At 40.3% G+C, this 64,097-nt stretch overlaps 1 protein-coding gene across 1 annotated transcript; it reads right to left on the bottom strand.

The window, feature by feature from the left end:
- Positions 1–19,646: 19,646 nt before the first annotated feature.
- On the bottom strand, positions 19,647–52,194 carry LOC119731457 (mucin-5AC-like). The gene is made up of 2 exons (XM_038204626.1): positions 52,174–52,194; positions 19,647–24,256 (listed from the first exon to the last, which is right to left on the bottom strand). Exons 1-2 carry the CDS (start codon positions 52,192–52,194, stop codon positions 22,616–22,618), a joined length of 1,662 nt encoding a protein of 553 aa, XP_038060554.1. The 3' UTR covers positions 19,647–22,615.
- Positions 52,195–64,097: the final 11,903 nt, after the last annotated feature.

Raw genomic sequence — 64,097 nt, 5'->3', positions numbered from 1 at the left:
TCACTGAGCCGATTGCAGCTACGCGATGTCGCGCACTGATCCGACGAATTATAGCAACCGCGCGCGCGTGTGCGTTGTGCCAATGCTTGCGCACGCTTCGCCGAAGTAACAAAACGAACTACTAATTTAAATTTTCCTACGGTGCGTCTTAAGACACACCGTTGGAAAGGCCTTCTTTCGTTGATTACTTCTAAATGACAGCTTGCCAGAAAGAATAATATCACAGGGAGTTTAGTCCCCTTACTATCTTTCAACCAAGTATGTTTTTCAACAATAATTACGCCAGTTCCTTTTCGGATGGCTGCAAATGATGGACTATAGCTTTAAGGTCTATGGTTGTGGTCGGGCATAATGTATGCCTGCATCATGGCTAGGGTTTACCCACGTCAATAATGTTCATAACCAACGCCGAACTCCCTGTGCTTACGATAGCCTAGACTTCCCAACAATGATGCAGAATTGTGTGTCATCACCGAGGAGGGGGGGGGGGGATCGCCTTGAATCCATCACATTAAGTTCCCTGACGACATTTCCGTCTCCGTAACCGACGGATTCTTATTACAATTGAACAGCTGCTCCGCACCGTACCCCCGCTCCCAACCTCCGCTCTGACGGCCGAGCAAACCCTGGCAGATGTCCCGAGATGTGCCCTGCTCGCGTTCCTTCCTTCCTTCCTCCGTGACAAAATCTTTTTTCACCCAGACCAATCTTTCTGATTCGACACGGTGACGTAGTCGAGTCATTTCTGCACCAGCTCTATACGGTACATCGCGGAAACAGATTTCGCATTGAAGATGACAACTTTGTTTTTAACCAAAGTCTGACACGGCTCTGGATGTTGGAGTCAAAATGAAGGGGATATAGTTGCCGCAGTAATTTAAATAGCATTTTAAATTACTGGAAATTTCAACTGTCTTTTGAGTACTATACCGTTGTCTTTATACTGGGTTTTTGATAAAATTAATGACACGATAACGTGAATGTCGTACACTCTTAAAAGACTCGGGTAAGGTTTGGCCCACTTTAAGCCCCGCCTTACATAATATTTGGCCAATCACAGCCGCGATCTCATTATGTAAAGGAGATCTATCCGGTTCGTAAGTGACTGCGTCATACACGCGCACGCACCACCGATTAGTTGCGCACATTGGCTAAACACGCGCCACCTTACACTACTTCGGGTTCCAATGGTTCCCAATGATTTTCAATGTTTCTCCGTTTGTAGTGGGCGTGGTTTTATTAAGTTGAAAATGATGTCACAAAATACGAACCGGATAGGCATTTGGAAGGGCGCGCGCACGTGTTGCCCATGCACGTGCGCGGCCTAAATGGATCCGTCTGTTGTTGCAAGTGACAGTGATTACGTAATCTCGTCTCGTTATCGTCTCTTGTACCATCTCCGCATTATTTCTTCTACGGTACAAATTGTTACATTTGAAAATTCGTTTCAATGTTGTTTACTCCATTTTTTAATGTATAGTGTAATTCTTTTTGGTGCAATCCTTATTTTCAATTTTCACGTTGCCATTGTAAGGGGCATTTCGGTACCTTTTTGGATTTAATGCTAATAAAAAAATTGCATATTCACGAGCAACTTTTTCAGGACAAAACAATTCCGGAATGTTGATTTTTTTTGTTTTAAATATTCTTTTCTTTGGTGATTCGTTGTTGTGTCAGTACATGACAGCAAGCCAATGAGCAAACTTTTCTCACAACATGTCTGCAATGAACAAATTTTGGATTCACAATTTCTACCAAAAAAAACCACCATAATCTCAACTGAACATGAACAGTGTCTTCCTGAAATGACATTATTTGTCCGGAAAAGCATGGAAAATGTTGATTGTTTAAAGAAGTGAATTTTTCAATAAAATGGATGTCAAGTTGTTTTCATACATTTCAGAGAAGTAGAAAGTTGCACAAAATATGATCCCAAGTAAAATTCATATCACGGGCCCTTTAAAAAAAAATAATTCGATCTGGGTCTCACCGCCTTGCCGCTGGTATTTCGTCAGTGTGATAAAGGTTTACATCGGTGGATGGAGGTAACTTTTTGAGGTTCCCCAAGGAATAGTTTTACTTAATATCTTGATCTCCAGTGCTGTGTTTTCAACCCAGATGACATTTGACTACTTTCCTTCTCCAGTGTTCCCCAGTCAGTTATCGCACGAGACTAGAAAATATTCTGAAATATCCCGATGAATAAAATATTACCGCAAACGACACGAATTGTGTGTTCGCGTGAGAGTTCTATGGTTCACCGCCAACGCCATATTTCTACAGATATACGTTCATGATTTTGGTAATCTATAGAACTACTTAAGCTCGAGGACCAAAAAAAAGTGGTGTTCTTAAATGTCTGTAAAAGTAGTGGTGGTTTTTTTTTTTTAGCATGGATGTAAGGGTTTTGACATCCTCGATGCATTACCGACGGCCCAAGGATTTGCTGGCCTTTTAAGTGATCGAGATGCCACGGCATTTATGTCAGTGGCGAGTTTAAGAGAGTCAGCACGCACAACTACGTCGCTGTGACGTCATACTGAGCTATTAATGACGTCATGCTAAGGTTTTTACCATTGCCCGTTCGGGTCTGTATATATCTTTAGGCCGAGGTACATCAAGCATACACTGACAAGTGCCTCGAAAAGGCCGCCTCCATCAATTGATTGTATCTAAGAAAGTAAAAATAAAGAAGCTCGTCTCTGACCGCATCGTAGGAAAGGCACTTTTTCTAGTTGCGGCCGTTTTTAGAAAATTGGAAAGGTGGATGCGTTTGATAGCAACGCAACTGCCGGCAAGTGTTGGTATTTCCGAAAGGAAAACAAGTTAAATCCGTTTCATCTTCCACTGCTTCTTCTTTTCTGGTTTGTACTTGAACCAATGTCAGTTGAAAAATTAGTTGGGCAGTTAAGTGATGCGTCGGCAAAGGGCAAAACCCATTGTCAAATTTATTATTTCTTAACACCCTAATTCAACTTTGCGTGTTGACTTTATAGAAAACACAATGTACAGAGTACCTACTTGTTGAGCATATTTCAAAATTCAATTTAATGGTCTTAAAATATTGATCTTTAAACTTAAGTGACGAAAATAAATAATTGCAAATACATATTTTGTCTCTGAGATTATGGTACATGTAGTTTAAAAATTTCATGCGCCAAACCTGTTTGTCCATGGACGGCTTTATTCCATCCGCTTGACTGAGCTCCGGAGCTTGATTTGAAGACAAACATTACACTAGACTTACAAGTGGACAACAGTGATTTTCGGGACTTGTATATGTCTATTCAAATTAGCATAATAACACTATTCTTGCGATTTTGCAAAGATTTGTTTCACCATGTATATGGTTGAAGAACTATACCTCACTACATTGTAAAAACAAACCCTTGAAATCAGTTCAGTTAGTAGGTGAACATTCCTTTCAAAGGTGGTTTTCCTTCTTTCTGTACCGTACTGTATTGCACACGTATCTTATTTTACATTGGCGCAAATAGATATTGACTGCTGAAATGAACCTGATTTACCATTGTCATTTATGATTTGGAGGTCGAGGCTGTTGACAAGTGTAAGGCATTCACAAATTGGAAAACAAAGGCGGGTATTAACTTTCAAATTCCGTATCTGCTATTCAGTATCTGGTGGGCGAATTGTGGGCGAATAAAAAAAAATTAAAACATCCGTTCAACCACAAACAGGAACAAGCCCTAGGCCTCTGTTTTTCCATTTTATCGTGACATCAATGTCATGTTTTTGCAGGCTCCGCGTGCTTTTGGTCATGCAATAGATGTAGAGGCAAAGGGATGCATAAATTATGAGATATGGGCTAAAGATTCGATACCTAGTTTATTTGCAGGTGTTGGGGCAGGTGTGTGCCGCATCAGGAGTATTGTTACGAAAAGCAGAAAACAATGTGTAGGCGGTATAAGTTACAATATGTCATGAAGTTGGAAGTAAACAAGTTATTATCTACAGGGTGAGTCACAAACAAGAGAAACCCAAATGCCGGGACTATTGTTTTAGTGAAGTTCTGCATGTAGCACTTTCAAAATCTAGGATATGATTATGAAAGCCCAATGCATAAGCTTTCTTTAAGTATATAAATCATTCTAATCACTTATGTACTTTTCAAGTCACGGAATTTTAAACACAACCACCGTTTTAAAGTTCTGTCCACGGATCACACAAAATGTGTGCGTTCTTTCAGCAAAACGAAAACAATTCACACACATCCCTATGTGATTCGTTTTCGTTTTGCTGAAAGAACACCTACCTTCTTGTGATTCGTGGACAGAACTTGAAAACGGGGGTTGTGTTTATGACTTTAATATTAATATATTTAAGTCATTAGCTGCACTTTAAAATCGGAATGATATTTCATATACCAAAAGATACTCTGCCGTTAGTATAAACAGGGATAAACAACTTTATAACGTCATCTTCTTCATGCTTAAGATAAGCCGGATCTGTTACAAAAATGTCTTCCGGCGAATTCCAATTTATTGCAGAATTGTTTTGGCCTCCTCCCGACCGGTTTCGTTTTACGTTGAACCACTTGACGCGTGATACGCAATAACAGCATTAGTGCCGTAATGGGCCTTTAATCAAGTCTTCGGTGTCGGACCAACTCGCCCCCTCTGGGAAATCACCTGTTTATCTGAAGCATCCATTAAATCATTACTCCAATTGTAACCATAGCAACCAGAAAAAAAAATCTTCCACAAAATTTATTACACTCTCACGTGAAATAAATACTATGTTCGCAAATCAACATGTCATTGGCATTGCAGTGGTTTACATCCGATAAATTCTATCTTATTTCTTTCTGGTTATGAAACCAAGGATTCCTCAAAAGTGCCCTTGGCACTGTAGCTCGCAAGCCTGAAGAAACCTGTAGAGAGAAGACAATGAGAAGAAATTACAGTTTTAGAGGTGGGAGGAAAACCCCAGAGAATATTCTGGGAAGAACCCACGGAATCAGGTTTAGGGACCGAAAACCCAATCCACACGTGGACCAGGGCAGGAATCGAACCCGGGCCATTAGAGTTGGAAGGCCAGGAAAGCAACCACTGCGCCAACCTGACTCCTTACTTCTACTGCAGTACCAAAACATGGGTTCAGTGTGCATGGATGAAAACCAAAAACCCTTGAAATGGATGCTCATTGACTTATCGAGTTCACCCGAACGTCATTGGTTCATTCCATGCAGATGTTTTTGTGTTTAGGTTGAACGGGAGTTAATTTAAGCTGGCTTATGCTTAAAAATGTAAATTGGGCAAATGGGCTGGTATTTTGCCCCATGTTGATCAGCAAACAGATTGCCGACATTTCTGCCATATTCTTCCCAATGATTGGTCAATTTTTACCCGAATTGTCCAACAATGAGGTAAGTTCATACCAATGTTGGGCAAAATAATAACATCATACCCAAAAATGTTTTATCAATTTTTCTTTTTACAGTGTAGGGGTTACACACCTATGTTCCGACTGCTCATATTTCTAACTCTAACCCTAACCCTAACCCATACCCCAACCCTAACCCTATAAACCTAATTCTAAACGGGCTAACACAATCTTATGTGCGGGTTGTCGGAACATAGGGGTGTCGGAACATAGAGCAGTCACCAAGTATAGCATATTACTCGGTGGAATCTTGATTCACATTTCGTGAGTTTGTGTTACATACCCTATGTGGACTTGTGAACAAAAGAGGTCCACATAATGCAGGTTGTGTTAACCTTATGTGGACTAAGCCGTGTCCACATAAGGTTTTGCCCTTTCTGGAAAACAGGTTTAGAGGCATTTTTGGGTTAGGTTTATCCGTAGCAGAATGAAGAGAAACACTATAGGGAATCATAGAAAAAAAATTGGGTTAAAAGAGTTTTCACAGTTTAAGTAAAGTTATTTTTTGTACCGAGTTTTCTTAACTACACGAAAACAAAGCAATGTCCACACTAGGTATGTAATGTAAGTCTGCGTGTTTTTGTGTGTGTGTCCACAACATTGCTGCACGTCTTGGGCTTTCACTGTTTACTCCAAAAAGCCGAAACGGCCTTACGGCTAAGTTCGATTCCAGCCTGTTTTATCCCACAACACTGAGAGAACTTCTTGTTTATTCCCCTCCCTGCTAAGATGTTTTTGACGGGAAAAGGCCGTCTTCCCCCCTGGCCCGTTCGGCTTGTCTGTGGGGCTGATCTGTTTTTGATCCGGACGATTTCCTCGCCTGGCGACACGCGAGCGCGTTGTGTTCGCCGGAACAGTCGTCCAGCGATGCAGCCAGGCGAACGCGCGTATCAGATGGTAGTTTAATTATAGACACACCACGCACACTCCTTCTCCGAGCTGTTATGGCAAGACGTCGGCGGAAAAGAGACGTCTATTATTACAATCACCATGTCGGCAGCATTCATGTAAGGATATATAAGGAAATGAACAGACTACTAGACGTGGCAGACTTGATGTACGGGTCGATGAGGGAAATTAACGTTTATATTATATCCTTGCTTACAAATAAAATAAAACAAAAGAAATGATGATCCGAGTATTTTAAACAAACCAAAAATAAGATGATCTGAGTAAGCGAACACTTTTAATAACGGAAAGAAGACATTATTATACAAATTGATTTTCACGGAGGAAGATTTATTGACACGTCCCAGACGTAAATTTTGGTAGCAATACTCGCTGCTACATCAGACTCGAATCGGCCAGTCGACCTGGCAAGCTCGGTGGCCGAGTGGTACGACGTTGGCGCTAGTAAGCAGGAGGTCGTGGGTTCGAGTCCCACCCGAGTAAGCTTGTGAGTTATCTCTCACAAACCCTGGGGCAACACTGAGTATACGGTGTTTATAAAAATGCGTCGGCGAAGGGCAAAACCGCACATGAAATTTACATGTCTCCCGACGCAAAGTTTCGAGACGAAATCAATACTCGTGGCTAGCTAGGGGCGTTAAGATTCTCTTTATCCATCCACGCGATAGTTGATGACTGCTCTGACACAACGGCATCTGGCAGCGTTTAATAATTGGTGGACTGGGAACCGAAGCTCAAGCATTTCCGACGGGTTCAGCTCACGTCCGAACGCTAATGACTTCACGATGGGGCCGCGGCTCACGTCAATAACCCCACCCGGCCGCTAGATCTGATGCCTTGATCTAATTTTCCCCAACCCACTTGGGACTCTCGGTTGTTTTTCGAGGGAATGGGGGAAGAGTTTTTCGATTTTCTCCATGGTCGATTGGTGAAATAACTCGTCGCAATCAAACCAGCAGAGACTTCTCATGACGTGGGAAAGTTTGAGAGATCAGAGGTCAACCACAAAGAGAAAAAACCCGGAGAGAAGATTTAAGATTAAATCAGATTATGACACTTGCATCTCAGGGAAGGGATATCATCTTTGTTATGCATAGAAGCAATGCCTTGAGTCTTCAAGACAATTTGGAAGTGATGAGACAGATTTAAACAGTGAGAATATCATTCTTGCGCTGTTGAAAATGTTGTCAAAAAGAACATTGGTTTGATAAGCATTTTATCAGAAGCTTTTTGTTAGAATTTTCTTACGATGCATTGTGCTTGCAGTTATATAAAAGCTAGCTGAAGATAATTTGCCCAGCTAGTAATAGCAAGTAAAGTCTGTCACGAGCCAATATGGCCAACCAGGCCGGCGTTTATCTCCGGTTTCAGTAGCATGAAACGACTGAGATTATTTCTACTCCCCCTGAATGGGATGTTAGTCAATTGCAAGTCACTTCCCAGCTAATGCCGGTACCATTTGTACTCCTGGGTGGAGAGAGGCAAGTGGGGATGAAGAGGCTTGCCTACGGACACAACATAAGCTGGATTCGAACCCCCAACCCTCTGATCATGAGTCAAGAACCCGATCCACTAGCCCCCACTCCCACTAGCTAATTATAGCCCCCACTCCCACTAGCTAATTATAGCACCACACTGTCATCCATGTACAAAATGCCGAACATTCATTGGGAAGGGGAACTCACTTAATAGGGACCAAATTGTATTCGTTAAGTCCACAACTTTGGTTGTTACTGGTGTGGTGACAATCTGCTGAAAGGCAACCATTTTCAGGTACTAGTCTGTGAAAAATGTTTCATAAAAGTGGAATGTAAAACTGCGGTCTGTGATCGTGTGTATTAAACGTACGTGAAATGTGCCGTTCTGGTATGCACACGAACCCGCGTTGCCGGGCACGTGAGCCTGACCTGGGGAGGGGGTGACGTCACGCGTTCTCAGCGTACAAACCCCGTGCAGTCACGTGAGATTTTTGTTACTTTTTAAAGAATAGGTTCCAAGAATGACACCTCTCCGTGTCAAAATGACACATCATCATTTACCAGGGTGTTTTGACCCTTAAACCTTGGTAAAGTGTCCTTTTGACCCTAAATTAGAGATGAGGTAAAACAGAGCTTGATTCCGGAACAAATCTGATGGGGGACGTTTTAGTGTGTAAATTGCTTCCTTAGATCGGAACCCTGGACAACGCTGACATCAATTCATTAAACTCTCTGAGGGAAAGTTCTTCCTCAACACAATCCTGCTGACTACCGTCGACTTTATAACTCTAATTACAACCACAACTTAATTGAAGTTATAAAACATCGCTGATGGGCGTTCACACCTAAACAAAAAAATACGTCAAACACCCAAAGGCCAAACACACTAACAAACCGTACCGAGAAAGAGTGTTATTTTCGTCTCGTGTATAATTTGCGTTGCATAAAACCATTACCATTTTCTTTCGGCCACAACATATCACTTTCAGTCCTATAAGCGAGTTGAAGTTATTCCTAGTCTGGATAGAAAGATCATTGTGGGTTTTTTTTCCTGGAGTTCTGGCGAGTCAGCAGGTTTAAATTGCCGCTAGTTCCCTAGAGCCGGAGGTATTTTCGATACATCGTGAATAATGCATTACCCTTCCGAGCTCCCTCGTTTTGGTAATTATTTTTAGACCCACATTCCCGGAAATCACAGTGTGTAACAGACATGTTTATATTTTTAGTTTGTTTATAAACAGATGGAATTCTAGTTAGGCAGATGTCTACGGAATACTGTATTGTAATCATTTCCGAGCAAAGAATATGACATCAAGATAAACATTCCCATAACCCTAACTCCCCAGGGGGTGTGCAAAATCCTATTGAATTTGGAGGATTCAGGACTGTTAGGGATAGGCAGAATATCATTTGCATTTCATAAAATGTTGTTCGTTTCCCATAATAGCAGCACTCAAAACTCAAAGTCAAATGTTCAAAACCTAACCTGTTGAAGTTTCAGCTCAGTGGATTATTACACTTTTCGAGAAAACAGTGAAAAACCATGCACAACCTTTTGATCACGAAAAACGATTTCGTCTATAACACTCTTTATTCCAAAAAATCAGTTAATTGACAGATCGTAGGAAATCTCCTACATTTCTGGATTTCTTCTAAATGACAGCAAGTCAGATGGAATAATTTCACGGGGTGTTTAATACCAGTACGATCTTTAATCCAAGCATAGATTTCTGATAAAAACTCGGTAGCTCAGTTTTGGAATAATGCAGATGATCCTACAGGATGAGTCAAAAAAGCGGAACCCAAACCCCATAAAATATCTTTCCTATTTAAAAAAAATATGTAGCGCCAAAAATAATAATGACTGGAAAGCCAATTTCATAAGCTACTTTAAGATGAAAACAATTACTGAAATTGGTCAATCCGTTCAAAGAATATCACCATTTAAGCACAATGATTGACCCTAAAACCTGTCTCGTCCAAAGAAAGCAATTCATTGTGTGTTTTGACTGTTTGGAACAACAAAGAAAATGGCACAGAATACTTGTTTCAACAAATGTCACCAACTGTAGTACACAAAAGCTTGATTAACAACCCTGGTTAGGCAAAAAATATGATTTATAAAATCTACCTTTTTTTTAAAGGACGGGCCTTCAAAGAGACTATGTTGAATTTTTTAACTTTTAAACTGAGATTTTATCGCTGGTGATGTTTGAGGACAATTGCGACGACGATTCTTGAAATCGCATTTTTTTTGGACGAGACAGGTTTTAGGGTCATTGTGTTTAAATGGTGATATTTTCTGAAAGGATTAACCAATTTCAGTCATTTTTTCCTCTAAAAGTAGCTTATGAAATTGGCATTCCAGTCATTATTATTGTTGGTGCTACATATTTTTTCAATATGAAATATAATTTTGGGGGTTTGGGCTCCGCTTTATTTGACTCCGACAATTTGGCTTAAATTTTTGCAAAAAGTGACTTTACCTATAACATGTCCTAAAACCTGACAAATCAGGAACATTTTTCAAATAAGTAAACCTCTTTGAAATGGCTCAACAACCATTAATTGTTTAATTCATCTAGCCGCAGAAAATATGAACAAACCACAAAATCGTCCTTCATTTTAATTTGTCATCAAAGAATGATTAGTTATAGAATAACCGCAGTAGCCATCAATTATGTTGCTTTTCAGATGGTAGTATCTTTAGTAGAATTATGCTGACTAAAAAATATAAGGAAATTATCATAAATCGGAAGCATTTTCCCGTAAACGACCCTGTCAGACATCCGTGTAAGCGAGGCCGTTTTATCCCCGTTTAATCTGTTCCCGTTCAGGCGTGAAATGTCATGGTTCATTCCGAACAAACACATCTGTCATCGGCACAACGAAAAGTGCCAAAACAAAACGTCAATCTGCCCGTCCCACAATACTAAGAATTTTTTTTTTTTAAATACAAACAAAACCTCATTTCGTTTTCTTGGTAAAATCACCTTCTCTCAAAAGCTGATCTTTTGTTTGTGATCTCTTTTTTTGCCATGTTGTGGTATCGCCCGATTCAAGTGAAGTCGATGCCTGTTCAGGGGAGTGAATTTGAAATCGGTTCCGTTATGGCGTGCATTTTTAATTGAGTGCCGAATTATTTAGCTAGTTGTCAACAAAATTGTAAGGATTTCACAGAATTTATTGACTGATCCTTCTTTTTTTCACCACCATGTATAGTGACATACTCGGGTGCGCTCGGAGTCGTTGCGCTATGAATTTTTTGTACTATAAATAGCTGAACTTTTCGGCTTTAAACACAAAAATATACTTGAATAGAAAAGACAGAACTGTCCCATTTCCCGTTGTTAAAATTTGACAATAATATTTGCTCATTTAACGAACCGATTTAAAAAGTCACGATATTCTAAAGCTGCAGCCCGTATTTTCCCGTGGGAGTTTTTAGTGCGCTCAGAGTGTCCCGGACACTCGTCTGTTTTGATACTTGGATTTATTCTGAGTGTCTTTTTAGCCTTTAAGCCATATCTTCTTTTTGCAACACCAAAATGTCAAAAGGTGTTGTTTTCAAACGCGTTTAATCCCAGTGAGGGCATTTCCAAAAATCATCATGCATTTTAAATCATTTGCGGTTGGCGGCCTGTATTATTCGGATAATGCAGTGGAAATAACAGAGAGATACGATCCGGTTGAAAATTTTTTATAGATACAACTCGGATATTTTTTGTCTCTTTTTTAATTATTGTTTCAAAAACAGCAGCAGCAAATCTGACATGTAGTTCAAAACAAGCTTTGGGTTTGAAGACGTTGCAATTGGGTTTGGAGATTTATTTGACGAGTCGTTTTGCGATTGTGCATTTTGAAAAATTACGAAAATGGTTTTTGGTATTTATCCATGCACATTGAACCCACGTTTTGGTACTGCAGTAGAAGTAAGGAGTCAGGTTGGCGTAGCGGTACTTTCCTCGCCTTCCACCGCTGTGACCCGGGTTCGAATCCCGCCTGGGCCAATATGTGGATTGGGTTTTCAGTCCCTACCTGATTCCGTGGGTTTTCCCCAGAATATTCTTCTGGGCTTTTCCTCCCGCCTCTAAAACTGTAACTTCTTCTCATTGTCTTCTCTCCACAGGTTTCTTCAGGCTTGCGAGCTACAGTGCCTAGGGCGCTTTTGATGAATCCTTGGTTTCATTACCAGAAATGATTAATAATAATAAGAAGAAGAAGAAGAAGAAGAAGAAAATGACACAACATGGTGTCGAGGGGATGTGTACACATTGATGTGTTGTTTTCCCACTGTAAACCGCATCATTGTATCACCTTTTATTTTCCCCATAGTGTGGGCGTGGCCGCAAATGTAAAAGAGACGGTAAAGTGGAGCCGTCTGATTCAATTCAGACAGTTGTTCTAAATTTGTAATTTGTGCAAACCCCCCCCCCCCTTTTTGTTTTAATACTCCGCCCCCAAATCAAGTTCCGCCCCTAGATTGGGCAAGATGTACAGTGGGTCTAGCCTACCTAACTGGTATCTACAATCCTGGCCAAATCTCGCTGGGCCTCCAACTCCCCGGCCCCCGTTCAATGTTGTCTCTCATTGCGCGGTGTGTGCTCCATCAGCTGGAGAGAACAACATTGACCGGGGAGCGGGGGAGTGGGTGACCGTGGCAGGCTCAGGAAGTGTCCCAACCATTTTGGCCGGGATTGTAGCCTATCTTGACCAAATGTCATGGTTTTATCACAAAGTGCACAGTGTTTTGCTGAGCACCTCCACTTCAAGTTCACTGCCATTTTGGACCGTTCTATAAATTTGTGGTCCACTGTTCGTTCCTGTCCCTGCCACATCTGGCAAATGATTTTATAATTCTGATGCACTCCTTAATGCAGTCGTCCTCTAAGTGTGATTATGAATAGCCTACCTACCCAACAAATAACAATTGCTTGAAGTCACTCTTCATGATACTTGAATGGCAAATTACAAAGTACCAAGGTAACAGGGACACGAAAAAAAAACTTGGACCCTAACTTTATAGAAATGACCCATTTGTTCGCGCGCACGAATTCCACGTAGCCATACTTTTTACCTGTTTGGCGTCCACGTGTTGCGTCATGAATTGTTGACGCTCTCATCAAGTATTAACGCCGTTCACAATGACTCGCGGCCCCGTGGGATGTCCCGCCGCACTGACCTCAATCTCCGACATGCACGGTCATTCCCGAAGAAATGGTTCATAAAAGCAGCTTTCTTCCCAGAAATTTCATGTTTGCGTGGAGTCAGTCCTTCGCTATGATATGATATGGCTTGCTTTCGTCAGCGGTGGAATTTTGATGACGTGTTATTTAAGTATGGCATTCATTGGCCTATAAAAGTGGAATATATTAACTGGGTCGTTACTTTGAAATTATCTGTGCGACACCTTTTGTGGAGAGGTTTGGTTACCAAATTGTGGCAGACCTCGAATTGTTTAATTGTCGTGAAATTGAATCGAGTGACCTTTGAATGAAGTGACCTGTTTTGAAAATATTGATGGGATGGACCGTTTCGTTGTAAGGTTAATGGGTCGATTTTGTTGAGGTGAGATGTGAATCTGTGTTGAAGTGACGACAAACATTGAGTTATTTTTGTTTGTTGTCAACCTGTTGCCATGGCTGCCATGTTAGCTGTACTCTGAATCGGAGGACTGTCGATCGCAGCCAGGCAGTATGACGTCACAGCTTTTGTTAACACGTCCCAAGACGCGCGTAGAGGTTGAATATTACAACGTCGAAGTCCAGTGTATACTTATGCTGCCGATTGTAATGTCTGGCTTTTTTCACGAGCAGCAACTTCTCCACTTTTCATAGAATTCAAGATCATTATTTATCTGACGTCACCCGTACTGTGTTTAAATGTCAAATAATTGTCATCATTTATCAATGAATCATTTATCAATGACGTTATCATTTATTAATGACGTGTTTTGTAAACACATCAGGGGAGTAAATGTAGTCTCTAGAATCTTACAGATAAAACGAATTTTCACTAATGTATTTTCAATTTGTTTCTTTTACGTTTTAGGTTAAAGTTAGGCTTTTTTTTTTAACCATTAACGACAGCTGGGTAGATTCGATGCAATGTCAAGGTCAGTTTTAAAACCTCATTAGAATTCGTGCTTTTCGACAGCTTGGCCAGTTTTGATAAAAGCCAATTTCTAAATATGTTTTCCATTGATAATTTATACAGACGCCATGAAGCAATAATACTGTGACATCTCATTCATATGCATAACATGAGGCATGCGATATTATTACCGCGTTTATATCGATATCATTTGGTAGATTTAATTTCATGTCGTTTTGGTCGATTAAAATGTCTGTCCTTTTATTTTAAATGACAGTTTCGAGCCTTGCACGGGTATCCAAATATGTGTGTAGTCACGTGGAATATAATGTTATTGAGGGAATGTTATTGCCAGGCACGTCAAGCGTTGTGTCCCGCAGTGATACAGCCATTGCCCCATCAATGAAATTGCCTCTTCTCAGGATGTTATTAGAGGCGTCCCGCGTATTCATTACAGGGGCTCCAGGCCAGACAGTCAACTCAATTATTTAGAGTATTTTTTATAATTTACGAAATTTTGAGTTGAACAAGTTTAAAAGTACAAGATGGAACGAGTCTTGAACGAAACAGGCATTTGAGTTTTGAATCTTTATCGCCAAGAGACAACAATTCTATCAAAATTACCGTCGATCATTGTAGTCGGACAACCCTATAGTTATTAGCAAATCAATAACTACTCCCAGTAAGAAAATCCTCACAACATGCAGCCCAGTTTTATACATTATGACAGTGCGTCACCCGAGCAATTTCTGAGCTCCAACGCGGTGCCTTTTTCTCGCCATATGTTACCCAAATCGCCACCGATAAATGCAGTATACACTGTGCGCGCCATAAGTCCTGCATAATGTACAGTGTCGGGACAGGAACGCATCATGTTTTGAACGTTAAGGGGAAAAAAACCTGATCGAACCCGATCCATATGAGTTCCGTGCCGGGATGTGTGCTCTCTAGCGCTAGCGGGGCGATTGTGGGGACAACTGTGTCGCTAAACAAAAAATACCCACGCGGTGTTTTCTTTAGCGAGTACGGCAAAATATGCACATATTATAGAACATGTTGGTTATAGGTGTCTAGCGGTTCGAATTCAATTGATGGAATTCCAGAAAATAGGCCCAATTCTCCTCAGGTTTTTGTTGCACAAAATAAACAGACTCAAAACCATATCATTAGGATTTTGTTAAAATTATTTATGGCATGCATGCCGAAACAGCCTTTGTTTTCGTTGAGTTTTTTTTCTTCTTTTTTCTTTTTTTACAATTTTTACATTCTTGTTACCTGCACTTCGTCATTTGTAACGTATTTTGGAGAGACAATGACAACTTCAAAATACAAACTTTCAACGGCGACGCTAGTATATATGAATCAAAATATAATTTCTTTATAGAAAATAAAATCATTTAGAGTAAGTTAATAATTAATAGCAGTGATGATTGGGTTGAAATAATATTATGCATAATTTAATGTTTAGCGATTTTGACGACAGTTATTGTATGTAAGAAAACATCGTTGATAATGACAGTCTTTGTAAAAAAAAAAACCAAATCACATGCGGTGCATTCGAGATAGTACAATATCAAATCACATCAGTTAGTTTTTGGCCTTGTGCAAGGAATGAAGGATATCGATCGACTAAACCATTTGGCGATTGTTGTCGTTGCGACCATTTTTAGCCCGACTCTGCCAAGGCACCCGATCGATGATTCCTCGCCGAGATTTTTCTCGGGTAGGTAGGCTGAAGTGAGGAGGAGGTAAACATGTTGTTCTTTGATATTTACAGGTGTCTTTTTATTACTAAAATAGGTCATATAATATCATGGTGCTTTGAAATTAAACTGTGCACGGACCTCGACCTCTGGAACAACCCCCCCCCCCCATTTACATTATTCGTTTGCCACAACCAACTCCTTGTCGACCTTCAAATATAATTTATTTCTGTATTTTGTAATTAGGAATTAGTGGAACAGTTTGCAGTGTGTTTTGAAAATTGGACCTTATATTCAGTGCACTTGTCGCAACGGGTCCTGATAAACAGCAATTCAACTTCAACATGTTTGGTTTTCTTAAACAGTAACGTCTAATTATTTCTTTACTGTCATAGTAAATTAGTTATAGAACTAGTAATACATAGTTAATAGTTATAAATATAATGTGATTGAAAAATGTGATTTTTAATCTTGAAAAGTGCGCGGTTTTTTAGCTCACGCGATGAAGAGCAATCAAATCTAGATTTTACACGTAGGTAAAATTTCTTGAATCTACATGTTTATCTTTTTTTTTTAATATAAATAAGTTTAGGACACCTATGTATTACAAGTTCCGTTCTTAAATCAAAACTCGGCCCTCTTTCCACAAAAGCTTGCTGATATTCAACATGATATCTTAGCGAACTATTTTGATGATTCCAAATACATAAAGTGACTTTTCCTGCTTGTATCATCGCCAAATGTTTAGATATTAAGTGACAAAACATAAAAAAGTGTCTTTTGTTCTCTTATATGGAAAGGGTCCTAAACCACACTATTACCGTCAATCTATTCCTTCAGTATATAACAGAGTGCAGTGATAAATTATGTACTTTGAATGAAAGATAAACGTCAGCCCTACGCCATCCTGAAAGTGATTGCATGAAAAATAGATATAGATCTAACAAATGCGTACTCTAAAGCCGATGGCCTTGCGTTGCCAAAACGAAACGCATAATTCACTGATAGAATGATAATCATGCGCAACGGATCACTGAATATTTCTGCATATGATGTTAGTATACTGAAAAGGGCGTGCATCTTTGCGTGGCCGCCTCCCGATGGCGTAACACGATGAATCACTCAGACCCGTGTCTCTTTTTTATTCCTAGCCTCTACACCTGAAACATTCTCAGGCTTCGTCTAATTTGATAAATATTCTCCAATGGTGAGGTTAGATTTCGCGAGATAATGGATGTGCAGCTCGGGTCGCAGGGGCTGCAACGAAGCCTATCCATCACCATTTCCTAAGTTTTGTATTGTGAATTCAGAACGGCTGTCCTATCTCCGCTTACGAACAGATCTCTCGATAATAACACTCGATCGTACGAGAAAAAGCTTAGGCCTAAGCGTTTCACTTCAGGCATTATTGTGATAGTAATGCAATTCTCCGAAATCCCTGGTGTTTTTGCCTGTAACGGTTGTAAGCTTTATCCAATTTGGGTATTTGCTTTTGTTTCTCCTGTCGTTTCTGTATCTTATCTGGAAAAAAATTGCTCCTTAGTGCATAAAATAATCATTTCAGTTGTGTCATTTCAAAGAATTTTTTTTTCGGAGACAGTAATAGTCAGGCTGGCCTAATCAATGTTTGTACTTTTGAATTGTAAAGCACAATTATGTGGATTAAACTAAAATAGATAACTAATATAGTGTCTGATATAATGACAGGATTTTTGTTAAGAAAGATTGTTAAAATTAACAAAGGAATTTGGCTACTTGTCAACAAAATGAGAAAAACGTTGGACTAAAACTCCCGTTTCTGTCATGAAACAACAAAAACCCGGGAAAATAAGCACAAAAGTTTCCAATTGCGAAATCATGGAAAAGGACGCATCAATTTCATTTAACTTCATTTAACCTTAAAATATAATAAGACTATCTTTCATAGCAGTAGACAACACAACTTGAACTATTCATATGAACTATTCCTAATTTGAACTGATTCATGAGAAAATTCGACAGAAAAGGGTATTTTTTTATAATTTTTATTTTAATAAGACGTTAATAAGACGCTTATCCAGGGTATATTGGGAGGTCAAATTGCCTTTAGCGAAGCTCCGAACAATCTACAAATGAAATCAATTTAACATATCCTCAGGACGTCCGCGTAATTACTCAATTTGCAGGTTGCCTTCGCATCCAGATCTGTCCACACGCAGAAATTACCATCCTGAAAGCTTGGGGCAAAAACGCATTTGAATTTTTTCAATCAAAAAAAAAAAAGATTGCCCTTTGCGAGATTTTGTTGTGGACAGCCAATTCTGGGTTGCCATGGGAATAGGCCTTGATGCTTTCGTCCCGGTGATCCGAGCGTTGCGCTAGGGTTAAAATGTGGGGCGAGCGTTCAGTAACCTAAGACGGGTGTTTACGATCTGTGTCCCAGCTACCAGCTCAACTCCTTCAGAACAGACGTGTTTCTCGCGCTGTATCTTAACACCGCATCAATTAATTTCTTGAAACAAGCTTTGACAAAATCCAAGACAATATTGCCATTTGGGGACACCACAGTGACCAAAAAGCTCTTATGCACTTTTGAGTAGTTCCGAGATCAATTTTTGAAAAAAATAAATATAAATATCAGGTAATTTGCTCTTTGGATATAGAGAATTATCTCCGTAATGAATGCTGATAATATCAACTTTTTTTAATCCTCATTTCTGAATGGGCAGGGCTGTATAACAAACCAAGAAACGATTACTTCAAAGGTTTCTCGATTGGCACTCTTTCCGGACACAGAACAAACAGTCCGATTTGAAATGTCATCGCATAATTATAATCCTCTGGCTGCAAGCAGAAATTATTTTTATTCATTTATCTTGACATTTCAGTTGGTTTTTTTTATTTCAATTCGAACTGACTTCTAGAAAGGTCAGAGTATAATCTGTATCCTTTAAAATTTACTCCTTTTATCCTACCAGTCGCCTCTGTTCCTTAAGACTGAGATTAGCATTTTCAATTTGGAAATAGATTTTCTCCTCGATAAAAAAAACAATTGTATGAATGAATCACGATTATTTCCCTGGGAAAAAAAAACTTGACTATGCAGAAGTAGGTCGCGTCAGCTACGAGTCTCATCTATTTTTCTTGTCATAGTAAAAGCTTTTATTCATATACCTCAGACAGTTTACCCGTTCCTATTGGTGGAGAGCCCGTCACGTGCCCGGTCTTAAACGGTTGTTAAAACACCAACTGGCTGGTTTTAAAACTTTTCGAGTGTCACATGAAATTTGGACTCCCATGAAATCCGGTCCCTTTTACCCTTTTATTGGTTGAACGTTCACAATCCTCGGTTAGGCATGCACAAGTAATACTACCAGTGAGTCAGTATTTCATGTCCTAATTCACACTACAACCGCACAGCTGCGTTCTGCGCCACATCGCGCAGGACGCGCAACGCGCGCCAAACTGCCTATAAGGAGTTGTTTCCAACTACACGCGAGAGGCACATACTATAACATAGCCAGCGAAGTGTTAACAAACATGAAGTAAACTTGTTGTACAAAATCATTGGAAATTTATACCTTTCGACTTGTTTTGACTGTTTGACCGTAAAGGTATGTATGATACCTTTCATTATCTTCGTCCAGACTCCAAACCGGTCTTAAACATAGTGTTAAAACCGGCCAAGCACATATTTATTTCCTTATTATAAAATGATACTTTAGGTAGGTATTCCCATAGACTTGTGCACAAACAAAAACCAACCACAAACCCTTCCATAACCCCATTTGAAAGTACTACTACCCCCTCCCTAAACTTTTTTAATTATACTATTCATGGCCTAAGAAATCATTTTAAGCATTGGCGACATTTTATAAAATTCGTGCTCGGCTAGAAATGGTAATCAAAGCATTAAGGAGATATTGAAATGTTTCTCTAATGACCAGTATCTCCCCACTGCCGCTTATGTGATTGCCCCCCCCCCCCCCAAAAGAAATGGTTGATGAGCTCAGATAAAGATGGAATATATTACTTTCCCAGTAAATCAGAGTAACTCAGAAATTGAAACAATACAAAACAATTTCGATTATCTTCGTCCCAATACTTTCATTTTATTCATGGTACTTCTCAGTAATGGCAAGAGTATACATCGATGGTACAAAAAGGTATAGTTTAACACCGGTCTGTATACAGGTATGTATAGCTGTAATACCATGATTCTTCATGTTTTGTGTTTTCTTTGAAACAAAAATTCGTGCTTAGTTCGTCAATGAAACCAGTATTATATCAATGAATCTAACAGTGCAATAAATGAAATAGCATAGTTAGCATACATACTGATATCGAAATAATAGCTGACAATACATAAATGATCAAGTTATCAGTGGGCAACTTTTCATTTTTTTTATACCGATGTTTAGTATTTTTTTATTTTTAATTACGTAACAAAAACAAGAAACGCGTGTATTAACGTTCCTCATGAAATCCAGAACATTTTTGCTCGATATGATCTATTTACGGTGTAATACTATTGCGAATCGTTGTTTATTTTATTTAATTCTTAATTAAAAAGTTAGTTATTTTCCCACTTTGTTGACTCGAAAACATTTCGACAGTTGCTTTTCGTAGTCTATCGTACTCGGATAAAATCCGTATGTATTTAGCCTGATACTAAACATGCTGCATTTGTTGTTGCCGAAGCTAGCATTTCTCAAACGACAGTCCAAAAATTTCATTTGTAATTGCGTAGTTCCGGTACAGTAAACGTACAGTGATGTTCAACTTCATAGATACCATACAAAATCCTATTTTAACAATCGTAATCGTAAAATGCTTACAGAAAACTTAAAATAAATTTGTTGTTAAACAACGAATTTATTTTGGGAGAGCACATCTTTTGATGACAGTTTTTTTTTTAACTGTTGCTCTTCCCTGGGCAGCCCCTGCTAATGAGATATCGTTTACTTCTGTGTTGTCCAAAGATTTAAAATAAATAAATAAATAAATAAAACACATACAGTGAGGATTCTAGATAAATATTTGGGTAAATTATCTTCTCGATTTACCATCATGTCGACTAAAATTACCTTGGTTCTTTAAATGGTATATATTTTTTCGCTACTTAAATGTATATTTTGCTATAGACCTTATCCATTACGGGTTTTTCAGAGGGCATTCTGTGTCATTTAAATTTAGTAACAATGAATGCGCAAAAGGTTTACTAATGCTTATCCACGCAATACAAAAACCAATGCCCTCTGACTTCGCCCTAACGCATAAGGTCGATAGCAACTGCACACAGGCTAAACACATAAAATACCAATATATTTCAGTTGAACCTTTAAGCAAAATGATACAAAGCAAAATAAATATTTTTCAAATGAATACTGAATGCGGCATAATTAAATGAATTAATATGAGCCTTCCTAGCTGAATTATTAACGTGATTTTTTATAAATGTTGCCCTCGGTAGATTTAATTCCTTGTGAGGATAGTGCAACGAATGCTGGACTTAAACAGGTGCAAGTTGATTAATGTGTCACTGTATTAAAACATAATAATCTTGGAGGTTAATCTTGTTTAACAGCTGAGTTATTCCTATATAATAGTATAGGTAGATAACATGAGATTATTCATATCATCGTGGCTAGTGATAGATAAGTATTGAACTAAATAAAATATAAATACATTTTTTATAAATACGAATAATAATAAGTTAAAAGCGCGAATATGGCACCACGAACGCGAAAAAAAGGATAAAGCTATATCGGTAGCCTTTAATATTGAGATAAAAATGGGTTGTCATGCCAACACCCGTTTCCTAGCAACATAGTTCCGCTTGAAAACAGTAATTTTACCGAAAACGTTTGTACTCAAGTTGTCGTAGTTTTGCTGCGGTTTTGTGTGTGTGTACAAGTTAATTCGCATCTTCATTCATTCAATAGTGATGTGGCGTTCATAACAAGATCATAAATGACATGAACTACAGGCAAATCGATGCCTACATTGGAAATCATGGAATCTTTTTGGAATGCCATTCCCCGTATGACACAATAAAAAAATGTTTTACATACATCGACCCAGCGACGATAACATAAATATTCAACGGTGCCAGCATAAAAGCGTGCAAAAATATCGTATATTTTCATATAATTATAGTATTACTTTGCTGTATATACTAATGCCTCCATACTTCGTACAAAATAAATTAAAATATAAGTGCGACATGTCAACATGTTCTTCGCTATACACATTGTTAATCATTGCTTATTTTGTGTTGGTTACACCAACTCGCTAAATTTTGCCGGTGATATTTTATAATACTTGGTATCCATGATGTATTTGCTATAAACATGTCTTTAATATCTCCGTGTTTCATTCACTTACTGCGGTGTATATGATTACACATTGTACACGTAGGACTATACTCCTTGATTAGGATGAACGTGATACATGAAAAAGTATTTTTGTATGTTTAATATAGACGTACTATGGGTAAAATTGCAGTAATTTTTTTGCTAGTTGTTTCTATAACCAACTGGTTGGATTGTGAATTATTTAGGTGACATGTGGTTCTAGCACTAATGTTTCGATTGGTTATCATACTTTACTAATAATGAATGGTTTTTTTAGTGCAATGGTAAGAATAATTTCATGAGACGATATGTGGAATGTGAATTGAACATTCCGTCTGCCACCGAATGAAATGATTCTTACCATTGCACGAATGTGAAACATTCATTGTTTGTTTTACACAACACCTGAATAAATCCTCGTCGTCTGATTGGTCAGAGCCACCAGTGGTGTGACCGTGCAATATAATTTCTATTTACCAGACAATAGAACTTTTATTTTTTGCGGTGCGGCTGGGCCGTGGGTTGGAGGAATAATTCAATGACATGTGATGGGCGACCCACCAATCAGATGACGCGGATTTATTTAGGCGTTGCATAACATGTAATATAAAAAAAATGATGTAGTTTAACGTGAGAATAGTAATGATAAATACATCTTTATTTACAGAGTATATTTACATCGGTAAACCTTTTTTTACACTGCGGCTGTTGTTGAGTTCTCCCTCCGGAAGGGGAACCGCGTGACCAGATTGCTGATTCGGTTCTGTGTCCACATACTCTTGATGGAATTGGATCGGCTCCGTTCGGGTTTGCTCTCGTGGGTCGGGCTCACCTTGGCGATGGTCAGGTGTCGCTCGATCGCCTGGCCGAGCAGCTCCGGGTCGAAGCCGGTGCAGACGATGGTTTGCGGGGCTGGACTCGTACTCGTGCTTGGCTGGTTCTCGGCTTCAGGTGTAGTGACTGGGCTGGGTGATTTGACGGGTGACGGCGTCTGGATGACAGGTACCACAGCTGGCACCTCCTCCTCCTCTACCTCCACTATGTTACCGTTGTCGTCCTGGTCGCTTTCGACCTCCCCAAGCATGGGTTCCAGTTCTGTAGGACACTGGGCCGTGGTGGTCGGGTAGGAGCGATTCCGGCAGAATCCGTTAGAGGTCCGCTTCTCACCTCTGGAGAAGATCTTGGTCGGGAAGTTGGCGTTGGTGTTAGAGTTCTGGTTGGGGGTGATCAGGGCGTGCTTGGGGGACCAGTCGTGCAAGTCCATGGCGCAGGTGTTGAGATCTCCCGTGGTGTGGTTGTTGGTAATTCGCATGCTGTGGTGTCTACTTGACCAGGATCGTGGAGAAGTGTTGGTGGGGGCACCCAGGGATCTTTTAGGGAGAGGTGCTATCTCAGCTATGTCCTCGTTGAGGCAAGTCTCGGCTTCTTCGGTCGCGGTGTGCTCCTGGGGCAGCTCCGGGGTAGCATCCAGCCGGCAGACGATGGTGTTGTTGCGTCTCCGGGTCACCTTTTGTTTCCTGGCATCGGAGAGGATCTTCATGAGGTCTTCGTTGGAGCAGACGATGCCCGTCTTGGGAGTGATATTGCCCGCCGAGTCTTGCAGGTTGTTCTTGGCGGTACGGAGCATGGTGACATCAATGGCCGACTCGCTGTGCGAGCGAAGCATCTTCTTCTTTGGGTGAGGTCCCATCTTGGGTTTCGGCGCTGCGATTTGCTCCACGGAGCTCGTGGTCGACATGGCTGCCTCCGACGGACTCGACCGCAGTATCTTATTCTCTTGATGCATGCCTCCGATCACAACAACACTGTCTGACGATTGATGCCTGAGCGATCGTTTGTACAGTCGGGTCCGCGCTTTGGGTCCGAATCTCGTCTCTGAACGCGAGCGCGGCAGGGAAGATGGATTTCTGGCAAAGGCGATTGCTCTGAGTGATTTTACATCCACGCTGTCCAGGCTTATACATGAGCGATCGCTGCTGCTTCCACTAGTACTCGAGCTTGAGCATGTAGAGAGGCTGACACGCGGGGAATTATTATCAGCGCTGCTTGTGCTAGCAGAGCGGTTGAGTTTACTGGTGCGCTTCATCCGCGAGCGCCGGTAGCGGCCGACGTCAGACAGCACGGACTCCTGATTGGCTGACTGATCCGGCACGTCAGGCTCATTAGCATGAGTGTCAGGCGTGTCATTGTCCTGGGAGCTCATTACGGGCTCGGCGTTGCTAGGCAGTGATGTGATAGCGAGCTCCGTCCCGCTGTTGCCCGGTAGCCGTGTGGTGACGCTGTTTGCGGCGTCGCTGCTCTCGGGTCGCGGCGTACGCCTCATTCGGAACAACTCCTGCAACCATGAATAAACACAAAAACCAAATCATTCCATTAGAACTCAATTACTGCACGGAAGCTTATTAATTAGCCATTAAGACCCAAAAGTGAAACTCGCTCGCTCCAATATAGAATCCCAATCAGGGAACAGTGGCTATACCAAAGAAAAAGGAAATGAGAGATTATTGTCAATGTATGTATTCATTGAAGCTCGATTTTAAAACGCTACTTCCAAGCAGTTTCTTGGAATGAGTTAAAACTTTAATGTGTACCTTATAAGGGATATCTCTACCTGACAACCTCGTAATAACACAGCATATTAAACCAGCAGCATACGGTACGTGGGTTTGGAAGTCATGCATGGCGGGCCATTCAATATCGTCATGGCTCGTTTTACGGGTACCGTAGCTCTAATATACAATAATGCAAATACTGCAATAACGTAAAGTTACGTACGCTTCAGGGAAACGTGTTGAAGTTGTAATTTATGGGGTTTTTTTCAAGTACGTGTCAAGGCTGTCTATTCCATTAAAGGCATATAGGATCATTTGCCTTTGACGCATTGTGTTCATTTCCAATAATTACACCACTCAACATCCAAAGAAGAGTACTCAAAGATCTAATCGGTTGAAATTTCAGCTCATAATAGGTTGACATTTTAGCTCAGTGGATAGTACGCTTTTCGAGAAAACAGTGAAAAACCATGCAAAACCTTTTGATCATGAAACACGATTTCGTCCATAGCACTGTTTTAGGAAACCCAGACAACCGACTGGTCGTTGCAAATCGACAAAATTTTTGATTTCTTGTAAATGACAGCAAGCCAGACGGCATAATTTCATGGGGTGTTTAGTATCAGTATGAGTGTTATTCCAAGTAGGCCTAAAGCTTGATAATAAATCGTTGCTTGTAGGACATGCCAATGATCTTACAATGAATTTGAGTAACGCATTCAAAGACACACACAACATTCAAACAATTTCTGAAACTGTATTTGTGGACGTCCCTTTTCTTTGTAGTGTATGTTTTCCGGCGGAAATTTAAAATTCGGGAAGTCACCAATATTTGTGTCACTTGACAGAGATTTTGATAAAAACCCCAACATTTTGGATCACAAAGTGGACGTGGCCCTATTCATTATGTCAATTGTTACGGCTTTTCGAGACAAAATTTAATTCCACCACACGAATATCAGTGAACAGAGGCATATATACATGGGTCTGCCTTTTACTTTCAATAATCCCACAACCATTAAAAGTATTTAGTAATATTTTACGCAGCATAAGCTAGCGCGATGTACTATGTATAGGTCGGGGGTTTTTTCAACCGATATCTGCATGCAATCTTAATTTCTAGGTCATGTCATGACTATTCCACGTGACAAGGTAGCTTTTGCTTTTTGTTATATCGGTGTTCATCAATGAACTTGAAGTGAAATTGCGATCAGTAGAAATCAACCCAAAATCGTAAAGATTTGCCAGCTACTATTTTGTCTGTATGTGATGGCAGAAAAGCATTTATTTGTCGGTGTCTGTTGGGAAACAATAATGCAGGACTACAGACAGAACCGTGTGGAACTTACAATAACCATAGTTGGGACTCTTGTCATAATATTCTCATTAGGGAATGGTGTGTTTTCTGCACAAATTCCACATGGAAATGATACAGCGAGAATAAGTAAGTACCGCTCCCGTGACACGCTGTGATACTGCCAGATAATCAGACGTACTGTGCGTCAGCGATCTACCACCATTTTGCAAAACTCCATGAAATGTTGATTCAGTATATGCTGCGTAAAATGATATGCCTCGGCGGTAGATTTCCTTCACTCAGGCCACAAAAAAAGCTTGTTCGTTCTCCTCTCCGGTTCGTTCAGCACGATGCAACGTAAAGGTTAAATTTCCACACGGTCGTTTGGAGACGAGCGGCCACAAAATTAGAAATTCGACAACCGAAGGCTAAAATACATGGACCGGATGAGTATTAATATGTACTCAATCCAGCGTCCAAATTGACGTTTATTTTTGGACGCTCTTCGCTATAGGACCGTATTGACAGGTGTGTGTGTGTAGTGCTTTATTTGTGTTGTACCCCGATAATTTGTATTAAAACCTGAGCAAAATAAAACACTTGAGAGTAATTGCTTCTGACAGTACATTATCTCTGAATGATAGATTTATGAACAGATCCAGTAGATTAATTTTTGAGTTTACAAATGGAATCGGACCTCTGGGGGTGTATACAATTGATTGAATTGACTTTGAATCTAAATAAGTTCAATGCACAGTGTGATACGCTTTGAAACCGCACAGTTGAAGGTAAAGTCCTCTGGTAAACACGAGGCAATTTTGGTCGGCGGAAACGGGCTTTTAGAGCCGAAGACAGTGTCACGACAAAAGGAAGAAGAGCCACTCAGAATTGGAACGGGCTCAGTCCAATCAATTTAGCACCAACGGCGAGCGAGCCGGTGATGACGTCAATATCCCTGGATGGATGGAGTCTAGATGCCCGGAGTCTTCGGCAGTCTACACACCCTGGATGGATGGAGGAGAAGGATACGCGCCGCCTTCGCCCGCTATCAGCGGCACGTTAAGCGCGCGATTACCATAATGCGGGCCCGGAGCTACGTCAGGGTACAAGGACGAGGCTGCGCGTGCTGCATGTGATCTGGTGACATATCTGCAGGGTGTACGACTGTTCGGCCTAGCTTGCTTATGCCAGAATCGGACAGCACGTCAAGATTGCTTCTTTTCATCAAGCCGAGTCTGACCCTTAGCATTTTGGACCTTGTACCGGGCCTCCCGAGTAATTTCATGCAAGAACGCAGACATTATTTTAGCGTAAAATATCGCTACACGGACTGGAGTGCGCGGGATGAAAATAAGGAAATGTGAATGGATTCATAATGTCCCAGAGATTCTTACATTTTGTTTTACATGAATTAGTATTTTTTGACAAATTGTAATTATTTCCTTTCGAGTAATAATCTGATTAATGTATTATTTATCATATATTATGTATAATCTTGTTTGCTTAGTGATAACCGCTGATTTCCTTAGGATCCTCGGGGTGTTTTTCTCGATCTCTTAAAAGCCACTCGTATGTATACAAATGATTTTGCCATGTCAATATCTCTACAAAAGCAACAAAGCGAATGCAAAGAAGAGCATATTGTAAACAAGGTTAAAAAAAACCCCTCTATTTTTAGGTTTCCGATACGGGCATCCAATCCATTAAAAAAACGGAAATTCTAATGTCTTGCTTTGTTGTTTGTGATGGTCTTTTCGTTCAGAAAAACAACGCCTGCAGTCACAGTGTGTGTTTACGATTTCGGCCCGAGCCGTGAGACCGTAAGTCAACGGCGCGGTGCCGTCTTGTCACGGGCTACAAGCGATGATACCCCGTCGGATCCCGTTGATTTTTTTTAGCCTTCTAGCATTCAGCAACCCCAATTGGTTTGAACCTGCGTAGCTATCCGTGTACTTCGTCGGCTGCTTTGCATATTGTTACCGTGTGCTGCGACCGAATTGTGTGTTGTACTGTGCTTGTGTATTTTCTACATATGCGAAGGCGGGGGTGATGATACAGTGCGTGTGAACTCCGATTGATTTTCTCTCTGTCATTTTTAGTATTGACGCAAATTAAGTATCATATTTGTATCCAGTGTTCCATGAATTGCAATTTCGACTACAAAAGATCATTTTTTTGGCACAGGTGCGCATTTGCATTTCATTGTCGATAAATTAAAATTAGACAACTGTTTGCACTTAAAAATGACTAAAAATAAACAAAATTGGCTGGCGCGCGTGCTGAACAACAAGTAACACAAGATTCGTTCTCTTTTGTTTTGGGTGTAAATTTTTGCATTTTTCATGTGCGTTACTAAACATAATAATTTAATACGTGTGATGAAAAAGGCAAAAAGGAATTTTCTGTAAATGATAATAAAGTTACAGTTGAAGTTAATTTAAATTGAATTCAATGATGCATGTTTAACTTAGCAATTTTAAAATATTTGTAAAAAAACACATTGCAAACAGTTTTACATCATGAAAATAATTAATTTTGAAGCATAATATTTGCGGTTTGAGTTGCTTGTATAAGGATTGTTTTCTTTGAAAAGCTTCGTGTTTTTTGTCCGGTTTTATCAATACAAGGGAGTCGGCTGTCACTTCTGGTCCTATCTGTTTCATTCCATTCTCGTATCAATTCTCAAGATGTCAAGTTTCATTATATCGTCCCTCGGCTTTCTCTCCCCACCACCCCCGTCTTGCCCCCCCCCCCCGTATCGCCTCTCCTCTCCTTCTATTTTTATCCTTCCCCCACTTAATGCACTCGCGAACCCTTCGTCCCCTTCACTTAGCGAAGCTGTTCACGTGACAACCTCCCTATATGTCCATCTCTCATGAAAGCGCCGGAGAAATTTAATGCCGTTTAAGAATATAATCCGCTCGAGGAAACTGAAGGCTTCATTTCAAAAACAACTTGCTGAAAAATGACTGCATTGGAACCGAAGATTGAGACTGTGTTGTACTGGAATGATTTAGATGACTGTAACATGACGGGCTTCAAGAACGTACCTCGACAACCAGACGCTAGATCGAATGTAACTTTTGTTTATACAATGACACCATCTTGAGGGTAATGAACACTATTTGCAAACATTCAAGTAAAACTGTCAAAATATCATGAAAATATCTCACCTGATTGTTAGCATGATAATGTTAAATTCATCTAAATGCGTTAAATTGCCGGTAATCATTTACTAAGTTGTGTCACGAGCAGGCCATTTTGATGTGCTTCTCATCATTTCTGCCCATGCGCGAAGCCCTACGTCATCTGACCCCAATACTGAATGTTATAAACATGTATATATCACTGCAAAAAAACATCCACTGCCCAGCGTAACTCTAGCATCATACATGAACGAATCAATAACATCAGACTACACGTATAGAACCATTTATAACTTACCAAAACCTGACAGATTTTCTGTTCTTTCAACCTTTTATATCCAAAGAATAATCACGCCCCCCTCCTCACGTGATGACAAATTTCATACAATTCTTACTGAATTAGGCCTACCTATTCGTAACACTTCTACAATTTTAGTCCGACAGAACAAATCGTTTAGAGTTCCACCAATGCACCGTAACCGTGCATGCTGTGTACAACTCGCCCTATCTCCTAGTGTTTTCAATTTAATTGTCTAATTTGATGGTGGTTATAGTCTTATCAAATTATTGAGCCGAAAGGAAAAGATAAACACAATCTTCGCAAGTTAAATTTATCGCCCATCGTGCATCATCTATGTAAACTTCGCCGCAATAAAATAGATCTTTATTTGGGGGGTAAATTTGATCACCTTCCTAGGTCTATAAACGGCCCGATGCTGAGTCAACATCGCGCAAAACCATCAATCGATTTGGCTCTACTCAGACGCATAAAAAAAAACCGCGCTGTGTACCCGTGTCTGCCAATTAGGTGAATATCGTCTCACTTCGTCAAAAAAAAGTTCTGGCCAATTTCCTCGTTATTTTGTGTAATAATTACTCGCTTTGACCTAACAGCACTGCCATTAGGTCTGGTTGAAGAGGGTCAGAAACATCTCCTTTTTGAGATTATAATATAAAATTGCGACTTGCAAAAAGGACTATAATCCAAGCTGAAAGGGCCCATGCAAATGCAATGTACTTTTAATGCAATCCTTGAAAATGCACCTAGCTTAGTGTCCCATCTAACCTGATTTTCAATTTTTGTTTTGCCATTTTGAAGGATATTTTTTTTATTGTTTGATTGTTGAGCTCATGCAAATTTCCATATTCAAATGTGTGTTGTCATTTCAGGCAGAAACCTCAATGTTACAGCTATTTCAGCACAACAAGTTGCCAGAATATTTGGTTATTTTCCGTCTTAAATAGTATTTTCTTTGGTGATTCAATGTTTTTTAAGTGCATGGCCGTAAGCCAATGAGCAACCCTTTTACATGTGTAAAAGTTAAAACGAGGAGGCAAGTGACAATCTTTGAGATTCATTAATGTGCTATTACGGGGATATTTTTAGAAATCACTGTTTTTCCGCAAATGTCAGAACATTGTATAATATTCCTTGGTGGCCCACTTATCACAGCGTCTTTGTTTTTTTAAAGCTTGTCATTCAGACAGGGAGTGAGGGAGCGTAACCCTTAACATTTATCATCGTCGTCTGACAACGGCATTGTTTCCCAGGTCGGTCGTCTCGTTGACGTCAGTGTTGCATCATCATACTGACGACTGGATTCAGGCATAGTAGATACGCGTTAGGGGAGAAAAATAACTCGAAGTCAGATTCACCAACCACCTGTTGTTTTTTTGTTTTTAAATGGAATGTACAACATTTGCTTTTGCTGCAATCTTCAGAAATAAATGGATTCGGAGGATTAGTATGTTACAGCAAATATTGTTAAACCGACTTGCTTCACGTTTTGGGTTCGGAGATGCTGGAAAATCCAAGAAAACCCAACCATGTTTTTGTAGTCTGGTTCCCTGACCCCGAGTAAGATGAAACGGAGCAATTTATAGACTTTGGAGGATTGCGAGGTCAAAGAATCAGTCTAGAAGGCTTGTACCCCGTACAGGTGTGTAATCAATTGCAAAGAAAATGCACAATAACTAAATATGAAAAATTAGGAGCACTTTTTGAAAACAAGTCAGTTTTCTCCAACGCTGGTCGGTCGACCAGCGTTGGAAAAATACACGTTTTCTTGAAAATGTCAGCACACCAGGAGCCAGGATTTTACAGGATGCTTTCGACTGTCAATCCCAAACTATTCAGTAAGATATTTCGTGATAATTTGATCATTTCATTTTTTGATGTTTGCAAATGTTGTGTCTTCCCTTTAAACGTTATCGCATGTGTTTTTATCTTGGTGACAGATTAGACACAAAGGTAACCTAAAACGGGGTGGGATTCTATATACAGGAACACCCTCGTCCCCATGGCATCGAGCAGTACGCTTCCACTAGCTGCCCTCTCAACGTGGTACTGGCTCATTTGCATGTTCAAACAAACTTGAACATTATTTAGGTAGGGAATAGTCTGGTGCCTGGCTATGCTTTAAATCAGTGTTTGTTTTTGTATGTCCAGGAATCAATCTATCGTGGCGTGCGATCGGAAGACAAATGTTTGTTGTAACCGTATAAAAACACGTAATACACGTTTGAAACAAAATCACCAACTACACTATGTAAATACATATAACTGCTATTGTTACGGGATCGAATCAGAATAAAGGAAGCACCACCCAGGGGTTACTTGTCCCGAGGTTGAAAGCAGACCTCGGGATCGAGGTTGATACAGAAGATGAAAAAAAAACAAGGTCCGTGACGTGCTACAGAGTTTATTGGGTTATGGGCTCTGTGCGCCAACAAGAGGGCGCCCTTTTACCTAGCAACGATGTCCCATGGGCGGGACATTTAACTGGTTGACGCGCACCGTTCTTTGTGTGTGCCGCACGTACACCAGGGGATTTGGACTATGTACACGCAGTGGTACAAGGCCGCGCGTGGCGGCAAAATTGCAGTCAGGCAAGATGGCGTCGATCGGTCACCCCCAACTGTACTATCTTTGCCAGTGAGGGGGCACTTGTGAACGGAGCGGATAATGCAATTCTATCGTGAAGACTGATGTTATCTGATTTCAAATCGTAATAACATGTGAACAAATCTCAACAATCATTTATTTCAAATATAATAATATTTTTACATGCTCTTCCAAATGAACATTATTTCGCTTAAAACGCGTTTTGTAGCGTAATTGGGCGCATTCCAGGGCGTAACGTCCCTTTAACATCACATCGACTAACGGGATTTTGACATGTGCCGTTACTATCTTAGTTTAAGCACCATGTTGGTTAGTTCATTCTTCAAATGACTAAATAAATGTCTCGTGTGCAGCAGCATGCATATCGTGAGCGCAGTATCATTTGCCCATCGCCTCCATCAATCACGATGTGATTTCAACGATTAAAACTAGGACAGCCGAGCATCTTATCGCATAATGTCCTCGATTCAATTCGGCAATCTCTCTAAATGAAAGTCAAGACTTTCCAGTAGCCCCTTCCCATCACAGTCTCAATTTTGTCTCAAAAATCCACTCAAAGACTTCAGCTAGCCGGACTCCGTGACCGCATCGTCAGCCCGACTCACTCCATCTCAGTTTTAAGGAGCGGGGTTTTGGGAAGTTATCCACGGCGTCCCTGGACGATCATTCCTCCTCACAATGTACTCCTCGTTACTACCCACTTGATTGCGCGACTCCATTCGACACAAGTACATTAACCCGGTTTTGTTGGCTGGCGAATCCATGCGAATCAGTGAGGTTTGTCACGTACGCATTGCCTCTTGTTTATCCCAAACCCTGTCCAATCGTGCCCGGGCCCCGAGGGCCTTTCTAATCAAGCTAGACCGGTGATTAGGTACTTTACCCCGGTCTACTTTTCTGTCGATGTCACGGTAAGCAAATCCTCCAAGTACTATCCGACAGAAAATCTTTGCTTTATTTAAAGTTTTCAATGATCATTTGCTTACTATTATGCACCAATCGTACTCGGGCCCCGAGGGCCTTTCTAATCAAGCTAGGCCGGTGATTAGGTACTTTACCCCGGTCTACTTTTCTGTCGATGTCATGGTTAGCAAATCCTCCAAGTACTATCCGACAGAAAATCTTTGCTTTATTTAAAGTTTTCAATGATCATTTGCTTTCTTTGCATTTTTTTTTCGTTCGTATAATAGCAACACAATTTTTAAAAGTCTTTCGCAGGGTGGCATGCAGTTTGAGCCATGTTGTTACTTTTGGTCAACATTAGTCAAGTGACCAAAGGTTTGTTTAAAGTGTACCAGGGGAGGTGGAAGGAAACTATTTCACTTTGTGACCTTTTAAACAGCAGGAGGAATTTATGTAGCTTATGTAGCGCTTTCCGTATCAACAATCTCAGAGCGCAGAGCGCCTTACAATATTATTACCCCCTTCATCAGGCCACGAGACCACGCGGCAGCCGATTTCAGCGCACATTCGGTCCTTATATTATACCCTCACGGGAACCCATTCATACTCGTACTCCTGGGTGGAGAAAGGCAATTGTAGTTAAGTGTCTTGCCCAAGGGCACAAGAACCATGTTCCTGGCAGGGTTCGAACCCACGCACCATTTGAGTTAAACACTGTAGCCACTGGACCACGGCTACTATACTATGTTTTCTCGGTTTTGAGAAAAACTGGGAAAAAAACATATTATGCACATTTTGTGGGTCTCGTTACTGTGTTGCGTTACTATCGCACGTAGAAAAAAAGTGTGCTGAAACTACCTTCAATGATTTTTTCTCTCGAAACGATACCATTTCACAGTGAATAATTTCACAGGGTATTTGATACCAGTCCTATCTTCACTTTGAGCGAGGTTTCTGTCATTAAATCCAGAGGAACTTTTTCGGATAATTGCAAAATGTATGTTCCTTTACTCAAACGTTTGATAGAGTTTCATTGGCAGAGTCACACAGGCCTTAGGCCTGATCTAAAACTGGATATATTGGAAACATTAAGTGACCTGGTTTAGCGTTAAGAAATCTGGTCTACTGGTGACCTATTTTCAAGCCGCAATTTTCTGCTTGATTGCTTTGCTACGTGATATAGCGAAGGACCATGCACATGGTGCGTTAATTTCACACCGCAACCGCGGTTCGTCAAGTAACTTAATCTATCTGTATTCACACGACGCAGAAGTACGTGATAAGTCTTACAAAATGTCCACACGCAAACCCGTCTCGGTGACGTGTTGACCAAAAAAGCTCTAAATTTCCCCGTTTTACTCGTTGAGACAAATAAATTAGGTAATAATCCAACGTTGTAATGCAGAACTTTGTTTAGTTTCAATAAATATTGTATTGGTTTTTTTTTTTTTTTAATATTTATAAAAGACTTATACGGATCTATTAGGATTGCACCAAAGCGTAAAGAGCGCCGACAGAGGGCGCACCCACGCCTTTTCAATCGGAGTCCTCCCAGCCGATGGCAATGGTGGACGCATGAGGGCGTTGTACACTATTTTCAACGGGAGTTGTGTTGAGAAAATCCTCAGCCGGGGCAAGTTCGATCAAGGACCATAGACCATAGTTAACCATAGTTCGACTAACTCTGACCGACCACATGCTAGTCGACGATGGTTGGACTGGTCTTGTCGAATCAGGACCATCCTACGGCGCGGCTTGTCGCGCAACGTTTCATAGCTGGTTATCAGTAGCAATTTTCATAGCACAGTGCAGAGTGGACCAACTATCAGCAAAAAAAGTGCTAAATTTCATTTTCATAGTATTTTCATGTTTACGATTCTGTCACTTTTGTTACGTTGGCGAATATGTTAGGTGTCCTAAAGTGCACAATCACTATCAATTGTGTAAATAAACAGAAACTTCAAGTGTTGAAAAAGTGTGCCATCGCCATTTTCTCACGGTCGTTGACATGACGATAGTTCGACCATGGAGGTAGAAGTAGACTAGAGTCGTTTGCACTCTAACTGGCAGTGCGCATGTGCTAGGTACGTTACGAACCAACCACTTGGTAACCATTGGTCCTCGATCGAACTTGCCCAAGCTTGAACCAGAAAAGCAAAATAAAAAAAAAATTTAATAGGAGAACTTCCCTGGTTTAACGTGTGATAATAGCGCAGCGAATCGGCAAGGAAAGTGCTGTCACTTCTGGACTGGTCCCGCGCCAAGCCTCACGCTCGTTGTTTGCCTACAGCGCCCTCTGTTGAGGGGTTTATGAACTTGTTTGACATTATCCAGCACAGAGGGCGCTAAACACACAGACCGTCCTTGACAAGTTGGATAGGGATGCACGTGTACGTTCGCTCTTCCTAGTAAGCACATTTCATTAGCCTTTGCAGAACTCTATTATATTTATTTTACTTATTGTTTCATTTTACCAGGGTCGCCTCACCAGTTGTCTAAGAACTGTTATCCCTGCAGCCCTGGATGCCAGTAAGTAAAACATTATTTCATTCAAGATATGGACAAAAAAGGACATTGGAAAGTATAAATGCCTATAAATGAATTTTAAAAAGTGATCAAAAAACGTCAGTCTGTAAAAAGCTAAATTTCAAATACGCGATCGATCCTCCCTTCGAGACTTTTGACATTTCCACGTAACTGATTGTCCTGCTTCTGATGTTTTATATTAATCGCCTTGTCACGAGTACGGATGCCTACACGAGACCGCATTGTTCATATTGGTCGCTGCGTTTTTAAGCTCCGACAGGAACTTCTACATGTCACTTGGTGGTCGATATTTCTGTCTGTCCCCGAAAATTGACCAACTAAATTGACCAAAAGAAGCCCCCTTAGTTTCCCACAAAATAGAACTACCAAATTTAAATTTTCATAAAAAGCAAGCAAAATAATTTAAACACTTAACAAAAATTATTTGTTACCATTCGGAAAGATGTTTATGAAAAGCTTGTAAATTGGGGGAAACATATGTGCAGTAATGTTATAGTCACGTGGTATTTATGACAAATTGCTATAAATCTAGGCAGCCGTCTGATGGTGGTCCATATGTACCATGGGCGACGCGTTTGTGGGCGTCGCATTTTTAAGCTCCGGCAGGGATCAGTACGAAATTGTTTATGCAAGAGTTTCATGCGAGACGGCCAGAGCTTTTTTATGCACTCGCATTTGTTTAAGTCTTCCAGACGAGTAAATCATACTGTTGATGAGTATTGGGTTAATATCTTCACGATCAGCTCATGCATTGCAACCACGCGCTGTGTGTTCCGGCCAAATAAGCATGCCCTACTTGCACAGTATCGATTTACCGCGCATGCCACTACGGGATAATCACAGATTACACAAGAACATGTCCACCGCTTCTCTAGACTTCAACACAGCCGTCATTTCTAACTACTCCAGAAATATATGGGGCAGAATGTAACTACCTCCTCCTTGCGAGCCTGATATTATGTTTCAGTATGACGTCAGAATAATGGACCTAGCTAGTATCGAGGGAGATTATTTATTATTCCCTGTCCAAGTCTCCTAATCAAAGTTGGCTTTAGTCTACCGATATAGGACAGTCGAATGCTATTTTTCCACGTCAAGTTCCGAGAATTCGACTTGTGACTTTAATACCTTCATAAGTCTTCAAAAGGTTGCTGCGTTTGGAAGGCGGTTGTTCGTGCAAACTGCTGTAGTTCATAGCAAAAGCTATATCAACTTCGTTCTCGAAATTGATGATGTAGGGTATTTTTAAGAAACTATAAAGCTACTATAATTAACACGGGAAAGGAACTTTATAACAGCACTTCATTAGTCACCGTTACCTTCAGTACAATATTTTACCTACAAGGAGATAATAATCAGTATTTATAAATCGCACGTATCCACCAGTATTTGTGCTCAAAGGGCACTGCATCATTATTACCCTGCTCATTGGGCCAATGAAACAGTCCAAAGACCATCTCAGCTCCCTGGGGAGTACACAGCTCCATGCTGCCGTTTCGGCGCAATGCAGCTAAAATCAACCACAATAACCATCTCTGCCCTCACAGGTACCCATTGACTCCTGGGTGGGGAGAAGCAATGAGTGACAAAGTGCCTTGCCCAAGGGCACACACACACCATACCCCAGGCTGGACTCGAACCCACAACCTGCAGAATGACCCGCAGACCACAAATTCACTGCTTCAGACCCCTACCATGCGACACCATGCTATGAAATAAGTATAGCATTTAAAATGGTACCATGGCCGACTTGTGAATAAAGTCTATGGTGGCCGATCTGGATGGTCACGTGGTACTTTGACGTCATACGATCGGGCCCTATAGATCACCTCCAACTAGGTTACTTAACTTGTGTGTTCTGTTGAGGGAGACCTCGATGTATAATGAGGCACGGTTTGCAAGTGAAATGTGAGTGCAGCCAGGATGCGTGGGTTCCGGACCAGAGGCGGAAACAGCTGATTTTAAATTCGTACACGGCTAGATCAATCGATGTGATCTAGAAAACCGATGTCTCAAGACACCGAAAGATTTCGTGGCTCAGACCTGGCTCAACAGCTCAAAAGAAGCACTCAACCAAAGCCACCACGTTTTAAAGGATAAAAATGTTCAATCTTTAAAAACACATGGATAAAATATTATAATCCTTTAAATGTGGCTTCGATCTTTTGTGCTTTATAGCAACTGCGAATGTCGGTGAAGGAAATATTATGAATTTTTAAGTAACGCGTCTGATGAAAATGCGAAACATGAAACGAAGAGGAATTACAATAGCGTAGGCGTAGCAGCTATCAATGCTCGTATTTGTAGACTGGTTCTTGACCATCCTTTCATAATCTAGAATATGATTGTATACCGGAAACCAGACTGTCTCCAATAACAAAACAGACACATCGGGCAATTCGCCAGGCAAATATTTACCGGGCAAATATTATAATAATTGGCCATATGGCTATCGTTTTGTGTTTTTGTAAAATATGTCAGCACTAATACTGTTCTAACCACTTTAGAAAAGGGGCACAATCAAGCGAATATAATTTTGGGCTTGTTTGTTTTAAATTTTATAATAATTGGCTATTATGTAGATCTATTAGTAAAATATGCATCGTTGTTTACGTTGAACCTATTATATATGCACAAAAAGCAGTGAAGGGCATCCAATATCATTACATACCGCGACTATCCGTCATGATGATGGCCCCACACGCCAATGCGAAATGTTGGCATTGAGGACGTCGGTAAATTACGCATTATATCCGAAGGACGGGAATTCAATAATTGATGACTGCCGACTCGACTCGCGCACGTCGCGAAATGAGCGATTGTCTATTTGTGTTTACAGTCCCCTGAGTCACGATGCCATTAATGTTTGACGCATAATACTCGAGTCACAATTTTGTAATATTTTCTATATTTTGGCAGAGGTTATTCAGAGAATTCTGGTGATGGAACGACAAAATTTTGATCATTTTTCTGATTCGGTTGGCCAAAATTTGTGTTTGTTGAGCAGTCAGCATTTTTGTTGTCGACCTATGTACTGTATTAATCAATCCAGGCACGTTATCAATTCTATCACGAAGGCCTCTTTCAATGGTGAAAGCATTGTGCTAGCTATAGTCCAGATAATCCGTCACAGGGCAGTTGCTTTGTACAATAGCGTGCACAATGGATTCTCCATTGAAGGGGGCCTCATGTGTGTGCAGTGGTCACGTGACGAATTCGTCTAGGCATCATGGCGCATTGTGGTAATCTTAAACGTAGTCGATTATTTGAGTGGGTGGCTTTTCTTACTCACGGTCGACTGGGGGTAAGTCTACCCGTTGGCAAAATGTCACGGTGTCAGGTTGATTCAGGATAGCATCTTAATGTTCATCACGGATACGCGGAAACCAACTAATTTCCATGGAGATCTTGTTCGCCATTTCGCAGTGCACAAACAACATGATGAAGCTTCACGCTGGTTTCCCGTCCCTCCAATCAAAAGTGTGGCGGGAACCAGTCTATACCACTCCCATATGAAAGAATATGCCATTTTAATTACGATAGGGTTGTTTACAAGTCCCTTTTATGGCACTGGTAATATGGCGGACGATGACTTCACTTTGAACAGCCTATGGGCTATATATGTTTTTCACATTGAGATGAAACGACAGTGTGATTGTGTTTACTACTCGTAATCCCAATTACCACAAGCATGGCAGTGATGATTATAATGGCTATGACCTGTGACGTCACAAACCCGAGTCGGGAACAGAAATGCACGAAATACGAGAAAGAAAATCAAGCATTGCTGTAACCAACGATCCTCTTTCCCTAAAAGTTCAAATGCTGTCCCCGAAAAGATAAATCGCTGTAAACTAACTATTTGTTCCATAAGAATGTTTTCAGGATGCCACCGTCAACCTTATGATTAGAATAGTACACGAGCTAGAGCAGATAGTCTTGACGTTGCCTGAAATCGCTGTTCGCAATTGAAATTCTATTTTGAGTTATCGCTACAGTTCATGTATACAGCGTGCATATCATCCGTAAGTTGTACTTTTGTATCATCTACCCACGCGAAATAATCCTGATCGAATCTCGACCGTCTTTGACACAAGCCTGCCGCGGATATACATTCACTTGATGATGTTGACTCCGTGTTGATGTTCGAGTGCTTTTACAACCGCGACTTCAATTGTATTCAGGAAGACGGCGTTACACAAAAGGTCGCTTTTGTGAATGATATTGCTGGCACTGTTTATGAATGAGCAGTGCTGAATGTCAAGTGTGTAATAATGGCGGCCGCTGCAGGCGCGCCGCGGACGGTGACGTGCCCCGCGTTACACCATATTGTCTGCCCGTGAAATTAGGTCTATTGCATATTCTGGCCAGACCTCCGCCACTCGACCACTGAGTTGGATTCCCATATCGATTGCGCTTCAGATTTTTTTCTCTTTTATTAAAGGCGTGTGTGTACGACACTCCACCAGAAAAATCAAAACAGGTTAATTTAAACATCACAACTGAGTCGCATTTCCGCGGTAAATGGAACGTCTTTTGTCCTTTTTGGAAGAGGGGTCGGGTGTTTTATCATGGATATCGCTCACAACAAAACCAAAATGCCACTTTTAATCAATGGTGTGCTTGTTGAGAAGCCTAATTAGATTTTTTTTTTAACTCTTCCTACAAGATTTACATGTATATTTGGTAAATTTAGTGTGCTAAAAATGCCCACAATTTGTTCCGATAAGTGAAACAGACGTAAAGCAATTATTACCTCCGCCAAGGAGGTTATGTTTTCATCGGCGTTTGTTTGTTTGTTGGTTGGTTGGTTTGTCTGTTAACAAGATAACTCAAAAAAGTATGGAAGGCTTTACATGAAATTCTTTTTAGGGATGGTCCTTGGCACAAGTACAAATCGATTAGACTTCGGAAGTGACCCGGATCTGGGTCTGGATCCAGGATTTGTTGTAAGGATTCTCCACCATTTATGCGAGTATTTCTTTTGGGTGTACGGGGAATTTGGGTGTACGGGGAATTGTTTAGCCTTGGCGGAGGTTTGCGCTCTCTGAGTGCTTCTAGTTATCAGTTTGATTAGTGATATGGTTCAAATCAATTAAAAATGCCATGTTACAAAAAAATTCAACTTGTGTGTTTAATACCCAAGTTCAACTTATTCGTTCTTGTAGATGGCGTGTTTAAAGTTTCCTTTTGTTTTTAGGGTTGGAATAAATAATATAAAACCCATTGTATCAAATTTCTGCAACTGCCACTCATTTCTGTAACTTCGTTGATAAGTTTAGGTCACCATTGGTGCACCATTCTTGATCGGTTGAATTAAATAATGTTTACGGAATATTACCAATGTGTTAACCCATTATATTCTGCAAGTTCCATGCGCTATTCCATTTCTGTAACATTAAGGTCACTGGGCAATTCATTCTTGATCGGGCACGGCTCTCGCAGAATCATTATCTTCACGACGCGAGCACAATTTTAGCACGCATCGTTTGTTATGTATGCATTCAATGGAGCCTGATGCTGTGTAAACATCTAGGACAGGGATCTCATTTTGCTTTGGTGTCTCGTTCTACTCATCGTAGGTAGATAGCAATCCGGCTATAGACGTAGTTTCCGATCTGCTCTGTGTAGCCGTGAGCCTTAGCCCCGCCCGAATCAGTAGCCGGATCACAGTGGTTCGTGTCGCGTGTGGCTTTTTGAGCCGACCTTTGGGCGAAATGGATGTTTTCCCCCATCCCAGTTAAAGGTTGGGGAGTAATCCTAGAGGCAAGACACCGCCTTGAATTAAATCTTCTTGTTGGACAGCCCCACGGTCACGATTCCACGTACGTCAGAACTAGATTCCTCGAATTACATCGTCGTGCCGGTGACTTTTAACTTATTAGACTCTCAATCTCACTAAATCTTGTGGCCATGTTGACAGCTTTCCTTCGCACAATGCACTAAATAGCAGTATATTTACAATGTTCATCATGCCGTCATGTAGGTGTGCCTACATGTTTTCAATTTTCCACCTGTCGAAGTTGTTTTCAATTTCGCATTGGTAGGACAAAGCCTCTGTGTTTGTTTGAGATTCGTATATTGAAGCCGACCTGAGACGGTGTAGGATTTGTCCCACCGGCAAAGTTGATACGCGTATACGACGAGAAAGCGAGGTTAATAACGTAGGTGGTTTTTCTGTGCAGGCTGACTATCTCTAATTGATTGACGAAGCAGGTGTTTTGAGAGTAGAGGCAGGTGCTTGGCACACGGAGGTAACCGAGTCACAGCTAATGGATAGTGCCATCACTCTCCTTATACGCACTACCGATATAATAAGAATTCGGGGCACATTTACCAGACTGCAACACCTTGTATTTAAAAAAAAAAATATGATTTCCTCTATTCATAATATAGGCCTAGAGTTCAATTTGTGGTTTACTTGTAGTTTGTTTATGTTATGTGTCATATTCTTTTGATTCCTTGTAAAAGTTTATTTCTTCAACTTTTTTTGTAGCTTATTTCAGTGGTGTTCTCTATTTACTTCAGTTATCTTACGTAAATGTGCTTATTGTAGAAACACTCCGTTTAGGCATGCACTGATCTGGCATTATTTTTATTATTTTTTTCGCCAATTGAACGGTTTCTAACTGTTTTTCACTGAATTGAAACTCAGCACATCCCCGTACTCGAGTCAGTGGAGTCAATTAGACCGCCAATAGACATGGCAGGCGTCTATTTGTGTACTCGTTGCGAATTTCATGAGAACTCCGGAAACTTTTCGACGTAAATTGACAAACATCGTCACCGGTCGGCCTCGGCAGACCTGCGCGCTTTAATCACGGTATCGTACAAATATCGACCCTCTACGCGCGTAACCTGTTAGTGTGTCCATTAGTTTGATAACCACCCGCCCAAATGTCCTTTTCCCCCGTTTTATCTCCGGTTCTAATTGCTTTTTGTTTGGCTTATCCCCGTTATGTCAATGTACATTTCTAATTAGTGTAGACGTACGTTGGTTAGAGCGAGATGTTTTCCTGAAACCGTTCGGTGTTTTCCTGAAACAGATGACGAAATTTCAAAGAGTGCAATCTCCGTGAACGACTTTTTCCAAGTATCAAACTGCATTGTGTTAGGCCTACTTCGATTTCTTGTTTGTTTCACAGTTACTGTAAAAGACTTTTGTTTTAACCCAAATGCCTGTTCAGGTTTAAAAATCGGTCAAAATATTGACGAATATGAAGATTTGGTCACTTTGTTCTATACAGAAGCAATCTCAGGCTGTAACGCATGACATTGTGTCGTTCATTTGGATATTAAACCTATCTAGTGGTTAAGTATAACATCTTGAAACTATGATAACTTTAAACTAAGGATTACGAGCTTTGAACAATGACAAATACATGTAGACAAAAACAATGCGTCGCTGGTTCACACGCGTCCTGTTTTCTCTCTTTTTTATAATGTAACATGCACTAGACAAAATGGCGCCCAGTATAATGGTCCTTCAGTGTCGCCACTGGCACTCTTTTTTTCGCCGATGAGGGCGTACATGTGCACGCCTACACGAAGTCCTCACACTATGCTTCGATGCTACGAAAGCGCGTAAATGTAACGAATATTCTGTTATTAAAGTTATCAGCCCAAAACGCTTAGACTAGGGAGATAGTTCAGGAAAATAAAGGTTCCTATAGTTCATTGAACAACCTAACAGAAATTGAAAGAGAACTCACATGAACTCTTCCATAAGTAGACTTTTACCAGTACCTCATAAGTCCAAAATTGATCGCGTTACCCGTGCAACGGAAATTGAAGTAATTGAAGTGCCCAAGATTCTCAGAAATGTTCTTAGTGTTTCTCTTAAACCCTGCCATGTCGGCAACGACACCTGTCAGCAGCAACTGATATTGTTCCGGCCATTACTCAGAAGAAGCCCATAACTTTTCTAATTCATCATGGGTGATTTATAGTTTGTGCCCGGGCGCTCACCGTCAGAGCCTCCGCTGACAGCTATACGTTGATGGAGTCTTTAATCAGAGTAAAAGGGAAGAAGGGGCCAGAATCTCGGAGGAAATAGGTCCAGCCAAGCAGAAAATTACATCCTCATCCAATTGGAAGAGGAATCGATGAACGTCCTATGAGGCGTCGTGATTGGGACACCACCTGCATAGCTAGTCAACCTCACCGTGCAAAATGTCAGCTATGATTCCTCACGCGTGACAACGGCGCCTGTGCACCAGCGAGGTCCTTAACTGCTTGACTGGTTCCCGTCACCTCCTTTTAGTGTCTCGAATTTAGTCTACTTTATCGTTCAGTCTGGTGTTAAAGGCACAACCTTACTTGCAATGGTATGCATTATTAAACGCAAAGGTGAACTGCACGCGTGAACCAGAACGCGTTATCCTTCACTGGTGTCCCTGCAAGCTTAAACGGCGCCCTCTGTAGTTCGACCACAAAGACAATAACTGAAGTTACCTAACTCGTACTTTATTAACCATTGGTGAGTTCATGCAAGAACGATTGTTGACCAATGGCTAACCATAGTTCGACTAAAGCTAGCCCGAACTCTGTTTAGTCGACGATGGTACTCTACGCTAGTCGACTATTTGGAACCAGCCTACCGCGGCTGGTCGCGCAACGATTTATAGCTGGTTATCAATAGCAATTTCCATAGCATAGTGCAGAGAGGGAACCAACAAAAATGGCAGAAAATGAAACTGTTAAATTTCAGTTTCATTGCATAGTTTTTCCATGTCACTTTTGTCACCATTGTACAATAGTATTGGCGATTATGTAAGATGTCCTAAACCCATGTAAATAAAGAGAAACAACAAGAGTTGAAAAATTATGCGACCGCCATTTTCTGACGGTTGTTGCAATGCCAATAGTTCGACCGGAGTTGTTTGCACTTCAACTTCAGGGCGCATGCGCTAGGTACATCACGAACCAACCACTAATTCTATGCCGTTTAAATTGTTTCCGTTTGCGGTTTTGCCGTTTCGTAAGATCGCGCCACCGTTACAACAATCAAGTTCAACCAGTCAGTCAACACAGCTTAACTCGTACAATTTGCAAGTCATTATTTTACCGCAGAATAATCCATAATCCATACATATTATCTTTAAGATGGCTTGATCCTTTGATTAAGACAAAGTTTCTATGTTGGAATCTTAATGTCGAAAAACAGAGCCTAAATATAACATGCTTGAATTATTCTGCGCGTGCCAGTTCAGCTTTTAATCTGTCTTATTTTCCGCCTACTTCTACTTACCATCACAAGACGACATTAATAATTCATGCTACATACCTGTTCAGTCGACTGTCGTCACAACAAACTCGTTCGGACCTAGCCAAATTGTTTGTTATACCAGAATTTTGTATTAAGAGGAACATCAGTCCCATTCATTGTGCACATAAATGCACAGTTGGGACCAAGGCTTTTTTATAACCAGAATTGTGTATTAACAGAGTTTGTACTAACGAGAGTCGACTGTATTTCTAAGCCGTTGTTGGCATACTTATACAAAAATCAGTTGGCATACTTATACAAAAATCAGTCAGCAAACCCACAGAAAGAAGCCAGGCTTTTTTGCAGTCAATAAATCGCCATCCATAATTCAAAAGCCAATATGGACATAAACCCATGGTATATTCAACCAGCCCGATTAACCCCTGGCTTAAATTGAATAATCAAAACTACGGCAGGAACTCAAGAGTGGGTCCTATCTATCGTAGTTTGGCCTCCAGCTGAACGTTTAGCTTCGGTGTTCGTCTGAGCTCGTACACCGTGCATAGAGCGCTGGGTTGTCGTAGCGTAGCCCAAATCCACGCATATCAACGAGATTGATCCTAGCTTAATCAAATTGACGAGGTAGGTTCTGTGGCCCCTGCAGGACTTCATATTCATCCGTGGGTTTGTTCTACTTAGATGTGTATTGATCAGGGTCACCCTCAAGCAATAAACATATAGGGGGTTATTTCAGGCGAGCGCTGAATTATGAAGTGAATTTTGAAACCTTGAATACGCAGGGAAGAGCTAGCCATGCAAAAGTCACATTCTCTGACTGAAAGAGTTTTCACAGTGTGAGTAAAATGAGTTTTTTTCAGAGGTTTTTCTTTCTTAACCACACTTTCGCATTTGTGTACACGTAATGGCTTAATCCACACAGCGACGACGTCAGAGATTTTTAGTTTAAAGGTGCGCATTCAGCCAAATTTCGCCAAAATGTCATGTTTTAGGTTGTTTACTTTTCAAAGGTATGTGAGGACACGAGTAATCCACATAATATCTCACATTTTTGGCGAAAACGCATGGAAATAAACTTTTGTTTACATCTGAGGCGACAGCAGTTTTTGGCCCTGGGGGCTATACGTATTTCAAGCATTGAAGTTTGAGCCAAGCACACAAATGCACGTGACAATCCACTGTGTGATATTATATGCAGGTCCCACGCGAGCTTCAGAATGGTGATCGTTGTCCTAGCGCACATGCTCACGAAGAAAGTGTGTCTAGAATGATGACTAGCACTCCGACTGCGCGCACATGTTTACGTTGCACACGTAGCGTGGACATTCCTTTATTTTCGTGTGGTTAAGAAAAAACCTGTGAAAAAAACTCATTTTACTCACACTGTGAAAACCCTTTCACAAATAAACCTCACCCCAAAATGCCTCTAAACCTGTTTTCCAGAGAGGGGGAAACACTGTGTGGACGTGGGCAAGTCCACACAACGTCTTTCCAAATATAACCATATCGTTTAAAACGCATTTTCGCGCCCGATTGGGCGCATTTTCTCGAAATTCTCTTTCACAGGTGTGATCTCGCGCTTATACAAAAAGCCAATGCTCTCACTGCACACAAACACACGTCTTTTCCACAATATACAGGTTGTACTTTATCATCGGTTCACGGCCGTTACAATTATTATCCCAGTCGATATGCAAATTAATCACAAGTGCACAGCTGTATCCTGCAATCTCTTCTGACGCATACAAAAACGTCAAGGGCATTCCTAGTATCGATCCCCAGTATATCGAATACCATGAATTATATCAAAAGACATCAACGAGGGAATGTCCCACCTTGTGTCATAACGGGCGTGAGAATCGATTATTCGTCATTTAATTCAAAGGACTAATTTCTACGGAAATGACAAGCGGAGTGATCGATATATATTCAAAGACGAAAATTGAAAGAGAATAATACATGCTTTAATGACAGAGTAGAAATAGATTGCAACTCAACTCAGCATTAATTTGGCTGCAGAAGTCACTTTTCACAATTTTGTTTTAAAAAGAACAACAAAAAACAGTCAGTTTCTAAACAATTGAGACGCTCAGCCAACCTCACGAACTCAAGGAAGTGAATCCAAACCAATTTCCATGAAAAGCTCTTGCTTAAAATCTTTAAAAAAGAAACCACTGCGGGTTCTATAGCACTTTCGATTGCCTGTTTTACATACAATTGGGAAGTTCACAGGAGTAACAAAATTCCAAGAAAAACGGGAATCGTTCCAGAGTTACCCGGGTTTGTCACGGTTCTGCAATTATCAGATGAAATCTCAAATTGACTTGTCTTCGGGGTTGGCTTGGGGTGGTATTTATTTATAGCAATGTATAAACACACGTTCTCGTTTTAAAACATTTTTCAAGTCGTATGTTCAATCATGACAGCCTGTTAATTGGTTGTTGCAGTCGCAATTTCAGTCGCTAATGAGATGTAAACAAATTCGACCTTTAAGTTTCCTTGGTTACCTCTCGTTGAGATGGCACGCTTGCGGCAACCAAACCCACTGTACCGTTGCAATTATTTTCTGGCTCGTTCGTCATCAGTTTTCACCCTTCGTGCTTGAATTTCGTCAATTGCTGTGTTTTAAGCTCTGGCAGGAGCTTCTATGTCGCTTGGTGGTCGGTCGGTCAGTCTGTCTGTCTGTCTGACTGTCTGTCTGTCGCCAAAAAATTGAGCAAATGCCATGCCGTCGTCAGCAAATGCACTCTTGGCGAAAGTTTTCGGAAAACGGGCTTTGTCTCGATCGATGCGCATGCGCGTCTGTCTTGCGTTATGTACGTCCCCGAAAAAAAAGTGACCAAAAACGAGACCCCTAAGTTTCACATAAAATATAACTACCAAGTTTTGATTTTATAAGCAAAACAGCACACAAAATCAACTGAACACTTAATACATATAGACATTTCTTTGCCAACCCGTTCTTGGCACTTTTTTGCCAACAACGGGTTGGCAAGTATATGGAATGCCAATGCTGTAAAAATTGAAGAATAGTTATTTATGTTTCCAAACATAATTATCATTGGATTGATGAAAATACAAAAATGACCAATAAACGCTAGCAAAGACTTAATAAAAAGTCTCTTTCTCACATAATGAGGTGTTATTATGGATTTTTTTGGCCAACCATGCCTTATGGTTGCCCATCTAGAGAGGCGCTCGAAATTTGTAAACAAAAGAAAAGTCTATAATAATGGATACGAATTATGATGCTAAATATAAAACTTTCGACCAACATGATGCTATGGTATTTAAGGGAGAGTATCGTATAATACTTTGCATTAACATAATCCTGTATACTCAAGCGTGCATAAAATGTCAATTAATAAGAAAAATATAATCCTCGTCCGTGTGCTGTGCATGGTCCTCGTGCATTGTGAATTATGAATACTGCTGTGCCTTATATTGCATTATCAAATGAAATAGCTTTACAGTACTTGGATAAATTATGATAATTACGGGTAAAATTGTGATAATACTGGAAACAAATTACAGGTTTTTCTCTAAAATGACAGATTTTCCTTTTTCAGTTTACTTTTCAAAAATACTGTACACACTAGTCCATTTAATAGGAAAGACGTTAGGTATTTGTTGGTTACAAAATGTCGAAATTTTTTTTAAAGAGAAATTTAAGTCAAACAGAGCAATTTTTTTGCAAAATTCACAATTATTTTAAGTTAGCCTTTTGGCAGAAACTCTTCTGTCTGGTCTTTTCTGTACAGTTGGAAGCGAACCCGGGACTTGGGAACCAGTGCCAGGCACATTTCCAATCTGAATATTTTTGGGGATGAAAACAGAAATAACTTTAAAAATGACAGATTTCAGCTGTCTCGCGATAGATTTTATTAAAAAGTCCCCGTGCCGCGAAATGTTGAACAATTCACGCTTTTGCATTTTCAAATGTTAGTCTACATGCGAACTGTTTTTTTCCCTCCTAATTTTACCCTCACGTACAAAAGTACACAACAAATTTTAACCACGAAAGGGCATCCAAACCCTAAAGTTGTTCTGTAGTTCTGTGGACGCACCAGATAAACGATAGTTATTGTGGGAACTAAAGACGCTATGGGGACAGCAGAAAGACCCAACAGATCGGTCAAAATTTCCCTTGTAAAGTTAAGTCTGTCACAAGCCAATGTGGCCCATCATGCAGGGCAGCATTTATCTCTGGTTTTAGTGGCATGAAATGACTGAGAATATTTCTACTCCCACTGGATGGGATGCCAGTCCATCGCAGGTAAATCCCCGGCTAACGCCGGTACCCATTTGTACTCCTGGGTGGAGAGAGGCAAGTGGGCGTGAAGTGGCTTGCCCAAGGACACAACATATGACCACAATAAATGTCCCTAACTATACTACAACAACAAAAACGTCCCACACAGCGGTCATAACCTCCAACGCACTTAATTTGTACCAGTGGGAAATGTTAACATTTGATATACGAAAAGTTTGGATATTTTAACCTTTCGCAAGAACGGTGCGTCATTACTTAAGAAAATTGATGTTTTAACGGCGCGCCATACATCAGCTGAAAACGTATGAGGCGCAGCTGAAAATGTATGAGGCGCGGAGTGAAAACAAATCGAGTGGTGAATATATTCACAAAAAAAGTACATGGGGTATAATTTGCACTGGCTCAGTTCGGTTAAGTCTTGCAGTTCACGTTCACTTTTCAGGTGAACGTCTTGGTACCAAACACTGACTAGTCTAGTCACAGACTCCCGTGTTAGAATTTACCCAATTGTTATCTGTGTGATCAAGCAACTGAAGTTGAGATTGAGTAAACTAAAGTTTTATGACAGTCATCAGTTCGCAATATTTGCAATGTATTATGAATTTCAATGCTTTCTTTTATTTCGAAATACCCATGTATTACGCTCGATTGGAGGGTTGAGTTATCTAAAAATTCTGTTGATGGGGTAAAGCCGCAAAGGGCGAAGTCAGAATACAAAATAACTACAAAAAAACTTGAAGTTACACACGTAGATCTATACATTGTGACTGGATCAGGCTAGATGTGCTGTATTCCTGTATAATCTCGCACGATTTTTGAGGTCATAATGGACGCTATAATTTGCCAGTAACTTGACATCATTCACAAATAAGAAACGATTGTCTTCACGGGATGGTAGGGGTGTTTAATTGATTGGGATCAGGTGAAATTCCCCCACCCCATGTGCCGACCCCTTGTGTCATGTTGTCTACGCTGATAATGACTCATCAGTGGTCAACACTCGTACGTGCATCACCCAAGATCACCAAAACCTAAAACCTCATTCCTCCCATACTCCGACTCCTTCTCCCTTTTATTAGATTCAATGCAATTCGCTGATTATCTCTTAGGCATCGTGACACCCCCCCACCCCCCCGCCATGGCCATCCCTGACGCCCACGCCTATGACCTAATTACAATCCGGCCTTAGCGCCCTAAGCTACATTAATAATGTGCCGCGTCGAGGCTGAAACATTTCCCCTTCGCTTGGATACAGAAACTCGGAATAGATATATTCTTTCTGGGAGCGCCGAATGAGTGTCGGAAACATAAGTGGCAACCTTAATAAATTCGCGGGGAAAGACTCGAAAGCGTGGCATTTGGAGGCATGGCACGTCCCGCGTTGCAAATTATGATCCGACTGACCTTTTCAGGCTTGGGTGTCTAACCATTTATACAGACGTGTGAATAATATGAAGACGACAGCGAACAACTACTCAGCTTAATCACGTCCTGGTGTAAGATTCTGACAAATACTTCAGACTTTTATTCAATTGCGAGAATGTAATACACGAGCTCACTCGGTGGGACCCGAACCAACGATCTTCTGCTTAAGAGTGCAGACGTCTTACCACCCGACTACCGAGCTTGACGGGGATCGGTTGTCTGTTTCAATCTGATATAGCGCAACCATTTACCAGAACAATACATCCATCGCTCAGAAATCTGTCCTTCCCCTAATGTCCATTATTTTAATTGAATAACGCATGGTTAAACTAATCATCAGGTTTTATGATGATTATATTGCAAAATGGTACTCGGCATGCTATAATCTATACGCACCGTTCGTCAAGGCGACTCCTTACCGTTAAACTAACAGTCGTAACGGTTGGTTCCTTTCCGTAAATTCTGCTGGTCAGATCGTGTCGTTAGAAGAATATTTTGTTTGTGATATAATTTCAATGCTACGTTACACTGAATGTCTGTGCGTGATTTTGATAGCCTAATCCGACTCGGATTACACACCAAATATATCCCATCTATTCGAACTCTGAACGAGACATGTTTTATTTCCTACCTGTTATTTAATGACAGTTTATAAAATATTGAGCTAAAAGACGTGGTATAAAGCATCAAGAGCACACATTGATTTTAATTTTAACTCGAGTATATTGAGTGTATTGTGGACATTTTAGTCCCAAATACCTTAACGCTAAGAGAAAACTGCTAAAAAGAGTTGAAGATTAATTTTAACCGACGATAGCCTGATATCTAAAACTGTTTTCCTAAACCAACGCGTATGTCAAATTCGTTTGGTCATCAGCGCTTGGCAAATATGTTTTCAAAAACGAATTTAAAAATTGGATGATAGAACAAATATTGATTGAAATTATCTAAATTCCTCCAAATTTATCATCAGTTTATGATAAGAAAAATGCTATGTTCCAAAGTTGGGTTTACTAATATTTGGGTTTACCAAATCGCTATATAAGCCCCCCCCCCCCAGAAAAAAAGCTACGGTAAGTATTGCCTCACAAAACCTGACTTTTGTATTAAAATGGGCAATCGAAACATAGCGGGATGCTCCCTTTTGACATGGGCGTGTCTTGGATCTATAAGACCGGGGGGGGGGCACGATCAAAATCAGAAAGTAAAATACCACGGGGTCTTATAACATCGTTCAGAATTTAATCAGAAACGGATATGTGAAGTAATTGCATTATAGAGTGGGCCTTATCAAAAGTACCTTCAACTGCGCCAGTTTCGCGTGCACATATCCGTACATAATAAATGGGTCAAGTTAGTCAAGTTCGATCCTGCATAAGCTGTATAGGCATATGGGATAATTTACTTTTCATGCATTTTGTTCGTTTCCAATAATAGCACCACTCAAAATCCAAGGAAGAATGTTCAAAACCGAACCTGTTGAAGTTTCAGCTCGGTGGATACTTTCACTTGTCGAGAAATGGTGAAAAGCACGCACAACCTTTTGATCGTGAAACACGATTTCGTGTATAGCACTCATCAATTCAAACAAATCAGACAATTGGCTGATTGTTGGCAATCGCCTACATTTCTTGATTTCTTCTAAATGACAGCAAGCCGGCTAGAATAATTTCACGGAGTGTTTAGTACCAGTACGATCTTCAATCCAAGTAAGCTTTTTGATAATAATTCGCTAGGTTACTTTTGAGATAAATGCAAATGGTCCTACATGCTTTTAAATGGGTCGTATTAGTCAAGTCAGACACTAAATAAGATTTTTAAGAGAGTTGTCCTTCCACAAAAGCGAGACATTATTAAGCAATTGTGCACCTCCATACCAAATCATCCCTATACGGCGATTTCGCATCTGATCCTATTAAACCAAATCCCACGATTTCTGTTCGATGGAGGTTGATAGACAGAGTGAAAATACACTCACCTTCAGCCGAGTCTTCTGCATGCTGGCTGTCACAGTTGGTGTATCTATAATGCATAGGCGCAATCCTTACACAAACACGAAAATCTACATTTGGGTTTTAATGTAAGTGTCGGCAACGGTAAAAATGCGCGAGCACTCCAAATCACGCATGAGGCTGAGCATCACACAGACACTATACCGACCCTTCGCTGCGGTCCGCTCGAGATGGAATGACACACTCGAGTGCTGCACATGTCTCTCGACCCAGCCATGTCACCAGTGAAATTAAAACGCCGGTGCTACACGTGCGCGTCTCTATTACTCATACACAACAGCACCGAACCACCAACGGCGTCGCGCTATGCATGGACCACCTTCTCAACGAACCAATCTCATAACATATTCCAGAAGCGAAGATAGAGAAGAAAAGCACAAATACATGGAACGGTCCCCCGTGGCCCCAGGCAGATTGCCACTCACTCGCACTCAATGTCGGGGGTTTAATAGCACGTCTTTTCCTGTCGTTTTATTTATCATTTCGCACTTCAGAGAGAAATGCCTTTGAGGAATACCTGCCCGCGCATGAGCATCGCTGACTTATCTTTATTTTTAGGCGAAGTAAAAAAACAACAACATGTTTCTCGTCCCCGCCCGCTTCCTTTTTGGGGGCCGCCTGGATTTTTTTTTTATCTTTTATTTTTGAAAAATGCAGTAAAAAAACACCGAAAAAGTCCACAAATTCAGCGGAAAATAAGTACTTGCGAAATATGTGACCAATACAACTCTAATTGACACTATTATGTTCAGTTCTCTTGTTCAATTTGTCTTTCATTTTAAAAGTGTCTTTGAACAGTGGAAACACCAACGGTTGCAGGAAATTTTCAAATGGCGGCCATCTTGGAAAAAATAAAAAATAAAAAATAAAAAATGAAAAGCCACTCTTCCTCTTTTTTTTCTCAAAAACTCGGACGAGAAACATGGGTTTTTTTATTCGGCCTTACTTGCTGAATTTGTTTATTACGTTCTATCTTGTGAATGGATTAAGTATTCACTGTCCTACAGTGTTTGTTGTTTGCAATATTAATCATATTTTGAGGATAACATATTAATCATATTACAAGGATAACATTACTAAAGAAATTAAATCAAGTTCTTATTTCGAACAAGCAAATGCATTTTTTAAATCTGAGTTCTCGATACAATATCACAAAACCTTAGAGATATTATTATCAGGATACACAGCATACGCTCAATCTATAAATTCATAATTGTGTGTTTATTCTACTGACTTTAACGTCTGGACTACCATTGGCTAGAAATATTCCAAATATGTATAAAAATGGAAAGTGACTATTAATATTACGTTTACCATACAACAACTAAATAATCGTACAAAATAAAGCAAAACAGCGTAGCACTGTAGATAAGTATTATGATGACGATAAGTTCAAGCAGTGTTCACCGGGAATTTTTTTAGTGTAGCTGAATTTTCGGCCCTACTGGGCCTTCATTGGAGTGTACTGGTGGTTTGAATGTAACGTGGGATTTTCTGCATTCAAACAGCCAGTCCAGCTCCGATGAAGGCCAAGTAGGGCCGAAAATTCAGCGACAAAGTTCCTGGTGAGCACTGCTTGAACTTATTTTTGTATATAGAACTAAATAATCGGTCAAGTAATGCAATCGGATTATTACAAAGAACATGCCAGGAAACATTTAGGAGCAATTAACTTTTAAAAATATACAATGTAAAATGTCGAACACTAAAGTTTGAGGCACTAGGTTACCATACCAAATCACTGTCTGCCAAGAAAACAACGAAGTTTTCCCGATGTATTTTGGTTCCGTTGAGCTATTAGGCCTACATTTACAAATACGTAGGCAGTGTATTTTCTCCTGAAAATTAGCTCACGTTAGAGTCGTATAATGTAGTAGCTCATGGCAGGAAAAAAATTAAAAGGGAGGCCCAATTGAAGCTTGTTATTAAAGGAACTACCAAGCCTATCAAAGGAAACAAATAAAGTGTTTCTCAAATTATCTGGGTCCAATTCCGTGGCTCTGAAAAACCACAGAATAAAGCCTGAATGTTAAAGGTCACGTGGCGAGATTCCGGAACCCTCACGCCGCCCGCCTATGGGCACTTTACACTGATTTGCCATATTTCTTGCTCTTATTTTTGACAGGATTATTTCTAACCGTAACCACCCCAAGGAGCATTCATGATGGAATTTTTTATCTTGGTGTTCCTAAAAAGAAAAGGGGAACAATCACTTGGAGATAGGTAAAAAACGAATGTTTCTTATAATACGACCTTTCACATCCGGCATTTTTGTTCTCAGGTCTCCTTGTTCGTTCTCGTTTGTTTTCAAATCGCGTACTTGCGTGAGAACGAAAATGTATAGCGAAGATTTACCTACCTACAGCGCCATCAGGTCTTAAGAATCTTCAATTCGCTCGGAGTAAACCTCTGCCGCTCTTCCTTGATTCACAGATATTGTCATAGCGCCCTCTGCTGGTTAGATTACTACGCTATTAAAGTCACTTCTCGATCACAAGAGGACGCTACTCGGCACGCACAGAATTTGTCATAGCGCCCTCTCTTGGTTTGACCACCACACTTGTCCCTGTCTTGATCGCAAGAGGGCGCTACGCTGCTACACATAAAAATACGTAACACGAAACTACCAAAATGTGGTTTCTCAAGCCGAAGAATCCTTCAGTAACTTTCAGGAGCAGCCAATCGTTTTTGTTTCGGAAACAACTTCAGAATCACCTTGCCTCGCCAGACTAGCAACCGGACAAGATTGTAATCGCCACGCGCCGACATCGTAAAATAATAGACACTTCTTAGCTGATTAAACAACTTCTGCCTAGCGCCCGGCTTTATTCCCTGCACATGCACTTGTTCTCACGCTCATTGGTGGCGAACAAACGAGTGGCATTTTCTAGTCAATGATTTTTGCTCGTCCTCAACGAATTCGAACGGGGACATATTCCAGCATCTGAGTAATGTAGAAGTACGAGGAGAATGTAAAACAGCAAGTATTACCAAAGTGAAGTAATTATGTGAACTCCAGTTTTGGCGTTCATTTCTTTATTGCGTTGTCAAATATTTGTTGTTTTGTTTCTTCATATCAATTTTTTTTCGTCCTTGGATGGAATCAACATTTTAAAGAAATAAAGCATATTCCCTCACAGTTAATCAGATATCTGGAAATTCTTGCTGACCGTGTGGTGCATACATTATGTTCCCCAATACTAGTTCCCCAATACCTGTGTTCCCCAACCCTAAAGCTAACCCTAACTTTCTAACCCTAACCCTAACCGGAACCATAAGGCCCAAAAAACCCAAAAATAGTCGGTCTCTGGTCAGACCGAAGTTCCGGAATTGATGCGGCGACGCGGTTTTTTTTTTTTTTTTGGTGGCTTTTTTTTTCAAGCTTGTATTGTACAGACAAGGTGGGTACTATTTTGCTTTTTTGTGTCCTCATTATACATTGGTTTCCTCCATAATTTGCCTTGGTGCCCTTTATCATTTGCCTTGGTGCAATTTCCCCATTCCTTGGTGCTCCTTGGTACAAAAATTTGAGGAGGGGCGGCAATAGAGGGCGCTGTTGTAGCTTCCGTGTTAATTTGAAGATAATTTAATTAAAATCGACGCGCGCGCTGACCAGAGACCGATTTTTTTTTTGGCCTAACCCTAAGGATTTTTGGGGAACATAGATGTTGGGGAACATCAGGGTAGCCCCCTTGAAGAGTGGGCCACGGCGACATAATTATTCATCAGGGGTCATAGCTTTGTAGAGGAAAAAGAACGCCGGACAAGAGCGGTACTACGGGGTTTCCCCAAAAAGTTGTGAAAGCAGATATCCTTTAATTTCTCAAAAGCTACTTAACAAGAGAATTTCATCTTGATCGAGCATATTAAATATTAGTAAAAATGCCATGGAAATCCGTTAATGCAAACCAAAGATCTAACAGATTATAAAAGCCTATGGGTTTTTCACCCGGTTAACTGAATTTACATCAGAGTGAAAAGGCCCGTGACAATCTGATGCAGAGGTATCATAATTACTGTGTATATCACATTGGAATGGGCGAAAAGCCCATTAGTCAGTGGGTGGTGGCCCATATGCAATTTCGGGTACACTCTTTGAAACTCTCAGGATCACTAGAGGATACCTCAAGAAGTTCCAAACCACCTGATGCCATTTTTTTTCTGACCCTTTTGTGGGCGTGGCCATGATTTTAAAAAGTGGGGGCATCGCGCGCAAAAAATATTTTAAAAAATGTTACTTTTCTTTCTCGCATTTGGACAGTTCACCCAAGTGCTACATCACAACAAAAAACAAATTCCACAATTTTGCCTCTTTTGGGGGTGGGGCAACATTTAAAAAAGTGGGGGTCACATGTCGCTAACAGAAAATCGACCTGTAAAATGCAATCTTGAGGTTTTTTGTTTTTGTTTCAATCCATTATAATTTGGCAAGGAAAAAACGTTTACATGTCAACTCATAAATTCTTTGGCTCCCATTGGGGGGGGCGTGTCACACTTTTTTCATAAAAAGGGGGCATACGTGTATTCCAAAAGGAAGCTTGTGCGAGCCCATATGGATTATTGCACATTCTTTCAAACTCTCACAAACACCTGACAATCTGCTCCACCCCACTCCCCCCCATTGGCCATTAAAATGGCAGCCGTTTTTAACATATCTGGCATATTGTACACATACATGTACAAATCGACAAATAATCAATTTTATGAGACATTTATGTTTTGATATACAGTGAAATCTCGATAAGTCAAACTTTGAGAGAATGGGCTCAAAATGTGAGCTATAAAGCTGAGTTTTGAGTCAAGCAGGGTTGTATATCACTGTTATACAACTGAAGGGAATAATTAGTCTTTGTTTGACTATATTGACAATATAGTCTCACACTTTTCTATTACTAAATAAGGTCATGGATATTAAATGCCAAATATGTTGTCCAATTACAAGTGACTTATAAAGGATTCACTAAATCACCCAAGTTTGATAAGTTTTACTCGTAATATTGAACTTTGTCATTTTCAAACAATATTTCCAATGACCGAGTACCACATTTAATAATATCATTTTTATAAATGAAGTGAAGATCGATAAATTTGAAGTTAAAAAGGCTATTGCAGTTTGTGTGTAATAAAACGAGGTCAACATTGTTGTCAGGACAAAATAAACTACAGTGAAATCTCAAAATGTCAAACTGTTGATAACTCAAACCTCCTGTTAAGTCAAACAAGGACTTTATTCCCTTCTATAACAGTGATATACAACCCTGCTCAGCCCCCCCCCCCAAAAAAAAGAGTCTCCGGTTTCTGGTATGGAGCTTGCCCAAAAAGTGGTGCGGTGACGCGGCTTTTTTTTTTTTACCTGATTTGTTTTGCTTCAAATGTCGGCTGATGACTGCAAATGGTGCCCGACTAAACTTAGAGCAAATATATGGGAGTTTAGAGAGGCCACATAAAGCTTATTCTCGACCATAACCCAATCTAAAAACACGTTAAAGTTGTGCAGCAGCATGATTCCAGTCAAACCAGTGAGTTTGGCGGTTTTGAGACATCATCTTTCATTGAAAAAAAAACTTTTTCATTTTGCCGACGCGCATGGCAACGGCGACGCGCGCGCATACCAGAATTATTTTCTGTCATGTTTTATTTTCAATGAAATAGTTTTTAAAAAATAAATAACATAATATAATACATTTGCGGGGTGAATATACAAGAGAGGTCACCCACTGAAAAAAGGCGCTCTCTCTTGCCCACAATATTTCAAAAAAGGCGTATATGGACCTTATAGGTAGCAGTTATCAAGGCAATACATTTGTCTTGCTGTGACATACCAGAAATAAACCTTTTAAGCACTCATTGTTACTGAATTAAAATAACAAAGGATGCCCTATTAGACGGCCGCTATACTCATAAAGTCTACCCTTGAGGTCTAAGAAATACGAAGGGTGCTCAAGTTTAAGGAATAAGTCAATCTGGCATGAAATGTCATCATGGCCTACGTCAAAGTGAAAATGCACAAAACACTGCTGCGTCCCATAAATTCAAAACTTTTATTTTTCGGTTCATTGACATTCTACGGTTGTATTCAAAAATGCTATCAAAAGCTTGGAAAACACAGCGACTATCCTCTATCAATAGAATTTCTGTAGAAATATAACTATGCAGTTTTTCTAGTATATATTTTCCTGCTTAGTCTTGCAATTGACTTTGTATTTGGTTAATCTTTCAGAAATTTGAGATAATTAACACACTGTTATAATGCAACTCAAAATAATTATAATATACACGACTACATGTAATTGTCGCACAGATATTTCATATTATTCAGGGAATTATTGTAATTAAGGGAATTATTGTTGTTAATGTATTTTTACTCTGTTGGACGGTTTTTAATCAAATTTGGTATACTACTTTTAATTGGATAGTTGTATTTTTGGGAGACAGGTGTTTTTACCAATTAATTGCTTCAAATGTCGGCTGATGACTGCAAATGGTGCCCGACTAAACTTAGTGCAAATATATGGGAGTTTAGAGAGGCCACATAAAGCTTATTCTCGACCATAACCCAATCTAAAAACACGTTAAAATTGTGCAGCAGCATGATTCCAGTCAAACCAGTGAGTTTGGCGGTTTTGAGACATCATCTTTCATTGAAAAAAAAAAACTTTTTCATTTTGCCGACGCGCATGGCTACGGCGACGCGCGCGCATACCAGAAACCGGAGACTTTTTGGGGGGGCCTCAACTCAAAACTCTGTTTTCCACACCAAATTATAAGGGATTGTAACAAATACAAAAATAAAACAAAAAGCTCAAGATTGCCTGTTACAGGTCGATTTTCTGTTAGCAACGTGTGCCCCCACTTATTTAAAAGGTTGCCCCACCCCCAAAAGAGGCACAATTGTGGATTTTTTTTCCCTTGTGATGTAGCACTTGAGTTAACTGTCCAAATGTGAAAAAGAAAATTATTTTTTTTAAATATTTTTTTTACGCGCGAAGCCCCCCACTTTTTAAAATCAATCACGTTTTCCACACCAAATTATAAGGGATTGTAACAAATACAAAAACAAAACAAAAAGCTCAAGATTGCCTGTTACAGGTCGATTTTCTGTTAGCAACGTGTGCCCCCACTTATTTAAAAGGTTGCCCCACCCCCAAAAGAGGCACAATTGTGGATTTTTTTTTCCCTTGTGATGTAGCACTTGAGTTAACTGTCCAAATGTGAAAAAGAAAATTATTTTTTTTAAATATTTTTTTTACGCGCGAAGCCCCCCACTTTTTAAAATCATGGCCACGCCCACAAAAGGGTCAGAAAAAAATGGCATCAAGATGTTTTGAACTTCTTGAGGTACCCTCTAGTGATCCTGAGTGTTTCAAAGAATGTACCCGAAATTGCATATGGGGGGTCATTTTCGACCGTAAGCCCACTGACTACATAGCCTTTTACAATCTGTTATATCTCTGGTTTGCAGGAACGGATTTCCATGGCATTTTCACTGAATACACAGAAGAGTATAATTACTCTGCTTCATCAACATGCAATATTCATGGTGAGTAGTTTTTGAGAAATTAAAGGATATTTGGGGACATGTACCCTGTATGTCATATGATGGGAAACCATGACCATGAATGAGTTTTTGAGTCGACCTATAAAAATAGGCCTACAGACACGTGTGTTTTAAAACGACATTATTCCTTAAAATAAATAACATTTTCCATAACTGGATGTACAAATTTTGAAGAGTCCAAACGATCTGCAAACAGAGAGATTTTTTAAAATATCAGTGACGGAAGTCGAATGGAACCAACAAAAACACGTTCACAAAATAACCTGGGGCCATATTTATGAAACTTTACTAACTAAGCAGCCAACTAGGCCTTATTAGGATACTAAAATGCCTTGTAGTCTACAAGAGAAATCTTTATGGCAGACAAGTATGAGGAATTAAAAGATATATTTGATGCCAAGCATAAGGATGCAAACACTAAGAATTAAGACAAAGAAAGATGCATGGGCAGCTATTCTCATCCAACACCGTTCAAGATTTTCACACTTTGAAAATCATTGGATATTTAAAAAATTAGATTATCCAAATTAAAAAACTGAGTCAAGAGAATGCCTGTGAAGAATGATAAATAAGTCCAAGAAGTCAACCGGAGGGGGAAAGCCATCTAAAGAGCCAAGTCTGACACAACATAATATGATGTAGTTACTAGTGACTTTGAGTTGCCCTGGATCTACACTAACTTTAGTAAGAAACTAATTAGCTAACGCTATAGAGTAATGTTTCATGAATATCAAATAGTTACCAAGTAGGCTTAGTAAACAACTACATGCCTTTTTAGTAACCAACTAGGCTTGTAAGGTTTCATGAATATGGCCCCAGCATTAGTGGGACCAGCGAACGCACACGTGTATGTACTCATGTTTCGGTGGTAAATATTTGAAAATCTGTAAAAATTTCAACCACATTTTCGGCGAATGCCAACATGTTTACATTGGGGACGTCGAATTCGTAATTTCGTTTCCGTTATTCTAGGGCCTACCGGATTATTAAACCGGAAAAGCTAGTGTGTTCTGATTCGGGCCATTCCTCATTTTTCTTGAACAATTTCCTGAATTTCGTAATTACTCTAGATCATAATTCATGTCTACCTGAAAAGTCTTGGACAATCATGTAGCTATTGCATAATTATATGGATTGGTGTTCACCACGATTATTTACGGCAAGCAATCTATTTTTAAAACTGCAATTATCGGTTCAATGCCTTCTAATGGCACCCTGCAGTTATTACAAAAGAAACCAGTTCATTGACCTATACATGTGCTGGTCTAACTCTTGCGTGTACGTGTTCACTTGGTTTTCTACAGCAAAAATACACAAACGGCGTGGCCCAAGTAGCTCGTTGTGGGCGTCAAAGTCATCAACTTAATGTTCGAGTCACTGGTAAAAAGGGCTGGTCTTACTCTTACGTGTACGTGTTCACTTGGTTTTCTACAGCAAAACTGCACAAACGGTGTGGCCCAAGTAGCTCGTTGTGGGCGTCAAAAGTCATCAATTTAATGTCCGAGTCACTGGTAAAAAGGGGCTGCTATAAACAGCGCCACCTTGTGTCCGATGATCTGACCTGAACTTCGAGCGCCAACTGTCGGCAGAGGTCGTCCAGTGAGCTGAATTAACGAGCGGCACGATATAAGGGTGCAGACCAGTAAATCGGTCCGAAATTGCCTGCGCCGGCCAAATCACGATTTGCATGCCCTCAAAATCTTCGGTATTTGGGCATGCTGTGGGCCATGAACTTGAGGGTTTGTAAAAAATATGGGTGGAAGCCGTGCACAGGACTGGGAGCTTGCAGTTCTGTGTAATTTTGATGTAATTTGGACCCTAAAAGCGCTCTATTTTGCAATGGAGTGTAGGCATCGTTTTTCAAAATGGCGATGGGCTTCAGGACTATTTTCAGGGGTGATCATCTTCAGATGGAAATTTCTCCTAAAAGTCATCAGTTGACCCCCCAAAAATTGAAAAGAAAATGAAAGATGATGAAATAAGCTTTAATTTGATGTGCGTCTCGAACACCTTGGAGAGTTGTGAGTATTTTTCCCGAATTTTTGAAGTGGGAGCATTTACCATTGGGGTCTATGGAAGTTTATTTACTGGTCTGCTACCTGTAGGGTGCAGACCAGTAAATCGGTCCGAAATTGCCTGCGCCGGCCAAATCACGATTTGCATGCCCTCAAAATCTTCGGTATTTGGGCATGCTGTGGGCCATGAACTTGAGGGTTTGTAAAAAATATGGGTGGAAGCCGTGGAAGCCGTGCACAGGACTGTGAGCTTGCTGTTCTGTGTAATTTTGATGTAATTTGGACCCTAAAAGCGCTCTATTTTGCAATGGAGTGTAGGCATCGTTTTTCAAAATGGCGATGGGCTTCAGGACTATTTTCAGGGGTGATCATCTTCAGATGGAAATTTCTCCTAAAAGTCATCAGTTGACCCCCCAAAAATTGAAAAGAAAATGAAAGATGATGAAATAAGCTTTAATTTGATGTGCGTCTCGAACACCTTGGAGAGTTGTGAGTATTTTTCCCGAATTTTTGAAGTGGGAGCATTTACCATTGGGGTCTATGGAAGTTTATTTACTGGTCTGCTACCATAACAGCCAACAGTTCTGGTTCTGGTTCTGGTTCTGGTTCTGGTTCTGGTTCTGGTTCTGGTTCTGGTTCTGGTTCTGGTTCTGGTTCTGGTTGAGTCGGTAAATTCACTCAAGAATATCACACCAACTTTGACCTTATGACTCGCAAATTGCCTTAGTTGTCCATGAAGTGCTTGAATGCACTATCCCTGAACGCAGGTAGTGTCCTACAGTTGACGACGTTGGCTGGCAACTTGGTTGCTTGTCGTTTGTGGAATTATTGTTGTTGCCCCCTGATATTTCTTGTGTTTAAGGTGAGGTGCTCTGCTCGTGAGATGGCAACCAGCTCGTGTTTGATTTTGTAGAGCATTGATAGTCTTTGAATCTTTCTACGCTCTTTCAGGTCTCCCCACTTGAGGTGCTCCAGGATTCCAGTCACTGTTCCCTCTTCCCTTCTGTAATTAGTCAGGTGGCATATGGTCGGAATCGTGACCGACTGGTCCAAAGCACCAAACTTGGCAGATAGATTCTTATAGTGAAAGTTGGGGGACCCCAACCCGAGTGATTTTTTTTCCAACTTTCAGTCCGAGTATACAGTGTTTATACGTCGGTGAAGGGCAAAACCTAGTTTGGTAGACCATTGTTTGAGAACCATGGAATTGTGAAATTTCATTGGTCGAGAACTGGGCACGTGACATACTACATCAGTTCATGTATGGCAGGCGACCTGCCTCTGCGGAGTACATCATCTCATGAGTCCCGGAAAATCACCTTTATTTGATTGCAATCTTTAAGGAGGGTAGTCCATTTCAGTTTGAGAAAACTGCCTTCCAAAGGAGCCCTCTCTTTAAACTTCCATGGAAATAAAATTAAACAAAGAAAATAACACTACAAAAGTAGACAAGACTTTACATAAAAACTTAACACCAAACATACAGGTGGTGTGGAGATAGCAATTAAAAACACTTATTTCATACAAAAAATCTGCAAAGTAAAGAAAAAAAAAATTGTTCTTGATGCTAAACATTACATGGGGTCCCCCATACAGACCTAGTAAAAAAAAATTACGTCAGGATAATATTCTGCAAAGATAAAAAACAATAGTAAATCGTGACGTATAAACAGGACTCCCAATGCATCGTAGTATAAACGAGTCCTGTTTGTTACGTCACGATTTACTATGTTTTGTTTGCTGCTCCCAACGACGACTTTTACACAAATTGCACGTTCGGGTCGAAACAGGACCCGAAAAAACAGCTCTCAAAAGTACCTTTTGTACTCATTTCATGACAGACACAATAGTCGTTTTTATTTCATCACACCTTAGGCTACATATACCCGGAAAATGACGGAAATGTCTTCGAGCATTCCACAACCTCTTTAAACAATAATTATTCGCTCTTACAATACACTGAATCAGCAATCAATAGGGAGCTTAAACGAGCACTGAACAATGAAAACAATATTGGCTTATTATGTATAGTGGGGACGTTTATTTTGTGCTGGTTGTCATTTTGTGTTTCTTTTATTTTCCATTATTTATTTATATATTTCATAATTTATTACTACTAAATTAATTTATTACTACTAAATTATAATTTCGTACATTATTACTACTCCAATTACCCTTCGTAGAACATAACCATTCCCAGAGGTAATTTAAAATTATTGTGAATGTAACAAGACCAACATACCTTAATAGTTAAGACAATTTACTAATTCGTATTGGTTGAGAGCCTGCAGTGTAAAGGGGTGGTTTTAAACCGTCG

The sequence above is a fragment of the Patiria miniata genome, unplaced genomic scaffold, assembly GCF_015706575.1.
Source record: "Patiria miniata isolate m_02_andy unplaced genomic scaffold, ASM1570657v1 HiC_scaffold_23, whole genome shotgun sequence".
NCBI classification, from domain to species: Eukaryota; Metazoa; Echinodermata; class Asteroidea; order Valvatida; family Asterinidae; genus Patiria; species Patiria miniata.
This window is presented reverse-complemented; position numbering and strand designations above follow the sequence as displayed.

Bases quoted from the DNA above. Each gene is read 5' to 3' on its own strand.
- LOC119731457 (XM_038204626.1), bottom strand. From the start codon at position 52,194: ATGCAGAAGACTCGGCTGAAG. The intron at 24,257-52,173 runs GTGAGTGTATTT...TCATGGTTGCAG, and splicing joins TGCAGAAGACTCGGCTGAAG to GAGTTGTTCCGAATGAGGCG.